Here is a 60,948-nt window from a genome sequence, read left to right on the forward strand (position 1 = left end):
TCGTTGGGATGATTGGACCTTTTTTCCTATGTAGAAGCCTTTTAGTTTTGTGAAGTCACATTTATAATTGTTCATGTTAACATCTGTGTCATCAGGGTCCAGTTCAGTAAGTCCTTTCCTATGCCAATTATTTCAAGGCTATTCCTTACTTTCTCTTCTATCAGAGTCAGGACACCATGTCTTATGTTAAAGTCCTTGGTCCATTTGGAGCTAAGTTTTGTACAGGGTGAGGGATAAAGATCAAGCTTCATGCTACATATAGCTATCCAGTTAGACCAGCATCATTGGTGGAAGATGATATTTTTCCTCCAATGTGTATTGATGTTCTCTTTGTCAAAACTTAGGTGGTAGTAAGAGTATGGATTTCTGTGTAAGTCCTTAATTCTATTGATCAACATGTCTGTTTTTATGCCAATGCTATGTTGTTTTTATTATTATAGCTCTGTTGTATAACTTGAAATCTGGGTGTTTATTTTACAAAGACAGTAAAAAGAAATGTGGTTGGGATTACGAATGAGTATTCCTGCTAATAGCTATGTGAGAATTACTACAAACAAAAATTAACCGATGCCAAAAAAATCAAAGAACAAACCTTATAAACGTATTTAAGTCAGGAATTTGCTTTTTAAATTTTAGCTTTCAGTTTAGAGGTGTGGGCATGGACACAGAAACTTTAGAAGTACTTAAGTAACTGATTTAATTGTAATTTGAACTGTATGATTTTTGTGTATGTGTTACTAGCAATACCAGTTGCATAAATGTTTTCAAAAGGGTGGTAGAATGAGAATATGTAACTAAAACAGTTAAAAATATGTGGTTTTAAACAATTGGAAAAGCTAATAAAAACATGTTATATATACTTATGTTAAACATAAATAGTGTAAATGTGTGTAAATTGATTTCATGAATTTTTGTGTTTCAGGAAACTATATGTTAAATCATTAATCATGAGTTGGGAAAATGAGAGCATCATAGAAGAGTTTGTTCTTTTAGGTTTCTCCGATCGACCATGGTTGGAGTTTCCACTCTTTGTGGTCTTCTTGACTTCTTACATAGTAACCATCTTTGGAAATCTCAACATTATTCTGGTGTCTCGTTTGGATCCAAAACTCCATACTCCCATGTACTTCTTTTTGACTAATCTGTCAGTCATAGATCTTTGTTACATCACATGCACAGTTCCACAAATGCTGGTAAACTTACGCAGCAATAGGAAAGTAATAAGTTTTGGTGGCTGTGTGGTCCAGCTTTTCCTGTTTTTGGCATTGGGGGCTACCGAGTGTGTTCTGCTGCCAGTCATGTCCTTTGACAGGTTTGTAGCCATATGTCGGCCTCTCCATTACTCAGTCATCATGCACCAGAGGCTCTGCCTGCAGTTGGCAGCTGTATCCTGGATCATTGGCTTTGGAAACTCGGTGTGGCTGTCTGTCCTAACTCTCCAGTTGCCACGCTGTGGCCACTATGTCATAGATCACATTCTCTGTGAAGTGCCTGCGCTGCTCAAGTTGTCCTGTGCTGATATAACAGCAAATGAAACTGAACTATTCTTTGTGAGTGTGGTCTTCCACTTAACACCTCTGACTATCATCCTTATATCTTATGCATTTATAGCTCGTGCAATCTTGAAAATTCAATCTTCCAAAGGACGACAAAAGGCATTTGGGACCTGTGGCTCCCATCTAATAGTGGTATCACTGTTTTATGGTACAGCTGTCTCCATGTACCTACTACCACCGTCACCACACTCCAAGAACAGGAGAAAGATGGTTTCACTTTTCTATGGAATTATTGCCCCCATGCTGAACCCCCTTATCTATACACTTAGGAACAAAGAGGTAAAGGAAGCCTTTAAAAGGTTGATCAAGAGAGTCTTAAGCAAGAACTAAGAGACATGGAAAAATGTCCTCTTCATATTATGCCGATGGAGAAATGGAGTCCTCTGACTGCACTGTGTCATGTTTTGCTCCAGTGGTTTAAACCCATGCTAGGGCTCTGAACATTGCCCAGTATTGATAAAGGCGTTAATAGTCTTGTTGAAAACACTGAAACTAGCCCTATCCCTGAGTCTAATTCCTTAAGTCATCTTATAAACACGACATTCTAACCTCACTGCTGCACATAAGAAGAGATGGAACATCTTTCTCTCACTGTTCATTAGGAGAAGGCTCCCTTGGCAGCTTGCCTAGATCCTTCACATGCTATCTGGAAAAGAAATAGGGAGAGTGGACAGCCCTGCCTTCTTCCTGATTTTAGTGGGGTTTCTTAGAGCTTTTCTCCCTTTAGGATGATGTTGGCTGTGGGTTTGTCATATGTCACCTAGATTGCATTGTGCCTGTCCCCTCCACTTTTATTCCCTCTAGATTTGTCTATCATGTTAGGTTTTGCCAAAGGCATTTTTGCATCTATTTAGATGGTCATTTGAATTTTCTCTTCAAGTTCATTCATATGATTTAGTCTATTTGTTGACTTATATATGTTGAAACATCCCTACAGAATAAAGTCTACTTAATCATAGTGGGTAATCTTTTTAATATATGCCTGTGTTCAACTTGCAAGTATTTTATAAATGATTTTTGCTTCCATGTTCATGAGGTATATTTGCCTGTAGTTTTTGTGGGGGGGTCTTTATTTTGTCTTAGCTTTAGGGTAATGCTGGCTTTGGAGAGGGAGTTTTAAAGTGCTCTGTCTATTTCTATTTTTAGTAATTTAAGAAATGTGGGTTGGAGACATTTTTTGAAAGTTGTCTGGAGTTCTGCTGTGAATCTGTCTGGGCTTGAGGTCTTTTAAATCAGAAGCCCCTTTTTATTACTCTCTCAGTCAATCTCCTTGTTTTCCTGAGTCTGTTTAAATTGTTAATCTCACCTTGGTGTAACTTTGGTGGTTTGGATGAACCTGGAAATCTTTACATTTCTTTCAGAGTTTCTAACTTAACAAAATGAAGATTTTTTTTTTTTAATGTGTAGCCTTATACTATTCTGAATTTCTTTGGTGTCCCTTGTAATGTTTCCATTTTTAATGTTTAATTCTGTTAATTTGGGTCATCTCTTTCTTTCAGTTAATTATACCATTGTCAAACATATCTAATAGCTATTTTCTCTCAATATATGACATTTTGTTTTCTTTTAAAGTGCCTTTACTAGAATATAATTATCACAAGACAAAATTTGCTCATTTACTATGACTATTTCAATGACTTTATTATGTTCATGTGACAGAATTGGTATCATCACAGTCTAATTTTAAGACACCTTCATCATCCCCAAGAGAAACCAAGAACACGTAAGCAGATGTTCTCTAATCCACCTCCCAGGCCCAGCCTAAGCCCCAGACAATTTACTAAAGACACCATCTGTGAATCAAGATCAGTATTCTATTCTCATCTTGACCTTGAACTTCTGAATCTCTAGGACTTTGAGAGATAAACTTCTGTCATTCATAATCCACTGTGGTGGTTTGTATATGCTTGGGCTAGGGAGTGGCACTATTAGAAGTTGTGGCCCTGTTGGAGTAGGTGTGTTACTGTGGGTGTGGACTTTAATACCCTAGTCTTAGCTGCCTGGAAATCAGTCTTATCTTAAAGGCCTGAAGATGAACTCAGCTCCTCCTACACCATACCTGCCTGGATGCTGCCATGCTCTTGCTTTGATGATACTGGATTGAATCTCTGAAACTGTAAGCCAGCCCCAATTAAATGTTGTCTTTATAAGAGTTGCCTTGGTCATGATGTCTGTTGACAGAAGTAAAACCCTAACTAAGATACCTACCCAGTACATGGCATTTGGTTTTAACAGAATGACTTGGCTAAACATTTTTAAATGTTTTATGATTGTTTTAAAAGAATGTGTGTTCTGTTATTGTGTGGAGAGTTCTATAAATGCCGATTAATTTCTCCTGATTGTTTGTGTCATCAAGATATTCCATATTAATGTATTAGAAGACTCAAAATTGCTAAGACATGGCTTCTCAACTTGTCTTATAAATTCACTGTAATTTCAATGAATTCTCAGTAAGATATTTCACAGATAAAAACTGTATAATTCTAAATATTAAACAGAAATATAAAATATATAGGATATTAAAATATGAAAAAGGCAAAATTTAGGGGTCATTTTAATCAATTTGAAGACTTACTATATAGTATTACAAAAGTCAAGTCTGTCTGATATTGGCAAAATAATAAATAACATATCAACATATCAGAATAAGGCTTAAAATTCTATGACATCCTGCCTTTTGTTATGAGTTCTTAGATACATTACCAAACTTACAAATTGTGGAAGAAAACTGGTAGTTATAATAAAACTGAAGAACTTATACTTTGCCAAAACTAAGATTAAGGAAAATATTGTAAAATTTATATGTATCTCATAAAGACCTTATGTCTAAACTATGCAAAAGGCTTCTAAGTCAACAGTTTGAAAGTATAGTCCAACTTTAAAATGGATGAAATATCTGAGCAAGCAACTCACCAAAGAATACATACATATAATAACAAAACATAATTCTCAAAAGTTGTCTACTATCTTTCCCACAGAAATAAATAAATACATCCTGACTGAAGTCTGTCTCATCATAGCTGGGAAGCAGCCATAAACCTACCTGAGAGCCATTTCTTATCTCTGAGCTACATAGTTGGGGTTAATGTCCTTGATATTTGGAGTAACACTCACATTTGGTCTATGGAATAAGACTACCACAGTGGGAAGTCTAAGCTATACCTTTAAATTTTTTGTTCTGTCATCCTTGACTCTCATAGGTTGTAAATCAAACCCATATTGCTTCCTAGGGGGTAACAGTAAGATTCAGTACAGCCATCAAAGACATATAGTATACATAAATTATTTCTGTCATCTCCATTTAAATTCTACAATCTGACTCCTTCAAAACTTGAATAGATCCTGCAGAATATCTATAGAGTACTGCAATGTTAAACAATTAACAAACCCAAGCACAATTTCTGGGCTAAACATAATGGTGATGGGTGAAATTAACAAGACCTTAGAAGTATGTTATGCAACCACTGAGCTACCAAATTATATATATATATATATATATATATATATATATATATATATTCTTTCTATATATGTGTGTGGGTGTGTGTGTGTAAATATAATATCTATTTTCTCTAGTAGAGTGACACTGGCTAGATCATCCATACTCTAAGACAAACTCCATACCCTGAAGTAGTTGGACAAACCAAAGTGGACTCCATTTTGTTAATGCATATTTTTCATAGATTTATTTTACTTTTAAAATTTAAAATGTTTTTATATAATATATTTTGCTCATATTTTTCTTCTCTCACAACTCTTCCCAGATTCTCCCCATCTCCCTACCCACCCAACTTTCTGTTTTTTAAAACAACAAACACAAAGAAACAAAAACAGGAAACCATCAAAAACTAAAAATTAAAACATGAAAAAACAAAGTCAATAAGACAAAAATATAGATTTCCACTTTCTTAGCTAGTATCAGCACAAATACTTCTTTGTTAGGGATGGGACCTTATACCCACTTCTCCTCAATGCTGGAATCTTGTCTGGTGAGTGACTGTGCAAGTGCAAGTGTGCATGCTGGCACAGTCTTTAGTCATTCAGATCAGTCCTGTTGTTTCTGGAAGACATTTTTTCTTTGGTGTCATTCACCACCCCTACCCCTTACAATCTTTTTGCCTTCTGTTTTGAAAAGATCCTTGGAACTTTGAGGGGAGGATTTGATAAAGACACACCATTTAAAGATAAGTACTTCAAAGTCCTCACTCTCTGTACATTGTCCAGTTGTGTGACTCTGTGTTAATTCTTATCTACTATATAAAAAAAGTTTCTCTTGATAAGACTTGAGCAATGTATTTGTCTATGGGTTTAACAGTAAGTCATTAGAAGTTATTTTATTGCTATGTTTCTTTAACAGAATAATAGTAGTAGGTTTTCCTTTAGACCTATGGCCTGTCTAGTCTCAGGTTCTTGGGCACTTTAGCAGTGTCATGTATAGGCTCATCTCATGAAGTAGATCTTACGTCCAAAAATCTCATAACATTTATGCCACTATCCCATCACCGTATCTTATGGGTAAGTCTCTGTTATAGGTCACATGATTTATATCTGGGTGGTACTGATGATTACTTTTCTCCTCTAGTAGCATACAACTAAATAATGAATGCCAGTCAGTAGGGGTGAAGCTTCTAGTTGGGAACCAGCTAGATTTCTCCATGTTCAATAACATGAATAAATTATGTCTTCAGAAATAAGGCCTTAACCATCAAGTTATGGATAGTAACCAATAACCTTGGCAATACTCTGTAGTTTTATGGCTCATCTCTCAGACATTTACTGGCCTTGGCCAATGACTCAACAAGATGTAACCCATTTCTAACACTGAATCTTTTATTTGTTAGCATAGATGTCTAGTTTAGTGATTGTCTTCCCCTCCAAATAGTGACTCTTTTAGTTTCTTTTTATATATGTAAATATTCTAGGAAGTTTCTACACTAGTAGGTTTTAAATGGTGTCTTAAGAGGTCTTTAATATTAGCCATCTCTATTCCCTGTGTCCATATTCTTTTTGTACTTATTCACCTCCTTTCCCCATTTAATCCTCCAATCTTAGGTTCCCCCTTTATCTCTTTCTAACACTACGATCTATTTCTCCTTTTTTTTTTGAAGATCCCCAACCACCCTCAGGTCTCTTGCTAGCTACAGAACCTCTGCAGTTGATCAAATTGAAAGACACATATCTAAAGCTTAAAAGCTAATATCCACTTGTTATATATCTTCTAAGAGAAATGATACAGTATGTGTCTTTCTGAGTCTTGGTTATCTCACTCAGGATGATTGCTTCTAACTTCATCCAATTACCTAAAAAGTTCATAATTTTATTTTTTTTCAACAGCTGAATAATATTCCATTGTATTAATATACCACATTTTCATTATCCATTCCTCAGTTGATAGACCTGCAAGCTGTTTCCAATCTCTGGCTCTTATAAATAAATAGTTCAGTAATGAACATGGATGAGCAAATATATTTGTATTAAGATGTAGAATTCTTTGTTTATATCCCCAAGGTTGATATATCTGGATCTTTTGGTAGATCTGTTCTCAGCCTTTAAGGAATGCTCACACTAATTTCCATGGGGACTATACCACCTTTGCACTTTAGCAACAATAAACAGTGTTTCCCTTTCTCTATATTCTCATTGGCATGAACTATCAAAATAGTTTGAATTTGAAATTCTTGATGGCTAAGGTTGGGGAACATTTAAAGTGTATCTCAGCCCTTTGTGTTTCACCTTTTGAGAACTCAATTTATTCTATATCTCATTTTTAATTGGGGAATTAATTTTCTTGACATAAATAAGTTTTTATATATTCTAGATACTATTTATCAGACATATTTAATTGATATAGTTTTTTTTCCAATTAGACAGGCTGCTACTCTGCTGTTCAGAAATTTTTAGCTTTATGAGGACGCATTTGTTAATTTTATTTTTAACACTGCCTTTACCTAATTTTTATTCAGTAGTGAGTTGTTCACCTTCCATGAGTTTGCATGCTCTCTGTTGTTTCTGATGTTGATAACCAGTATGTGGACAGAGAAGATGCGGGGAATTATATCAGTTTTCAACTGCTGCTGAGACTTGCTTGTGTCATAATATGTGGTCACTTTTAGAGAAAGTTCCATGGACTACTGAAAAGAAAGTAGATTCTAATGTGTTTGGGCAGAATATTCTGTAGATGTGTGTTAGGTCTGTTAGATTTATGATGTTATTTAACTCTAGCATTCTCTGTTTAGTTTTTGTCTAGATAACATGTCTATTAGAAAGAATAGCATATTGAAGACTCCCACTATCAGTGTGTGAGGGTCAATATGCGATTTAAGCTGTATTGTTTCTTTTAGGAACATGAGTAACCTTGTGTTTGGTGCATAAATGTTTAGAATTGTAATACCCTCTTGGTAGATTTTTCCTTTAATGAGTATTTTCTTTTAATGGGTGTCCTTTCTCACCCTCTTCTGATAAATTTTCCTTTGAAGTTTATTTTGTTAGACTTTAAAGTAGCTACATGGTCTTGCTTCCTGGTTCCATTTTCCTTGGAACATCATTTTTCATTCTTTTACCGTGAAATGATGTCTGTCTTTGGTGGTGAGGTGTGTTCTTGAATGAAGCAGAAATATGGATTATATTTTCTAATCCAACATGTTAGTCTATGTCTTTTTATTGAGGAATTGATATCATCAATACCGAGACCTGCTAGTTTACTATTTTCCTTATTTGTTTGTTTGTTTGTTTGTTTGTTTATTGTGGTGGTGTAGGTTGTGCCTCCTTTGATTGATTGTTCTGGGATTATTTCTTTCTTGTGTCTTCTTTGGTATAGTTACCCTTCTTTTCAAACAAAAAGTATTTCTTCTAGTTCCTTTTGTGTAACTGTATTGGTAGACAGAAATTGCTTGAATTTATTTTTATTATAAAATATTTTTCTTTCTTCATTGGTTGTGATTGGTAATTTTACTGGTTATAGTAGTAGTCTGGGCTGTCATCTGTGGTCTCTTAGAGGTTATACAACATCTATTCTGGCCCTTCTGGCTTTCAGAGACACCACTGAAAACTCAGGTGTTCTTCAAATGGGTCTGACTTTATATGTAATTTAGCCTTTTCTTTTGTAGCTTTCAATATACCTTCTTTGTTCTGCACATTTGGTGTTTTGAATATTATGCATTGTGGGAAGTTTCTTTCTAGTCCTACTTGGTGCTCTTGTACCTTAATAGGCACTTCTTTTTTTAGATTAGGGCTTTTTTTTCTTCTATGAGTTTGCTAAAAATTATTTTCTGTGCTTTTGTCCTGTGCCTTTCTCCTTCCTCTATATCAGTGTTTCTCAACCTGTGGGTCACTATCCCACTGCGAGTCTAACAACCCTTTCACCAGAGTTGTGTACCAGATATATTGCATATCAGATATTTGCATTATGATTTGTAACAGTAGCAAAATTACAGTTATGAAATAACAACAAAATAATTTAATGGTAAGGGGATCACCACAACATGAGGAACTGAATTAAAGGGTTACAACATTAAGAAGGCTGAGAATCACTGGTCTATAGCTGTTATTCATAGGTTTATTCTTTTCAAAGTGTCCCAGTGTTCCTGAATGTTTTATACCTGGAGTCTTTTTGTTACTGTTATTGTTAGGGTTAGTAGTAGTACTCTTACTATTATTACTATTATTATTATTTAACATGTTTCTTGACTGAGCTATCCATTTTTTCTACCTCATTTTCAAGACCTAAAACTATATCTCCTGGGTCTTTTAATCTGTTACAGAGGCTTATCTCTGATATATTTTTGTTTGGCATTCTGAGTTTTTCATTTTCAGTCTTGTTTCATCTTGAGTTTTCTTTAATATTTCATTAAATTTTCATTAAGTTCTACTTTCATGACTTAGATTGTTTTCAATATTTCATTCAACAGTTTGTGTTTTCATGGTCATCATTAAGCATTTTTCTTTTTAAGGCCTTTGAACGTATTTATAATTGCTATTTTTAAATCTTTGTCATACACTTCAGCTAAATTTCATTTATCAGGGCCTATTATAAAAGAATTGCTGACTTCTGGAAGAGGCTCATTGTCTTGCTGTTGTTGGGTATATTGGAATCTAGGCATGTGGGGTGCATTTGATGAGTTTCTCAGTGTAGATATCTGGTCTCATCTTTCTTGGGTCTCATCTTTTCCACTTTTTGATTGCTATTGTCCAACCTAGCTCCTAGTCATATATGGTGTCTGTGGAATCCCTAAGTCCCAGCCAAGTGTGGTGACTGTAGGGCACTAGTAGAAAGCAGCTCTGGGTACCAGAAAATTATGTTAAGGTAGGGGTCTCTGGTATGGTAGTATTCTGCAGGTTAATGGGGAGTCACAAATAAGTGGAGATGAGCTAGAAGGAAAGGTTGAGAGGGGCCAATGGGGAATTACTAGGGGGAACCTGGGTCCATACAAGGAGACTAAACCTAAAGAAAATGGAATTGGGCTATGTGGTGGTTTAAGTATGCCTAGCCCAGGGAGCTGCAATATTTGGAGGTGTGGCCTTGTTGGAGTAGGTGTGCCACTGTGGGTTTGACCTTTAAAACCCTCATCCTAGCTTCCTGGAGGCCAGTCTTCTCCTAGTGGCCTTCAGATAAAGATGTAGAACTCTTAGCTCCTCCAGTCCCATGTTTTCCTGGATGCGCCATGCTCCTGCCTTGATGTTGTGGACTGAACCTCTGAACCTGTAAGCCATCTCCCAATGAAATGTTGTCTTTATAAGAGTTGCCTTGGTCATGGTATCTTTTCACAGCAGTAAAACCCTAAGACAGGCTGGGAAGAGGGACTCAGGCAGGGAAGCTGCAGCAAGACTAAAGATATCTTTTTAGGGGTTATGGAACTGTTTGGATGATTTATCTGCTCCTGATTTAACTTTGGTACCTGGTATTCATCTAGAAAAGTGTCCATTTCATCTAGATTTTTCCAGTTTTGTTGAGAATAGGCTTTTGTAGTAGGATCTGATGATTTTTTAAATTTCCTCAGTTTCTGTTGTTGTGTCTCTTTTTTTCAGGGTTTATCTTGTTGATTTTCTCAAAGAACCAGCTCCTGGTTTTGTTAATATTTTATATAGTTCCTTTTGTTTCTACTTGGTTGATTTCAGCCCTAAGTTTGATTATTTCCTGCCATCTACTCCTCTTCAGTGTGTTTACTTTTTTTTTTTTTTTGTTCTATAGCTTTCAGGTGTGCTGTCAAGTTGTTAGTGTATGCTCTCTCCAGTTTCTTTTTATAGGCACTTAGAGCTATGAGTTTTCCTCTTAGCACTACTTTCATGGAGTCCCACCAGTTTTTGGTATGATGTGCCCTCATTTTCATTAAATTCTAAAAAGTCTTTAATTTCTTCCTTGACCAAGTCATCATTGAGTAGAGCATTGTTCAGTTTCCATGTGTATGTGGGCTTTCCATTGTTTTTGTCATTATTAAAGATCAGCCTTAGTCCATGGTGATCTGATAGGATGCAAGGGATTATTTCAATCTTTTTGTATGGCCTATTTTGGAGAAGGTACCATGAGGTGCTGAGAAAAAGGTATATTCTTTTGTTTTAGGATGAAATGTTCTATAAATATCAGTTAAATCCATTTGGTTCATAACTTCTGTTAATTTCATTGTGTCTCTGTTTAGTTTCTGTTTCCATGATCTGTCCATTGCTGAAAGTGGGGTGTTGAAAACCCCTACTATTATTGTGTGAGGTGCAATGTGTGCTTTGAGCTTTAGTAAAGTTTCTTTTATGTATGTGGGTGCCCTTGCATTTGGAGCATAGATGTTCAGAATTGAGAGTTCATCTTGGTACATTTTTTCCTTCCATAAGTATGAAGTGTCTTTCCTTATCTTTTTTGATTACTTTTGGTTGAAAGTCGATTTTATTTGATATTAGAATGGCTACTCCAGCTTGTTTCTTGGGACTGTTTGCTTAGAAAATTGTTTTCCATCCTTTTATCCTGAGGTAGTGTCTGTCTTTGTCACTGAGGTGTGTTTCCTGTATGCAGCAAAATGCTGGGTCCTGTTTATGTATCCAGTCTGATAGTCTATGTCTTTTTATTGGAGAATTAAGTCCATTGATGTTAAGAGATATTAAGAAAAAAATGAGTGTTGCTTCCTGTTATTTTTGTTATTAGATGTGGAATTATGTTTGTGTAGTTATCTGCTTTGGGGGTTGTTAAAAGATTACTTTCTTGCTTTTTCTAGGTTGTAGTTTCCCTCCTTGTGTTGGAGTTTTCTATCAATTATCCTCTGACATGCTGAATTTGTGGGAAGATATTGTGCAAATTTGGTTTTGTCATAGAATATCTTGGTTTCTCCATCTATAGTGATTAAGAGTTTTGCTGGGTATCATAGTCTGGGCTGGCATTTGTGTTCTCTTAGAGTCTGTATGATATCAGTCCAGGATCTTCTGGCTTTTATAGTCTCTGGTGAGAAGTCTGGTGTAATTCTTATAGGTCTGCCTTTATCTGTTACTTTACCTTTTTCCCTTACTGCTTTTAGCGTTTTTTTCTTTGTTTTATGCATTTGATGTTTTGATTATTGTGTGACAGAAGAAATTTTTTTTTTGGTCTAGTCTATTTGGAGTTCTGTAGGCTTCTTGTATGTTCATGGACATCTCTTTCTTTAGGTTAGGTAAGTTTTCTTCTATAATTTTGTTTAAGATATTTAATGGCCCTTTAAGTTGGGAATCTTTACTCTCATCTATACCTATTATCCTTAGGTTTGGTCTTCTCATTGTGTCCTAGATTTCCTGAATGTTTAGGTTAGGAGCTTTTTGCATTTTGCATTTTCTTTAACAGTTGTGTCAATGTTTTCCATGGTATCTTCTGCACATGAGATTCTCTCTTCTATCTCTTGTATTCTGTTGGTGATGCTTGTGTCTATGACTCCTGATCTCTTTCCTAGGTTTTCTATCTCCAGGGTAGTCTTCCTTTGAGATTTCTTTATTGCTTCTACTTTCATTTTTAGATCCTGGATGGTTTTGTTTAATTCCTTTACCTGTTTGGTTGCAATTGCAACCAAAAGAATTGGTTTTCTTGCAATTCTTTTAAGGGATTTTTGTGTTTCCTCTTTAAGGGCTTCTACCTGTTTACCTGTGTTCTTCTGTACTTCTTTAAGGGAGTTATGTCCTTCTTAAAGTCCTCTATCATCATCATGAGAAGTGATTTTAATTCTGAATCCTGCTTTTCCAGTGGGATGGGGTGTCCAGGGCTTGCTAAGGTTGAAGAGCTGGGTTCTGATGATGCCAAGTAACTTTGGTTTCTCTTGCTTATGTTCTTGCATTTGCCTTTCACCATCTGGATAACTCTAGTGCTACCTGCACTCACTGTCTCTGACTGGGGCCTGTCTTTCCAGTTATCTTGCTTGTGTCAGAACTCTTCAGAGTCCAGATGTCTTTGTGATTCTGTGATCCTGAGCTCCTAGGTGGAAGAACTCCTGGGACTCAGGCCGCCTCTGGGATCCCGAAATCCTGCTGCTCTGAGTGCAGTGGTTCCTCTAGGATGTCTCAGGATATGGTGTCGTCACGGGAGCAGACCAGCTAGGTGTCTGCCCCAGACAAAAGGACCAGCTATATCACTTCTGGGCATATACCCTGAAGATACTCCAACATATAACAAGGACATATGTTCCACTATGTTCATAGCAGCCTTATTTATAATAGCCAGAAACTGAATATAGAACCCAGATATCATTCAACAGAGGAATGGACACAGAAAATGTGGTACATTTACACAATGGAATATCACTCAGCTATTAAAAACAATGAATTCGAGAAATTCTTAGGCAAATGGATGGAACTAGAAAATATCATCCTGAATGAGGTAACCCAATCACAAAAGAACACACATGGTATGCACTCATTGATAATTGGATATTAGCCCAGAAGCTTGCAATATCCAAGATACACCTCACAGACCACATGAAGCTCATGAACAAGGAAGACCAAAGTGTGCATGCTTTGGTCCTTCTTAGAAGGGGTAACAAAATACTCATGGGAACAAATATGGAGACAAAGCTTGAAACAGAAACTGAAGGAGGGTCCATCCAGAGACTGCTCCACCCCTTGTGCATCCGTTGTGCAGTCACCAAAGACAGACGCTGATGTGGATGCCAGGAAGAGCATGCTGACAGGAGCCTGATCTAGCTGTGTCCTTAGAGGTCTGCCAGAGCCTGAAATATACAGAGGCAGATGCTCACAGCTAACCATTAAACTGATCATGAGGTTCCCAATAGAGGAGTGAGAGAGAAGACTGAAGGAGCTGAAAGAGTTTGTGGCCCCATGGGGAGAGCAACAATATCAACCAATCAGAGCTTACAGGGTCTAAACCACCAGCCTGGGAGCACATAAGGAGGGACCCATGGCTCCAGCTGTATATGTAGGGGAGGATGGCCTTGTCGGGCATAGGTGGGAGAGGAAGTCCTTGGTCCAGCAAAGGCTGGATGCCCCAGTGTGGGGGAATTCGTGAGTGGGGAGGTAGGAGTGGGAGGGTGGGTGGGGGCACATCCTCATAGGAGCAGGAGAAATGGGTATGGAATAGGGGTTTCCTGGGTGGGGGGGGGGTGAATGGGAAAAGAGGATCACATCTGAAATATAAATAAAATATCCAATAAAAGAAAAAGAGTCATTATAAAAACAAAGATAACTCTGGAGAGAGCAGTGGCAAAACTCTTAAAGAATCCTGACTTTACAACAAAATGATGCACTGGGTATTAGGACTATCTTGTACCTCACTGGTGCAAATTGGCATAATTATGCTCTAATTGTATTTTGAGAGAAAAGTTTTATTTTAACAGGAAGGGTAATATGTAGGAGGAGCTAAGGTGGGAGGAGTACTGAGAGGAAGAGAAGGAGTAAGGAGAGGATAAGTAGGAGAGGAGAAGCTAGGTGATGAGAGAGAGAAAGAGAGAGAAAGAGGGGAGAGACAGGGAGGCAGATGTTCACGTATCTTCACCAGTCAAAGATAGTTGATATATCTAGATTGGGTATTGGGTTACACTTCTGATTGAGCATTACCAAACTTATAAAGCCTTTGATTAATATTTTTAAAAAAAGTGTATAAATGCAAAAAGGGAAAGGGAGCATGAGATAGGGGTTTTCTGGGGGGGGGGGAGGATGGGAAAAGGGGATGGCACCTGAAATGTAAATAAAATATCCAAAAAAAAAAAAAAAAAAAAAAAAAGAATCCTGACTTTACCTTTTCCAGAAGCTATTCATTGCCAATGTTGTTTGGATAGGAGCAGGAGACCATGCCCATCTCCCCTCTGTATGCTAGGATTTTGTCTAGCCTGAGCTGGCTCAGAGCTTTTACATACTGTCATAACCTCTTTGTGTTCATATGTGCAATTGCCCTGTTGTGTCGAAAAGGTACTGTTCCTTGTATTCATTCACTGCCTCTAGCTCTTACAGTCTTTCCAACACCTCTTCCTCAATGATTTCTGACCTTTTGGAGGGAACAATGTGTTGGCAATGCTGTTTACCCTCCAGAACGTGATGGCAATACCCCATTACTGAAGAATTCACATACTTGAGTCATATAACATGGATATATATTAAGCTAGTATTGAGCCAGAAGCTTCACCCTTACTTAATAGTTTACACAGTGTTGAAGGTGCTGTATATGCTACCAGAGAGAAAACTAATCATTTATCTTATTAATCTGTGAACCCTGCAAGGTAAAACAATTACTGGCCTGGAGATACAAGTCTACTGGTACAACAGTAACACAAACATCATAGAAATAAACCAACTAGTTTCTGACTGTATTTAAATATTGATTAGATAAAATCCATGCTTTCTGCCAATATTGGACTAGGAGTCCATGGCTAGGTAGATTATAGGGGAGATAGAATCTATTACTATCATTCTGCTAAGTGGATATAATATCAATCTGATTCCTAATGACTTGCCATATCTACAGATTTTTGCATTTCTCAACTCTCATCAGAGAAGTTTCTACTTGTAGTAGATGGTGACCAAGAAAGAGACCCACATCTGGCCAAGACACAGAGAATAGGGGACTGTGGAATACTAGCTTTCATTAAACATCTGTACTTTCTCATTTTTAATAAATAAATAAATTTAATAACAGCTTGGGTAATTTTGGAACAGCATGTTCATTTATTTTAGTCCTACGTTAATGCATCTGAGTTTCTAAAATTCCTACAAAACAAGCATCACACTGAACCATTGTGCCTATAACATGCTGACTGCAAAGTGTCTTAGGGTTGTTAATGCTTTGCTAAAACAACATGGGGAGAAAAGGGCTTATTTTAGCATGCAGTTATAGTCTGACATGAAGGGAATTCAGGACAGCTACCAAAGACAGAAACCCCAGAAGCGGAACCCATGAAGAATTCTGCTCACTGGGTTATTCCCCATGGTTTATTCAGCCTGTTTTCCTATGCCATCCAGGACCACAGGCTCACAGGTAGAATAGCACTCAGTAGGCTGGGCCAACTCATACTAATAATATATCAGGAATATGCCCCACATGCTTATCTATAAGACAATATGAGAGAGTCATTTCCTCCTTTCTCTTCCCAAGTGACTCAAGACCATATCAAGTTGATGAAAAATATTTACCCAAGCCAAACAATAGGCATATACTTAACCTCAGCTGAAACAGCAAGGCTATGAATTTGAAACCAGTTTGGGACACCATGACCCTGTCTCAAAAGACAAATAAACAAATGCAAATTAAAATCATGTGTCTGTACCCATGGGAGTAGACACCAAATACAACGATCTTTCATCATATCTTAATTCTCACTATTACCTTCCAATGTGTATGAGACTCAAACCAATGAAGCAAATACATTGACATCAGCTGGTCTTCATTATTAGCTCCTGGAATTGGAATAATGAATGCACAAATGAAGAGGCTGTGGGAATATAGCACAGGCCCACTAGTCAAACTTGATCTCATCATTGGTTTTGAATGTCAGCATCCAGTTGCTAAGACCCTGATATGGTATTATTCCCTAAGAATACCCTGAAATATGGTAATGAATCCACTATCCCTGACCTTTACCATCCTGACAGTGTTAGCAATGTATCCTTAAAAGGTATAGAATCCTTTCAGGTTTGTGTCTTTCATGTTTTTAAAAAAAACTAAGGTGGGCAATGGGATCATGGGCAGTGCTTTGGTTGGGTAGCATACCCATGTGGCCTTGTAACTAACTAAGCAACCCACTTCAAAGGAAACCAGGTAAGAGAGTGGACTCAATACCGAGTTAGATGCTGTATCATACAGAAGCAGCTCATCACAGAAGGCCTGAATAGTCTGCTCTAGACTCAGCAGTTGCCATCTAGGGCAACTCTATTCTATTCTTCAGGGTGTAGAATATTCACTAGAAACATAAAAGAAGGCCCTGTGATTGGTTGTGTCCCCTACAGGTTTGTGCAGTAGAAGCTTGGTTATGTAAAAAAAGGACAAACTTTAAAGTTGGCTGCTAGTGCAAGGTACTTAGATCACAGGAGTTGAGTACTTCCCCCAAAGGTTCCCATAGCAGCAAGTTGTTGTAAAAAGAGAACTCTGAACTCCAAATCCTTCTTGCCTTCTAATTCACCATGTGATCACTCAGCACATGCCCCTGCCACTATGCCTCCATCAACTTTGTGACACAAAAGGCTGAAACGACACCAGAGTCCAAACAGATATGTCTGCAAGGCCAAAACTCTGTGCTAAATAAAATATTTCGTAAAGTCCCTAGTCTCAGTTATTGTGTTATAGCAAGAGGAAGAGCAGAACAATGTACCACCCAAATGAGGGTGGGTAATACTACTCTACAGAACTTGCAATGACTGACAAGAGAGTTGGCTTCCAGCTGGTTAGAAAGTCCTAGAATGTAGAAACTTCCAGAAAACTAACAAAACCAGAATACGCCTTTTTATTGTGTCTGGAATATGTTTGTTCCTGATTTAGAAGTGGAATGTAGTGATTTTTAACCAAATATTTAAGATTTTGAGCAGATTGCTGCCAAGGCTATGGTTTGCCTTCCCAGAATGGTTGAGAATGTTTCACTGTGATCTAATCATTATAAGTTTATAGTCACTCTCTCATAATTAAACTAGAAATCTTTCTACTGTGCTGTGTTGCTAATGAAAATGGTACATAGGTAAGCCTGGGAACCCAGAGGTAGGAACAGAAGTTGCCCACACTTATTCTCAAAAGTTTACAGGCCAATTTTTGCAACTTTGGGCTTTGATGGTCTAAAATGGTGTATAATTTCTATGAGAAACAAAGAGATGTCTTATGAAAGTATAATCTGTGACTGTGGCCAGGCTTTGGAGTGTGTGTGTGTGTGTGTGTGTGTGTGTGTGTGTGTGTGTGTTCCAAATCAGCATGCAAGAAGAGAAACCACTGCATGTGGCAGGCATTATCTGATGTGGTACACATGACCCATATTTTTTGGTTTTTATTCCATGTGTAATTGTCCTTTCAATATAAAGCCAATTTACTGACTTAGCTTTTATAAATAGAATAGAACAGGAATGGTGCAAATCTCTTTGGAGATGTCTTCTGTTGCTACCCACGTCTGACCAGCGGAATAAAGTAATGGCAACTGTGTTCTTCTTCAAGCGGCTTATTCAGCTATCCCTGTACAGTGAGCTTCTTCTCTCTCTTCTCTTCCTTCTCTTCTCTCTCCTCCCCAGCTCCCGCAACCCCTTATAAGCATTGCCTTAATCCTATCAGCAGCTGCCACAAAGTTACTGGTGATTGGCCATTCTCAATGATTCGAGGTGGGGTGATCGGGTAACCACACCTCTTAGCGCATACAACTCCATATATGGAATTGTCTTTTCTCTCAAGCAATGCCTATGCCAAGCGCCACCTTGTAATGGCGAGAGCGGAGCCACTTCCCACAGTATTTTAACTATACAGACCATCTTATTGAATGTTCTCTCATGAATCATCCACTATGGCGAAAGCTAGGTGCTGTGTCATGGAGGAGCTCTGGATACATGCTCTAATGAATCTGCTTGTAGCAAGTCTGGGGCCTGCCAATAGTGGGCATGGAAAGTCAGATAAAATTAAGAAAACAATACGTTGATTGCAGCCTCATGAGAGCCTCTGAGCCAAAAGAGCACTGCTGGTCAGTGCCCAGATGCCTCACCTAAAAGACATTATGAAATATACATGCAGTTTGTTTTAAGCTGCTAAAATTTAGGGTGATTGGTTATAAAGCAGCAAGTAAGTGCTACCTTGTATTGTCAGCAAGAATTGACCCTGATTAGCAGGAGAAAAACGGTATCTAATGACTTCCTAATACCAAAAGGTCAAAAGTCTAATCCCAGGAGCATACTAGCACCAATATCTTCTCAACACACAACTGATAAGGATTCATGAGGTTCAATTATGTGGACATGGGCCACTGTCTTACTTTACTTTTTCATGACTCTACTCATTTCATTAGGTCTTAGGTCATCGACATCAACCCACAAACATCCCTAAGCTCTATCTTCAAGGTTGCTGGTTTGAGACATGCTGTCTTATCTCCTCACTAGGCTGCAGCAAGAACAAATCCCTTTCTCTTTGTTAATTCTTCACTTTTCAAGTGAGTACTGTAGCACCACTGTAAACAGGACTGGCTTAGTGACATGGGCATCAGCCGTGGGTCAGTATTCTTTCTGATTATTGACATCAAATGCATAACTACGACTTTCTTCCTCAATATCTATATTTGTTGAATTTTTATTAATTTTCACCTCTGTCTCTCACCTTTGCCATGGGTAATGTCTCAGTCACATTCTTTGCTCTCCTCACAACCCTTAGTTGCTGAAAAGCTCATACTATACTACCAAGCTTATACGGTATTCTCCAGGTTAAACCTCATCAGTAACTCACAGTATCCCCAAACTCCCACACTTCCATTGCAATGCTCCATGCCACCAATACAAAACCTTCCTCACTTTCCATTAATTTCAGGTGACAGTTATTCATCTTGATTTAGTTTGTGTGCTGTGTAGTATATTTCTTTATATGGACCAATGTTGGTAGTGTAGTAGATTCTGACATTTATACTCCTCTATGGGTATTCAAATTTTCTGCTATTGTGAACATATTATCGAATCTCCTTTTTTCTTTCTTTCTTTCTTTCTTTCTTTCTTTCTCTCTCTCTTTCTTTCTTTCTTTTTTCTTTCCTCCTTCCTTTCTTTTTTCTGTTTCTTTCTTGCCACAGCTTATCTTAATTTCTCTTCCTGTTGCTGTGTTAAATACATGGCAAAAGAAACTCAAGGAAGAAAGTGTTTATTTCCCTCATGGCAGAAAAGCAAGAGATGGTCCAATTGTGTCAACAATCGAAAATCAGAACTTCTTTCTTCCTTTTCATTCAGTTTAGGACACAAGAGCAGGGGGGTGGTACAACATATATTTAGAATTAGGTCTTCTCAAGTTACTTAATGTACTCTAGAAAATTTCTCACAAGTGTGCTCAACGGCTTGTAGTTCTAGATTATTTCAGTTGAGAATGAAAGTTAAACATTACTGGGGTCTTATGTAGTCCAAACTGGCCTCAAATTAACTAAGGATAGCCTTAAAATCTTAACCTTGCCTTCTGCCTTCCAAGGGCTAGGATCATAAATGTGTGCCACCACACATAACCTTGACTATATTTCTTGGTTATATTTTTTCCTATGGGCATGTAACATTAGAAATATGAAGCTTCTGTTTACTATATATCTTCACCTATATATATTTATTTACTTAGGAAGCCACTGTTACATAACAACCATTAAACTGAGAAATGTTTATTTATGAGAAATGGAGATACATGAAGAAGAAATAAGATATAAATCCTTACCATGTGGTGGCAATACCAAGTCGGTGCTCTAATATTTGCCTTAAAATCCACTTCATCTGAGAAGTGAGCTCAGGGGACAGCATTTCACTGCAGTGTCTACTATATTTAAAATTACCCAAGTTTCTTTTAAAATAAAATTAAACAAATCATGTATATGTGTACTATCACTTTTAACTTACTTTTTTTTATAGTGATAGAGTCAACAATTTTTGAGAAATTACTAGGTGTTAATGTTGTGGTGAACATTAGAAATACAAGAGTAAACACTATATTTAATAGAGTGTGAAAACATCAAAGCAGAGAAGCAATGGGCAATTAACAATGCAATAGTAAAAGTAATTCATGTTTATCTTTTTGTCTATAGGGAACAGAACATTCATTGTGATGCAATGTCGTAATATCCTGATCCTTACTTTCTTTTGGATTGTGAGAACTTTAAAGCTAGATAAATAACATGTATGGATCAAGTGTTTTCACTAAAAATGTGGTTGATGAATAATTATTGCATTCACAGGGTAATACTGCATTTCAAGTTTTTAAAGAAAATTATTTCTGGAGGGAGACATAGAAGTAAGGTCACTAAGAGAATAATTCTCTCAGGTACTTACAGTAAGTCCCTGATCAATGAAATCCCTTCTGCAAGGAAGGTGGATGACTATTCCAGTTACAACGAGTTTGAGGTGCTGTAACTAGTCATAAGTAAGTCTCCAGGGCTGCTGAGCAGAGGACAGGTAACTGTAAAGAGAAAAACGGTGACAGGAGCCAACTCACTTGAGCTCTCTGAATAATTGCTTGCTTCTCCTAAGATAACCCTAGAGACAACTCACTTTGTGAATTATTATGAAACTTCTGAAACTTTTTAATAGTTGCACGCATTACGAAAGAATGTGCTAACAAGTTTCACTCTTCCAAGAGCTGGATCCCTGTGGACTCAGGGAAATGAAATTGTCATTATCAGCGCTAACAATCTCATAACAAGATCCCTGAGGGCTCATTCTTTGCAACTTCTATAAAGAACTGCAGAAGTTGAAAGCCACTGTCTCCAACCTTGCCTACTCTCATTTTAAATATTACCCACTGGCTTCAGCACCCAGGATCCCTGAAGGTTTCCAAAATGTTTAGGGGAAAACACATGAGTGAATGACACTGGGTTTCTGTTCTGCCAGAAACAGAGAGAGTCTGAAAAAAACTTAATCCATTTCACACATTTCCAATTATTTCCTTTTCTAACTTCCCTTCCACCCACTTCAGAGCACATCTGCCAATAAATAAGCCCGAAAAGCAATGACCTAATCAGGTGACTGTATCTCACTTGAAAGAGAGGGAAGACAGGAAACACAAAGGACATACATACCTGGATTTTTATTCTTATGACTTAGATTTGTTAATATTGTGCTCATAAAAAATAAAAACCACCTACAAGGTTTACTTAAAATAGAAAACAATACATCATTATACCTAGTCTTCTTTCAAATTTACTCATATTATTGCTTTAATAAATGGCAAGAATAATCTTAAGCCACCCCGTTAACAAACAAGTAGCTTGAGTACAACATATTTGATAATGCCGTGCTATGGACTACATTTGAATTAAAGTTGTGTAGCTCTAACAGAAGCTGTAGGGGGTTTGTTTCATTTTGGTTTGGCTTTTCTTTTATTTGTTTATTTTTGTTTTTAATGGAAACATGGTGAGTCTCAGCTCTACAGTTTTTCGGATTTGGCTTTCACTTTTTCCTCTGCCTAATTTCTGTGAATATAGCAATACCATTAAATTCCTAGGCAGTCTGAGATGATGAAGCTCTGTTTGTCATCATGGGAATGCTCCTGTGAATCAGAACTCTGGACCTATATAAGCTTGTCTCCTAGTCAAACAGTCGTGGGCCTAGTGAGCAATCAGTGAACCAAACTGAATTAACTCTTTGTCTTTAGGAACAAGATGTAAAGATATGATAAACTTTGTTCAGAGTCAAATCTAAATATTGGACTTAGGCTAATATACTTATGTTCATTTTCAAACTTTTATTTATCTTTTAAGTATTGAAATAACACCAAATGATAATTATATATTATATGTTTATGTGGTAATATATTAGCATTTTTAGTAGAAAGATGTTAGGTACAAATTATAATTACATGTAATGTATAATATGTAATATTTTAAGTGTATAGTAATGTTAGTGTAGTATACATTAACTTAATCTAATATATATTGACATAATTTGGGGATATTTAATACATTTGAAGTATTATTTTTGTTTGTTTTGTTTTGTTTTTCGAGACAGGGTTTCTCTGTATAGCCCTGGCTGTCCTGGAACTCACTCTGTAGACCAGGCTGGCCTCGAACTCAGAAATCCGCCTGCCTCTGCCTCCCAAGTGCTAGGATTAAAGCCATGAACCACCACTGCCCAGCTCTGAAGTATTATTAATATGCTTAATATATTTAGAAGTTTTCTTCATATCAATATGCATTTACCACATTACTTATTTGTAACAATGCAAACATTTACTTAATTACCATTTAATCGATGAGCAATTCATCCACTTCTTATATAGCTAAGTCATATATATTTTACACACACACATGCACAGATATATATATATATATATACACATATATATGTGTATATATATATATATGGAGAGAGAGAGTATAATAAAATTGTGAGGAGTAAAATTAATATGTTAAAGACTTACACATCAACCAAATTTCCAAAAAATTCAGTAAAACCATCCTACAAAAATTTAAAACTGGTGTTTGCAGAGAAGAGTCAGCAGTTAAGAGCACTGTCTGCAGCCACATGATTGTTCACAACCATGTGTAACTCTAGTATCAGAGGATGTGATTCCCTCTTCTGGTCTTCATGGGCACCAAGAATAAACATGGTACACAGACATGCATGTAAGCAAAATGCTCACACACATAAAATACTTCTAATGAAAAACATCTTATAACTGATTCATGGTCTCATATATTATATGTGAGTGTGTCCCTGTCTTATAGCCTCACAGACTGAATGCTGCCAACAAAAAGTCTTTGCAATGTGATATAAAAGAGCAATTACTCATCCCTATGTTGATTTGTATCTAATTATGCATAAAGCTGAAAACTTTACAAGTTATGATTAGGAATTTAAATTTCATTATTCTTCACACTTTGTCTTTTCTAGATAAATGTGATCTTTTTGTTTTGTTTGATTTCATTGAAATAGGGTCTTATGTGCCAAAAGCCAGTATGTAACAGGAGATAGCTTTGAACTCTTGATTCTCCTACCTTGATATTCCAAAAGCTGGGATTACAGGTATAAGTCACCATGTTATGTCATGAAAGAAAGAAAGAAAGAAAGAAAGAAAGAAAGAAAGAAAGAAAGAAAGAAAGAAAGAAAGAAAGAAAGAAAGAAAGAGACAAGAAGAGAAAGAAAGAGAGAGAGAGAGAAGAGAAAGGTGAAAGAAAAATTAGAAAAGTCTTTATCAAAAATATTTGCTATCTGTTCCATATATTTGTTGTAATAATCTTCATTGTTTTTTTTTAAAAAAAACTATTACAGTTTATCAGAAAATTTTAAACTATTGCAATTTGTTCACTGGTGACCAGACTTGATTCTTATATTTTTATAACAACTATAAAATGATACTAGCTTAAACCTGATAATTATATACATGTTCTACTTCTGAAATGAGGTTTCTGAGCCTGTCTTGAGTCTCAATTAACATCAGCTTAAAGGAAACTAGTAAACATTACTATTGTGCCGACTGTTTGTTCTTAGGCTACATTCCAACCTTAAAGGATTCATTCTAACCCTTAATTATACTGATTGAGACAGTTAGCATCCTAAATGCCTGAAAGGAGGCAATTTTACCTCCTTTAAGGAGTAATCAATGTTTTACCCCCAAAAGGAAAATCAGGTTTTTTGTTGAAATATAAAGAGCTGGAGAGATGGTTCAGAAGTTTAAGAACTTTTATTGCTCTTCCAGAGGATCAGAGTTCAGTTCCAAGCACCCAGATTCAACATGTTGCAAACACATATAACTGCAGTTCCATGCAACCCAACAACTTCTTCTGGCTTTATGTGCCACTTAAACACACACACACACACATAACAATAGTAATCTAAACAAAATTAAATCTTTAAATTAAATTAAGGAATTTCAATTAATCAAATTATTTGTATTCATTTCCTATTTATTGTATTTAGGTAACTTTATCAATCCAGACAAATATAAAGCTTACAAGTTAAGTAACCATTAAAATAGCCTACTCTTGGATTATTTTTTTTAAATCATACTGAAATATAAATAACTATGAATTTAAAATTCTTTCCTTGGGAAACTACATGATCTCAGTATTTCAATGCAAGGTTCTAGTGTCAGGTCAGATCCCCAAGGATGGTTTGTCCCAAATGTCAGCAAGAATGGTTTACCATAGACATAGTTGACTCCTGAGGATGTGAGCACCTCTGATCCCAAACGGAAACAACAACAAAACACACACACAAATAACTGCGTTCTGACTTTCCTCAGATGTTATTTCATCATTTCCCCCCACAAGAATTCACTCTTCTGTTCTCATCTGCAGTACCAGCTAATTACCCAAAGGACGAGCGGTCCCCATGGTGTCGACAAGAAAACAGGTTACACCAACTTGTAGACACCATCTTTCCTGCTGATAGGTCAGTCCTGGTTTCCCTGCTCTGAGCTATAAGAACATCCCCATCCACCTTGCTTACTTTCAGGGATCATCAGGAAGCCCTTGCTCCCGGGCTTTGGTTGACAGCTCCAGAAAGCCCATGGAAGCCTTGGGATTTGGTCCAAATGGCAGCTAAACAGAGGACAGCTGCCAATGCAGTTTTCTACTGCAGTTGCCTCTACTCTGTAACTTAACTAACCTTGCTTTATTGTGTCTTTCTCTGAAGCAGAATTATACCATTATTCTTATCACTTAGCCAAACTATAGGAAAAGTAATGGTCTTTACACATCTTCAGAAAGAAACTAGAATATAATTCACAGAAGAGTTAATTTTCAGTCTGTCATTTGACAAGTAAGACCTTATAACCACTGCTATAGTACCTTAATTTCATAATCATATTATTTTCCACATGCTTTATTTTCCACATGAATTTAAATCGAATTCATAATCACCTACAAAATCCCAAATAACAAGATAATAAGAAAAAAGCATTAACATGTGTTATTCCGGAATTCCTGGGGGAAAGTTGAAAACAGGTGAGCCTAAAAAACTTAAGAATGAGGACACCATTTTTTGTTTTTGTTTTCTACTTTGGTATATTTGTCTGTGCAAAGTTGATTTACTCTAAGTCCATCAATTTAAGAAATCTTCGATGATATATGCTATTTTAAGTCAACATATCTGATTAAAAAAAAAAGCCATCAAGTTCTGCTGTGATTTGGTTCCTGAACACATTGTGGTGAGGAGCACTTGTAGCATCCACATAGGAATCCTCCTGGTGACAGACTCTCATGACACTATGTCTCCTTCTGTGCCAGCAGATGCCTTCCCTCTTGCCTAACTCTGTCACTTATTATCTTGGCTTCTTGACTCCAATTCTGACTGTGTAACTTATGAATCAGGATCGTTTCATTTTTTTTTTTAGAATCAATAAGTGCTAAAATTACATTTTTCTAATAGCTCTTTATTTCTCATATGCTCCCTGTTTATCCCTCTTGCTGCTCATCTCACTCCTACAATTGTGTTGATATTTCTAAAAGGCTAATTAATAGAAGACAAAACAGCACACCCAAGTGTCTGTTTCCTGGGAAGGTTAGGGAAGACTATGCTCTCTAACCTTAGCAACTTAGGTTGCAAGATGCTATTACTTGCCAAAAAGTGAATGGTAGAGATGGCACTTGGTGGCAGACCTCAGATACTTAGCAGATGTAATTATACTTTACATAAAAAGTGTAATACAGACCCTGTAAAGAAAATGCCTGTTTACACCACATTAATAAGGTTGACATAGCTTCTGATAGGTGATTATCTTGTGTTTTTCAAAAGCTTGGGTTCTGAATTCAGTCCTGGTTGTCATCTTTTTAAAGGTCTACATTTAAGGCACGTAGAAGACAACACTGCGGTCCTAACACACCTGCTCACTCTGTTGCATGAAGCATGGAAGAAAGGGAACAACAAGTTGAATTGGAGTAACTTCTTACAAACACATTAACAGAGAAGGACCTAATGTTAAAGTTAACATACGTTGCCTTATAAATCATTGGGATTTTTTTTCTCTTTAACAAAAGATTATAGCTGGGTGTTATAGTTCCTGCCAGTAATCTCAGTACTTGGAAGGTAAAGACTGGAGAGCTAGGAGTTCAATGTCAAATGGCAACATAGGAAGTGTGAGGCCAGCCTGGGCTATATGAAAGCCTGTCTTCAAAAATTAAAATTTAATTAATTCAAAGTAAAAGATGATTATGTCAAAATTTGCCAACATAAAACAATTTGAATCAATAACAAACAGTCCTTACTTCTTGGTTAAAAAAGAAGTCTCCTATGGATGGGAATATTAAACTCAGAGGCTAAATGTTCCTCTCTGGATTTTGGTGCTACATGTTCTTTCTCTAGGAAATAAAGATTAACTATTTCTCATTTGGCTCCTTCCAGCTGCACAGATCTGACGATGTGAAAGAAAGTCAATGGAAAAGTCCAACGACAGCACCGAGTATGGCTTCATCTTGGAAGGCTTCTCCGACCGCCCTCGCCTGGAGATGGTACTCTTCATAGTAAATTTTACTCTGTATTCGATAGCTGTGCTGGGGAATATAACCATTATCCTGGTGTGTATATTGGACCCTCGGCTTCACACTCCAATGTACTTCTTTCTGGCAAACCTTTCGTTTCTGGATCTCTGCTTCAGTACCAGCTGCATCCCACAGATGCTGGTAAACCTCTGGGGCCCAGACAAGACCATCAGCTATGCTGGCTGTGTGGTCCAACTTTTCTCCTTCCTGTCGATTGGCAGTGTAGAGTGCATCCTGCTGGCCGTCATGGCCTATGACCGCTATGCTGCCGTCTGCAAACCTTTGCACTACACGGCCATTATGCACCCGCAGCTGTGTGTGAGGCTGATGGCTGTGGCCTGGGGGAGTGGACTCGCCAATGCCATCATCATGTCACCACTAACAATGACCCTGTCCAGATGTGGCCGCCGCAGAATTAATCATTTCCTTTGCGAACTGCCAGCTCTGATCAAGATGGCCTGTGTGGATGCTCGCCCGGTAGAAATGTTGTCCTTCACCTTGGCCGTCCTCATTGTCCTGCTGCCCCTCACTCTGATTCTTGTCTCCTACGGTTACATTGCTGCCGCTGTGCTGAGGATCAAGTCGGCTGCTGGGAGGTGGAAAGCCTTCAACACCTGCAGCTCCCACCTCACCGTGGTCTCCCTGTTCTATGGAAGTATCATCTATATGTATATGCAGCCTGGAAATAGCTCTTCCCAGGACCAAGGGAAATTTCTTACTCTCTTCTATAACTTGGTGACTCCCATGCTAAATCCACTCATCTACACTTTAAGGAACAAGGAAATGAAAGGGGCACTGAAGAAGGTTTGTGGCAGGCACTGAGGGACAGAAGTAAATAATGAGTTACAAAAATCCCAAGAGTTTTTTTCAAATACACTTATTGTTTGTTTATAATAAATTCAGCTAATGTATTAGACACACTGAAGTACTCTTTTGGTTTTGGTTTGGTGGAGACAGTGTTATGTAGCCTTGGCTTTCTTCAGACTCACCAGTTAGCCAAAGGTAACTAAACTCCTGATTCTCCTCCCTCTGTCTCTCCAGTGCTGAAATAATAGGTGCATGTCACCATGCCAAGCTGACTCTGGGATACTCTTAATAAGATAAACACTGAATTCTATGCAAAGTCAGTGTGATTCAGCCATAGGTACCTGTTGTAGGTAAAGTTCAGCTTCTTAAGGTGAGTAAGTTATTATTCTAACACCTCCATTAATTAACAGAAAGCGTAAATGCCATGAAAGCAAATGATTAATAGATATAAAAATAAGCACGTATTTAAATTTTGTTCAAGTTAATCAATGAAGGGAGAAATGTAATATTTGGTTTCAAAAAGTCAAATGTGCAATAAATTTGTATAGAATGAAGAAATATCCAAATAAATGTACAAAAGGAGATAAAACTGGCCTCCACTATAAAGTAGGAAAGACAATTCAATCATAGTCAGAAGGGAAGCAAGAATGTGTTCATTCTCTTATTGGAGACTGGTATTGTGAGTTCCAAGAGAAGGAAACAGTGGTCACCTTGAAGATGAACTACCACTTGGGAAAGAAAATACAGACAAGCACTGCAGGGCTTGGGATGCAGCTCAGTGGATAAAACACTCGCCCAATGTATGCAAGGTCCAAGGTTTGAATCACAGCACTGCAATTTTTTAACACCCTGGGGAGAAAAGAGGGGGAACCAATAGAGGAAACTGGAACAAATGTTTGTGTTGTGTAACCAGAATGGAGTATTTGGGGAGAAGAAGGGATTACAACCTAGGGGAAAGGACTAGAAAGAAGAGGGGAGGAACAATTAGAGTAAAGAATAATGATGCACATGAAGGACATGTCACAGAGAAATCCATTTCTTCATATGCTAACTATAAAATTAATTTTAAAATGTCTTCATAGCTTTGGGTAGAAATGATTTTTAAAACAGGACATAAAATGTACTCAGAATACATAGACAAAATGGTACACTAAGATGCAGCAAAATTTAAAACATTCACAATAAGAGATAATGCTGAGAACTTCAAAGGCTGGACCTATGAGACCAACCTCTGTGAGTTCTCTCCAAACCATACATACACATGATTTATAAAAATTATTTAAAACATTTTATACACTATATTTTGAGCATATTTTCACCTTCCCCACATTCTCATTGATCCTCTCCATATCCCTCCTCACCCAGCTTCATGTTATCTCTCTTCCTTTCTTCCTCTCCAAAACTAGAAAACAAAAAATCAAAATACACAAGCAATTTTTAAAAAATCAATAAGGCAAAAAGTACCAAAAAAACAAAAGCACAAGTGCATGTAACACGCACGCACGCACACGCACACACACACCATATAAAAACCAGGGGATGGGACCTGCCCTAGAATAGATGATATATCCATTGACATTCCATTGTAGAAAACTGATTTTTCCTTTTTCCAGCAGATATAAATTGGGTATAAATTACAAATAGCTTCTTAGTTAAGGTGGTATCCTGTGCCACTTCCCTCTCTCAGTACTGCAGTTTTGTCTCATTTGAACCTGTGCAGGTTTTGTGCATGATGGTACAGTCTCTGTAAGTTCATATGATGTGCATCAATCCTGTAGTATCTGGAAGACATTGTTTCTTTGGAGTCATCTACCACCTTTGGCTTTTTCAATCTGTCTGCCTCTTCTGCATAGATCACTGAGCTTTGAGGGGAGAGGGGTTGAAAAAGGCTTTCAATTTAGGGATGAGTCCAAGTTCTCATTTAGAGCAAAGTCCAATATTTCTCATTAGCTGCACATTGTCCAGCCATGGATATCTGTGTTAATTACGGTCCACTGCAAAAAGAAGCTTCTCTGATGAGTGATGCTATGCTGTGTAAGTAGTGATACATCATCAGGAGTCATTTTATAGCTATGTCCCTTTAGCAGAAGAATAGCATTAGGCTTCCTCCTAAGTCCAGGACTTATATAGACTCAGGTTCTTGGTAATTTTACTAGTGTCATGTATGAGTTCCATCTCATAGAATGGGTCTTACATCCATCAAAAAATGATTACTCCCAAAACATTTGCACCACTATTACACTGTATCTTGAAGGTAGACCTTTGTTGTAGGCTACAACATTTTTAGCTGAGAAAAACTGATGGTCACCTTGATCCTCTGGTACTATGTAAAGTAACTTCCAGCACCATGAATCCTAGTGAGTACGGGTTAAGATTCTAATTGAGCAGAAGCTCAATTTCTCTACATTTGATAATGTAAGATGCATCTTCAGGAATAGAGCCTTACCATCAGGTTTTGGATAGTAGCTAATAATCTTGACAAGAGTCTATAATGTAAAGAGAGGGGTCCATAAGATACCCTTTAGCCAGTGAATCAACAAGATGTGACTCATTTCTGGAACTGGAGGAGGGGTTTTGTTTTTGTGGTTGTTGTTGTTGGTCGTGGTGTTTTTGTGTCATAAGATATCTAGTAGGGGCATTATCTCTTCCTTATATGGTGACTTCATTTATTTTCTTTTAAAATATATATATATATATATATATATATATATATATATATATATAGAGAGAGAGAGAGAGAGAGAGAGAGAGAGAGAGAGGCCTCTACAGTAGAAAATTATCAAATAGCTTTTCAAATGGCCTTTAGTGTTAGTTGTGTTGTCCTCTCCCCATGTTCTCTTCTTTCCCCTACTTAGCCCCCTTCACTCCTCATTGTAATCCTCCTTTACCTCTTTATAACAGTGTATTTTCTTTCATCTTCCTTGGAAAATACTCTCCTCCTCCATGGTCCCTTACTAACTCTATAACCTCTGTGATTATATAGATGAAACACACATATCTAAAGCTTAAGAGATAATATTCACTTATAAGAGAAAACATGAAATATTGTCTCCAGGGCTATGGTTCACCTCACTCAGAATGATTGTTTGTAGTTCCATCTATTGACCTAAAATTTTCATGATTTCATTCTTTGCTTAATAGTTGAGTAATAGTCCATGCCTACATGTACTAAATTTTTATTATTCATTCATCAGTCCATTAATGGATATCTAGGATGTTTCCAATCTTTGGCTATTATGAATATAGCAGCAAGCACATAAAAAGGCAAGCCCATTAGAATCATACCCAACTTTTCAATGAAGGCTCTGAAAGACAGAAAGATCTGGACAGATGTTCTACAACCTCTAAGAAAGGTACCATCTAAGATAGATACCATCTCAGACTACCATAGCCTGCAAAACTATCAATATAATTATAGGAGGAAGAAAATCATTTCATGATAAAAACAAAGTTAAGCCACTTGAATTCACCAATTCAGCTGTAGAAAAGGAAATAGAAGGAAACTTTTAGTCTGGTGATAAGTTTAACTAAACATAAGAGGATACAAAGAATAAATAATCTCAGAAAAGTTAGTCAAGGAAGTAGGAGGGGCAGATGACATGCCATAATAAGAAAATATAAAAATTAATAAACACTGTTCATTAATAACTCTCAATATGGATGATCTCAACTCCCCCCCCCAACAAAATAAAAGACAGACATAAAGTGACAGTTTAGATTTTTAAAATGCCAAGAACCAGCGTTGGCTTGGAGAGGGGTCCCTGAGGAAGGGGTATTTGGGAGGGGTAAAAGAAATGACTCAAAGTCAATCATGGGCACAAGCTAACAGCTCTGTAGTCTGCTTGAGATGCCTCGCTAACAGCTCTCTGCTCAAGAAAGCTCTCTCTTGCTAGGAAAAAAATATAAAATCTCTCTGGATAGCTTGAGAATCTGCCTGCCTTTATAAGCACAAACAATAAACTTAACTGAGTGGGATATTGCCCTACAATCGTCACTCCCTAAATTTCTTTGTCTTCTTAATATCTTTCTGACAAGCTAGCTCATAGTACAGCTGCCTCTGCTCTTTTACATCTGTGAAGCCCCTCAAACAATTCACATTGAATCTTTATATTTTGCATAGATAAAAATCCTGTTTATATATTTTTGAAAATTTGAAGATCTCAGCACTTAACCATGTTTTGTGGAGGAACACTGGACACACTCTTGCCTTTTAGATTTGTGATGTTTCTAATTATCATAGAGTCATTAACCTTAGCAAGGAGAGCATTCCTCAAAGGAGGAACATGAAAATATATACATTATTATACAAACAAGCCTCCCACCTAGCAACCATCAATACTTGTGGAGGCCCACCCTGTTAGCTCTGCTCCAGGGATGTGAACTGTATCACACCATCCCTTCTGTATGGCTATGCAGGACTTGGAAAGAAAAAGGGATTCATTTTTCTGCTGAACCCAAGAAACACACTTCACCATCAACAACAAACATCACTTCAGGGTAAAAGAATGGAAAAAGGTATTCTAAGAAAATCTAACTAGGAAGAAAACAGGGACAATTATTTTTTGTCTGACAAAACTAATCAGAAAAGATAGGGAGTGACACTACATACTTATTAAAGAAAAAGTTCAACAAGAGGATATTGCAATTATATATATTTATGCATCAAATGGAACAGCACCCAAGTTTGTAAAGGAAACACTACTACAGCTGAAAAAAAACATATATTGATTTTAGCACAGTGATAGTGGGTGACTTCCATACCTCAATCTTACCAATAAATCATCTGAACAATAACAAAACAGAAAAGTTCTGGAGTTAAATAACATCATGAATCAAATGAATCCAACATTTTCCCTAAACACAAACAAATACACTTTTCTTCTCACTAGCCCATGGAACTTTCTCAAAAATTAACTACATATTAGGACACAAAACAAGTCTCAGTAGCTATTTAAAAATTGAACACACTGAATCATATCTGACCACCATGTACTAAGCTAGATATCAACAATAGAAGTGGCAGAAAGCATACAAACTCTTAGAAATTAAAAATCACTACTAAATAGAAATTGGGTCAAGACAAAAATCAAGAAAACAAAAAGCGTTTTAGAATTGAATGAAAATGATACTCAACATACTCAAACCTGTGGAACACGATGAAGGCAATTCTAAGACTCAAGTTAATACCTCTAAATGTCTACATCAGAAAACTGAAAATATTCCATACACCCAATTTTTAAAAATACTCATGCCAAACAACTGCACCAATAAAAATAAGTAAAATTGTCAAGGAAATAAAGACTTAAAAAACAATTCTCTCTCTCTCTCTCTCTCTCTCTCTCTCTCTCTCTCTCTCTCTCTCTCTCTCTCTCTCTCATACACACACACATATAACTAGTAAACATAAAAACATTCTCAAGTCAATAGAAAATGTAAATGTACACTTTCATTTTTTTCATTTATTTTTAATTGTTATATTTTTGCTGGAAGTGTTATCAGCTGTAAGAGTTTTCCAGTGGAATTTTTAGGATCACTTATGTATACTATTATATCATCTGCAAACAAAGATGTTTTGACTTCTTCCTTTCCAATTTGTATCCCTTTGATCTTTAGTTGTTCTATTGCTGTAGCAATATTCAATATTCAAGTATTATATCGAGTACGTATGGAGTGAGTGGACAGCCTTGTCTTTTCCTGATTTTAGTGGAATTTCTTTGAGTTTCTCTCAACTCAAGTTGATGAAGGCTATGTGTATGTTGTAAATTGCCTTTATTATGTTTAGGTATGTCTCTTATACTCCTAATCACTCCAGGACTTTTATCATGAAGATGTGTTGGATTTTTGTCAAAGGCCTCTAATGAGATGGTCATGTGGACTTTTTTCAGTTTGTTTAGTGAATTATATTGATTGATTTTCATATATTAAATCATCCTTCCATCTCTGGAGTGAAGCCTATTTGATCATGGTGAGTGATCATTTGCATGTGATCTTGGATTGGTTTGCAAGTAATTTATTGTTTTGCATCTATTCTCATGAGGGAAATTGGTCTGTAATTTTCTTTCTTTGTAGAGTCTTTGTGTAGTTTCAGTATCGGAGAAACTATGACTTCATAGAATGAGTTGGTCAAAGTTTTTTCTGTTTTTATTTTACAGAATAATTTGAGGACCACTGTCTCTCATAACTCATCTTTAAAAGTCTGGTAGAATACTTCATTAAAAGCATCTGGCCATGGGATTTTTTGGTTGGAGGACTTTTAATGACTGCTTCTATTTCACTAGGGGATATAGATGTATTTACATTAGTTATCTGTCTGATATTGATTTAACTTTGCTAAGTGATATCTATAGAGAAAATTACTTCTTTTAGATTTTTCAATTTAATGAAGTACAGGATTTTAAAAGCATGTTCTTATGATTCTCTAGATTTCCTCAGTATCTGTTGTTATGCCCCCTTTCATTTCTAATTTTGTTAATTTGAATATTCTCTCCATCTTTTAGTTAATTTTGAAAAGGGTTTGTAAATCTTATTGATTGGTAGATACCATGGCTTTGTTCTAGAGAGTGGAGTCTAAGTACTTTGTGGATGACTGCCCTTTGGGAAAGACCCAAGGAGACACTCCTGTATGCCTGACATAGACCAGTGTGACAGAATCTACAGCCTCTGCTGTCTTTCCTGGGACTGGCTGTGGGGTGATTCCTTTCCTCCAGTCTAATACTGTATATGCTCTTAGTAGCTTTTTCTATCAGTTTGTCTGTACTGGATGTGGTAATGGCATAATAGAAATGTCTTAATAATTCTAAGGTATATTTATTAAAATATATGATGGAATTGATAGTATAATTATTGAATCAACTACAGAAAGTTTTGTGAAGAACAGAACAGAAATCATGCAGTTTCCCTGGGACACATAATTATTCTCAAAAAAGTACATAAAGCACACTTACTCAGAGAGTAGCCTTTGCAGGAATGGATTAGGGAAGTTAATGAATACACATGAACATGAAGACCTTAATTCAGGAACAAGGAACTTATCTATGTAGATGCCAAAACCTCAAGTAGTTAGAAAATACAAAATGTTCGTCAAGAGTCAACCAGATCTTGTGCCAACAGAATACATTTTCTTATTATGGCCATGGCTGTGCAGAACAGAACTAAAGATATTGTCAGTGTAGGCTCAGATGAAAACTTGTAGTATGTGTTTAAGACACATTGTGCTTACCACAATGATCATAGAGATGTGCTTAATTACAAACCCATAAGGTCAAATATCTGCCTGGGGAAATAATGCCTATGAGAAGGAAACATAAAAACTTTGGAGAGTTATGATCTAGTTTCTTGTAACATTTGAGGAAATAAAACTGAAACTGTATGCTTTTAGGACTTTGAAATAAAATAAATAAAGAGAAGCTTGAGCTACTTAGGACCATCTCCTGGACAACAAGCTGGTGATCATCCCCTTCATTACGCCAATGCAACATCTGCATCCTTGGGGTCTTAGAAATCCACTGGAGGTGGACTCCAGACATTGACTTTCTCAAAGAACCAACTTTCTGTTTGATTGATTCTTCGTATCGTTCTCTTTGTTTCTATTTTATTTATATTAGCCTTGAGTGTGATTATTTCCTGTCATCTACTCTTTCTATGTGTGATTTTTGTTTTGTTCTAAAGCTTTCAGGTGTGCTATTAAGTTGCTAGCATGAGATCACTCCAGGTTTTGTGTTTGAGCTTTTTGTTTGTTTGTTTTTAGTGTAGGCACTTAGTGCTATGAACATGCCTCTTAGAACCACTTTCATTGTGTCCCAGAAGTTTGGGTATTTTGATATTCATTTTCATGGAATTCTACAAAGTCTTTAATTTCTTTATTTTTGTCTTGACACATTTTTCATTCGGTAGAGAGCTGTTCAGTTTTAATTTGTAAGCTTTCTATTGTTTCTGTTGTTGTTGATATCCAGCTTTAATCTGTGGTGGTCAGAAAGGATGCAGGGGGTTATTTCAATTTTCTTGTATCTGTTGAGACATGCTTTGTGTCTGGGTATGTTATCAATTTTGAAGAAAATTCTATGAAGTAAAGAACAGGTATATTCTTTTGTGTTTGAGCAAATGTTCTGTAATTATCTGTTAGGTCTATTTGATGATAATGTCTGTTCATTCTAACATTTCTCTGTTTAGTTTTTGTCCAGATGACCTACTGGTGAGAGTGGGCTACTGAAGTCCCCCACTATCATTGTGTAAGTGTCCGTATGTGATTTAAGCCATAGTAGCATTTCTTTTACAAATTTGGGTGCCCTTGTTTTTGGAGCATAAGTGTTAAAAATTACAATATCATCTTGGTGGATTTTTTTCCTTTGATGAGTATGTAGTGTCCTTCCCTATCTCTTCTGATGAGTTTTGGTTTGAAGTTTATTTTATTAGATATTAGAATGGATATATCAGCTTTTTTTTTTATCCATTTGCTTGGGATATCTTTTTCCACTGCTCAAAGATAATGTCTATCTTTGAGGTTGAGGTGTATTTCTTGAATGAAGCAAAAACTGGGTTCTATTTCACATAGTTAGTCTGTGTCTTTTTACTGAGTAATTGAGACCATTGATATTGAGAGATACCAATAACCAATGACTGTTGATTTCTGTTACTTTGTTGTTGGTATTGGTGATGGTGATGGTGATGAAGTGTATGTGTATATGGTTGTGTTGGAGTGTTCCCCTTTCTTTGACTTTTGTTGGTGTGAGATTATTACTTATTCCCTGTGTTTTCTTGGTTGTTGTTAACCTCCTTAATGTGGCATTTTCCTTCTAGCGCCCTCTGTAGGGCTGAATTTGTAGATAAATATTGCTTAAATTTGATTTCATCACAGAATCCTGTTTTCTCCTTCCATGACAATTGAAAGTTTTTCTAGGTATAATAGTCTGGGCTGGCAGACTCTTAGAGTGTTCTTTTAGAGTCTGCAGCATATCTGTCCTGGAACTCTACAACTTCTGGAACTTCTGGCTTTTAGAATCTCCATTGAGAAGTCAGACAAAGGAACAAATGGGGGATTAGAAGGGTTCCATGGGAGACTGGAATTGGGGGTCTTACTGCAAAGTTGGGGATGAAACTGTGGGGTTAAATCTGACGTAACAGCAAGAGAAGCAAAGATCAGCAGGCAGCCTACCTGGTTTTCTCAGGAAATGTAAATTTTCTAATTGTGATAAAACCTCACTACATACAATGAATGACTAAAACTACTGTGGTGGATTGAATAAGAATGTGTTCATAAGTTCATGTGTTTGAATGGTTGGTCCCCATTTGGTGGGAAGGATTAGTAGTTGTAGTCTTCTTGGAGGAGGAGTGTCACTGGGCAGAGGGATTTGAGGTTTTTAAATGCCCACACTATTCTCAGTTCTCTCTCTCCTCTCCTCTCCTCTCCTCTCCTCTCCTCTCCTCTCCTCTCCTCTCCTCTCCTCTCCTCTCCTCCTCTCCTCTCCTCTCTCTCTCTGCCTCCATATCTCTATATTGTCTCAACATTTAGCTCTCAGCTACTGATCTAATGTGGTGTTTGCCTGCCTGCTGCCATGCTCCCAGCCATGATGGCCAGTGACTCTAATGCCCTCTGGAACATTGAAACCCAAATTAAATGCATTGTTTTATAAGTTACCTTTATAGGTCATAGTGTCTCTTCATAGCAGTTGATAATAACTAAAACATGGACCTATTACAGAAATGACAGTGTTACACTTTCTAGTGTTACACTAGAAAGTGTAATACTTTCTAGACAGTGTTACAGAAGGTAGAGAACTAGAAGGGTCTTTATAAGATTATGGATAGAACAAGTGATAACAAAGTGGATTTTCAAGACAGGGAACTGGTTGGGTTAAGTAAAACTTATATTTTTTAATTTTTTTGGATATTTTATTTACATTTCACTCTGAATTGGTGGGAAAAGCAAGAAATCATTTTAAAGCCTTGACAAAAACACTGTTTAGTTAATATTTTGTAGAGCAAGTATAATTAAATTATTACACTGATATCCAAACTAATTAAAATTGGGTGGAAAGATGTATATAACCCTAGTGAAATGTAGGCAGAAAATTATGTTTGTTTCATAGTCAATTTTTTATGTTTCTTTATAGTGCCTTCTTTAAATGTCACTTCATTTCTTGTGAGAAATCCATCTTAGTGCTAAGGGTTGAATATGATTTGTTCTCCCCAAAGCTCCTATTTAATTTGTCTGTTTACTTTCTTATTACAAAGTTTCTCTCTGTAGCCCAGAATTTCCCAAAGACAATGTATCAGGGACTGACTCTGAACTCATGATCCTCCCAAGTTCAACTACCAAATGATAAAATTTGTCATGTGCCACTATATGTGGTCACATATTGAAATTTAGTCTACGTTATATGATATTAAGAGGTGAGACCATGCAGTAAAACCTGTAAGAGATGCTTACAAATCTTATATATGCTACAGATGCTTATAGATTCTCATATATTATATAATAATAATATAATTACCATTCCTGGACTAATAAATTAATGTGTTCATTGGTTATAATGGAAATTGTCAAAATTCAGTTCTCAGGCCCTGTCATGTGATGTCTCTTACTACCCTGAACTCTGCCATAAAGAAGGCCATCACCAGATGTGGCCCCTTGATCTTAGACTCAACTCACGATTAAAACTTTTCTTACATAGTGTGTGGTATTGTGCTATTACAACAGAAGACAGTGTACAATAAATGAGAGCTTTTAAATTTTTTACTGATTCTTTGTGAGTTTCACATCATGTACCCCAGTCCCACTCATGCTCATCTCCCCATCCCCTCATATCCACTTTTAGCTCTTGCAACAGCTCCCCTAACCCCCCAAAAAATAAAACACATGCATAAAAAAAATCTCATCATGGAAGCTGTAGTATGGTCACAGTATATTCTACAGTATCCCCTCTGTCCACACATCTTCACTTGCAGGTGTTCATTGCAATGAGTCGTTGGTTTGCTTCCATGTCTCTGGCTTCTGTGACACCATCAATATTGAATTCTCACCAAGTTATTCTGGTTATCCTCTTGTAGCCCTGTGCACTGGAGATCTTGCAGCTTTGGATCAGCAGGACTGGCCCTTTTACGTGTTCCAAATGTTCACAGATGATATAGATTTTGAGGTGGGTCAATTTAGGCCCTGGGTCTGGGCCTGAATGGTATCTGAACTGGTCAGCAGGCCAGATCTGCACCATCAGGGTTAGGTTTCCAGCACTGCTCCAGGTAGGCACCCAATGCTACCATCTGCAGAAAGCATGGTGGGTCAGCTCTCCTGCTTTCATGCCCTGGGTGTCAGCTGACCAGCACTCATGCCTCCCGGGCCAGCTCCACTGTGCTGTCCAATCTGAGGTACAGAGCCCACTCTCCCAAGTGCTACAGCGTGTGAGGGGCAGGGCCAGCCCTCTCACACGCACACCCTCAGGGCCAACTCACCTACACCCCTGCCACCTGTACTCTGCTGCCTGGGAGAGGCTTAGGGCCCTACCCTCCCAAGTGTTGCCACCAGCTCTCCAGAGCCCCAAAGCTAGTAAGGGGCGGGGCCAATTCTGCAAAGTCCTATGTGGTCTGCAGAAACTTCCCAGACCAAGGACATTCCTGTGTTTTCTAGTGGTAATATGAGCCACAGACATCGACATTGACCGCTGCCACTGCATAGGCATGGACCCAAACATATCCCTCAATAGCATCTTGGGCTGGGACTTCACCATGGCCTTAGGTGGCAGAAATGGTCACTCACAACAGGTTAGTCCTCTCCACTCTCAAGTCTCCAGTTCCATCTCTTTTCATTATGTTCAGGCTACTCTATTTCTCTTTCTCTCTTATCTGTCCACACCATGCTTGGATATTGTGGTGGCTCCTGATGCAGGCTGGCCACACAACAGGTGGCTACCTGAGTGACATCCTTTACCAAGCAGGTGACTATGGCCCACCTGTGCTGTGCGTTGGAGGGCAGGTCTGTGAGTGGCATGGCAGTCCGTAGGTCTCTGTCTGTCTTCCTCCCCCAATGCTTTGCTGTGTGGTGGTAGGCAGGGCTCTGTATGTTTATGCTCCCCCCACACCCTGGGACAGAGGGCAGATCTATGGGCATCTTTCTCTGCCTGCATCTTGTAACATGGCTGAATGCAAATTTGTCTTACTCCTCCTGTCCTGCACTACGCTGCCTGGATTTGACTTGATTTTTATGTGATTTAGGCATAAAACAGCTTTGACCACCAAGCCAGGCATCAAGCTAGGATGAACAAAGTACTGGCATCTGCCCCTGACTGATACAAGAACATCACCCCAACAAAGGTTCTCTTTACCCATAGGAATCTCCTCCTCCTCCTCCTCCTCCTCCTCCTCCTCCTCCTCCTCCTCCTCCTCCTCCTCCTCCTCCTCCTCCTCCTCCTCCTCCTCCTCCTCTTCTTCTTCTTCTTCTTCTTCTTCTTCTTCTTCTTCTTTTCTTCCTCTTCTTTCTCTTCTTCCTCTTCTTTCTCTTCTTCCTCTTCTTCCTCTTCTTTCTCTTCTCCCTCACCTTTTCCCTCACCTTCTCCCTCTCCTCCTCTTCCTCCTCCTCCTCCTCTTCCTTCTACTACTTAATTTATTTACTTTACATTCAGATCACAGCTTTCCCTTCCTCTCCTCCAAGTCTCTCCCTTTCCCCTCCCCAACCCTCTCATCCTTGCCTTCTTTTCAGAAAAGAGAAAGTCTCCCGTGGATATCAACCTGCCTTGGCATTTCAAGTTACAGTAGGACTAGGCACATCTTATCCTATTGAAGGTAGATAAGGCAGCTCAGTTAGGGGGAAATGATCCAAAGGTAGGCAACAGGATCAGAGACAGCCCTGCTCCCATTGTTAGGAGTCCCATATGGAGACTAAGCTACACAACTAACTGTAAGCTAACTGTTACATGTGTACAGAGGGCTAGGGCTGTCACATGCATGCTACTTGTTGATTCAGTTTCTGTGGACCCCCATGAGCACAGGTTAGTTGATTCTGTATGTGGTGTTCTTGACCTCTCTGGCTCCTCCAATCCTTCCTCCCCCTCTTCCACAGGATTCCCCCAAGCTCCACCTAATGTTTGGCTGTGGTTCTCTGTATCAGTTTCCATCATTGCTCTCAAACAACAGTTATGCTAATGCTTTCTGTTTGGCAGCTGAGAGCTAATAAGATTATAAAAATTATATTAACTCTTTACTCAGCTGGATAAATTATTTGGTGGTGGCTAGCAGAAACCCAGAAACTTTTATTCCTCTTATCTCCTTTGCTTTTATTCACTTAATCTCATAAATGTTATATTCCAAATTGGAAAAGTTCAAAGTATCTCATGACTTTAATGTTACTTTTATAATCCAACAAATAATGATTATTAGGCACTACTAGGAATCCAATGGAGAACAATTAAAATATTCTTTGTTCTCTTAGAATTCCTGGAGCCATGTGGGAGGAAACAATAAAGTTTTTCACAGGGATGAACAATCACAACCTACTGTAACTCCAACAAGTGAACCCAGGAGACGTGCTTCGGTTTCTACAGGCTAGGGACGGTTCTATGTTCTTTATTTATTTGGTATTCCTAAAATAAATGGTTGGATTTTTTATTGTCATTATGAGAAAGCTATGAAATAAAGGATTAAATAATGTGGCTACCATTGTACCACCAAGTGGTGTAGAGGAACTCGGCACAACACTGAACTCAGAGCAGCACTGATCTCTGTAAGTTTTCTCCATAAGCTACAACTGCTTGGTGCAACATTCATAGTCTCAGAGAAAAAGATGTTGCAATAAGATGTGAATGTAGGTTTCTTGGTTAGGGTTTTGTTGCTCTGAAAAGACACCATGACCAAGGCAACTCTTACAAAAGACATTTAATTGGGGCTGGCTTATGAGTTCAGTAGTTTAGTCTATTATCATTAAGGCAGGAAGCATGGCAGCATCCAGGCAGGCAGGGTGTTAACATTTTGTCTAAGCCCCACAGTTACCTGGCAACAGCTAGGTATGCCTGACTCACTATAAAAGGGCTGCTTGGCCCCTCTTCTCTCTCTTGCTCTTGCCTTCTTGCTCCCACTCTGTCCTTTTACCCCTTCCCCCCCTCTCTCCCCATTCCCATTCCCCTTCTCTCTTCATGTGCTCATGGCTGGCCTCTACTCCTCTATTCCCCCTCCCTCCCTTTCTCTGTCTCTACTACCATCTTAAAGCCACTCCCTATCCCCTGAATAAACTCTATTCTATACTATACCATCGTGTGGCCAGTCCCTCAGGGGGAAAAGATGCCGGATGCCTCAGCATGGGCCCACAGAGACACCCTCTTTCCCACACCTTATCATACATCCACCAAAACATATTCCTTCTTTCTTTATCTTTTTGTAAACACAACACATGGTGCTGGAGGAGTCAAGAGTTCTACACCTTGATCCAAAGGCAGACAGGAGAAGACTGTCTTCTGCCTCGGGTAGAGCTTAAGCATAGGAACATTAAGCCCACCCCCCACAGTGACATACTTCCTCCAACAGGTCCACAACTCCTGATAGTGCCACTTCCCATGGGCCAAGAATATCCAAACCACTACATTATGGTTTTTTTTAATTAATTAAAAAATCCGAAATGGTAATAAAATAGAAAAGGTGTACTCAGGTAAAACAGCATGAATCATGGTTCAGAGAATATCGATTCAAAGAAGCTGGGAAGAAAATCTCATGTGATAGATCTTAGATGAGGACATGTGATGCAAAGGGGTGAGACAGGAGGTTAGAATCAAACCACATGGGACTGTGGAGAACACACTGGGAAACTTGTGATTTGAATGTAACAGAAAATGATTGCAGTGTTGCATGCACTATAACAAAATGACACAGGCTGAAAGGTTTATAAACACAAGAAACTTCTTTCTTATAGTCGTAGAAATTCACAAGCATCAGGAAACAAGCATCACTGTGTTCTGCTGTAGGACATTTTCTATGCTACATGCTTCCACATTCTCTAGAAGTTACACAGAAAGGACAAGAGATTTCTCTAACTTTTCTCTTGTCAGTACAATTATCTCACACACCAGAAATTTGCTGCATTACTTATCACCTCCCGACGATCTTATCTTCTAATATTATAGCCTTGAGAATTAGAATTTCAACACATAAAAATTTTTGAGGGCATAGGAACATTACATCAATGAGATATCTTAATGTAGCAGCAAAGTATGTATAGACATCACTCCAACTATAATGTGGAAGATGAGTGAAGAAGCAGAGCTAAGCACCTGTAAGCAGCTAGGGTCACGATGTCAGCCTCTCACATCCTTCCTAAAGGTGAAACGCAGAAGTGTCTACAGAGGAGTTGAACTACATTCACTTGGAAACAATCGAAGACACTGGAGATTTTCTTTGACAAGAACCCATACCAAAGCAGCAAGCTCAGGAAGAAATTAGCATTACAAATGAAGATAGATCTTATAGTAGTACAGGTTTGGTTCAAGAAACAATGAGCAAAATGCAGGAGAGTCAAACATGACATTCAGAAGGAACAAGTGCAGCAGCAGTCATTTCAAGTCCAAGAGCAACACCAGAAGTCACCTCAAGTCCAACACCATCAGTCACCTTAACTTCAACATCAGCAGTCACTTCAAGTCTTGTTGGGGGCCGACTTTTAGCAGAAAGCGGCTATCAGCTTTGCAGCCATCTTGAGCCATATACCCTGACATGAGACTTGGATTACAATAGCCTACAACAGCTGAGCACACTCTGATAATCTTGGTTTAGATACCTTGGGTATGTGAGATTAAAGGTGTGTGAGATTAAAGGTGTTTAACTTAAGAGTGACTTAGACATGTAGAGATCAGATTTAGAGACAAGACCTAAGGGCATAATTAAAGGTGTGACCAAAAGGCATGGCTTAGAAGTGAGACATATAAAGGTGAGAGGCAGACAGAAGAGGGATGTGAGAATCAGACACTTAGAGGAAATATACTCTTTAGGGAGACTCTTTAGAGAGTACAGCTAGACTTGGGACTTGGACCAGGAAGAGAGACTGAAGAATAAACGGGATTGAATCACACTCTGTCTGGTCTCCATTCTTCGAGTCCGTCCTCACTCTCTCTCTTGCTGAACCCCAACCCACAGACCGGAGATACAGTGGCCGCCAAACTCGGGGCAGCCCAGGCCTCAACATTTTGCTTGGGCTGCGACATTTTTAGGCCACCCTAAAAATGATAATCATTCAAATTAATGTGGTGCTCATGAGCCCATGCTTGCCTCTTACCTGAGCCTTTGCATTAGAATTTGGTCCAGTTGGTTGCCCTTCAACTGTTCATTCTTCCAAGTCATTAAGATGAGTGAATGCTTAGAACTTCAACAAACTCGGTCATACAATAAAATATATATTCTAATTCCTTATAAGCCTAATTAAAATAATATTTTATCATCTCAAACATCCAGTATACTATCTTATTTCACATCATACTTCTACAGATAGACATTTAACTTATACTTCAGTCCAAATACTCGTGTCTCCTAAAATTTGCATGTTATGACCCTAACCTAACTTCAGTGTAATGGTATTAGAAGGTGTACTAGTAAGGGTTCTCCAGAGAAACAGTGTAGTAATATATATAGTAAAGGTCTTATATCTGGATTTCAGTGAAACGGAAATGTTTCAGCAAAGCCTTTGCTGTGTTTGGGCCCAATTAGTAGAGGCTTAGAAATTGTTATGAGACTGTTTGAAGCTTGAAAAAAAATGTCTCTTTAGAGAATCTGCACTTGGTGCTACATGAAAACTTGCAGCTACACCAACCTTTGTCCTAAGACACTCCTGGCAAACTTGGAGTTCTTACTTTTGAATATGGCTAGCCATTATGAAAAGGGACTTTGATTTGTGAGGGTTGTCTGCTCTCACGGGCAGCAAGGGCAAGATAACCTTGGTAGCTGGAACCTTTTGCAGCCCCAATTCACCTTGCATAATGTTTGAGTAAAGTAAGTGGAGTGAACTAGCTGGATATCAATCTTCTCCATGAAGACTGAACCTCTCTGCTCCTTCAGGAAATAAAGGCTTAGCAGCTTGGTGAGCTTCTCTCTCTACTGAAGCACCTATGACCAACATCAATCAATAAAACAGAACTGATAGAATTAATATTTATGTATGTATGGGATTTACTTGAATGGTTTACAGGCTGTGGTCCAGCTAGTACATCAATGGCTGCCTGCTAACAGAAGGTCCAATAATCTAGTAGTTCTTCAGTTCACAAGGCTGGATTTCTCAGCTGGTCTTCAGGATACATTAGACTTCCAAAGAAATAGACTTTATGTGTACTGTTTAGTTGGTGATTTAGTCCCTGAGAGCTCTTGGGGTTCTGGTTGGTTGATATTGTTGTTCTTCCTATGAGAATACAAACCCTTTCAGCTCCTTCAGTCTTTTCCCTAACTCCTGCATTGGGGTCCCATGCTCAGTCCAATGGTTGGCTGCGAGCATCTGCATCTGTATTTGTCAGGCTGTGGCAGAGCCTCTCTGGAGAATATCATGCTCCTGTCAGCAAGCACTTCTGGGCATCCACCATAGTGTCTGGGTTTTGTGTCTGTATATGGGATGGATCCTTAGGTGGGGCATCCTCTGAATGGCTTTTCCTTTAGTCTCTGCTCTACACTTTGACCCCGTATTTCTTTTAGAAAGGAGCAATTCTGGGATATGTAGCAGAGGATGGCATTATCTGGCATCAATGAGAGAAGAGGCCCTGGTCTTGTAAATGCTCCTTGCCCCAGTGTAGGGGAATGCAAGGGCAGTTAGGAGCGAGTGGGTGGGTGGGTGAGGGAGCACCTTCATAGAAGCAGGGGGAGAGTGGAGGAGGATAGGAGTTTTGCGAAAGGGAAACCAGAATAGGGAATAACATTTGAAATGTAAATAAATAAAATATCCAATAAAAAAGACCCTAAAAATAAAAGGAAGAAAGGAAGGAAGAAAAGAAGGAAGGAAGGAAGGAAGGAAGGAAGGAAGGAAGGAAGGAAGGAAGGAAGAAAGAAAGAAATAGGCTTTAATGCCAATAAAAGAATGAACTTGCAAATAAAGTTAAGAGCAAGCAGGTAAAGAAAGCAACCTTCTCTCTCCCGTGTTCTTTATATAGGTGACCAGCAGGAGGTGTGGCCCATATTAAAGGTGAGTCTTCCCACCTCAGAAGATCTGGATTTCCCATTTTGTATGATTTAATTTAAAAAAATCCCCCACAGGTATACTCAGCCACTTAGGTATCAGTTAATTCCAGATGTAGTCAATTTGGTAACTAAGAATGGCCATCAAGGATGGTGTCGTCTTTAATAATTATACCATAAAAGTAGTCTTTATGAGTGGGATTACTGCCTTTGTGAGAACACAAATATTTGGACAGGACAGATGAACAGCTTAACAACTGAGCATTTATTATCCTTCATGAGGACTAGAGTTCAGACAATCCCTCTTTGTGCTCTCAGCATTAAAAGTAGGAGAACTAGTTAAGGCATCGCTGGTTTTTAGGTAGATAGCCCTTGAGCATGTTTACATGCAGAAGTAAGAGAGTGACCCAATGGAGATGGAGAAAAGTGAAGAAGAGATGCAAGATTTTCATTTTGCTTCTAGTTATGACCCCAAGTAAGGAGTCAGTGCTTCCTAGAAAACATGTCTGATACAGGATTTTTATACCAAACAATCAGTCTATCTTACTCTGGGCTGAGCGTTTGCTATGGGATTGCTAATAAAGCCATCGAGGTTTTTAGTATATAAGTGGAGTCACTGCCATGTACCATAAGCTGTTCATAAAATTCTTATTTCATACTTTAAATTTTCTGTAATAAAATATGAAACAGAAAATATAACTTAAAGTAACTATGCTTAAATGGTGTTTGCTTAGTTGACCAATCTATCATTTAGAGAAGTATTATAAATATCTTCCACTGTGAGGATGAAGGGTATGGTTGATGGGTTAGGGGGCCTTTTGTTTTATCCTTTTATATTTATGTATGTGAATCCTTTGCCTTTATGTATATATGTGTACCATGTGTGTGCCTGGTGCCCTATGAGATCAGAAAAGGTTATCAGATCCTCTGGAACTAAAGTTAGGACTGGTTATAAACCACCATGTGGGTGCTGGTAACAGAACCAGGGTCCTCTTCAAAAGCACTCAACCATCTCTTCAGCTCTGAATATGAGTTTTTAATCTTCCTCTAAAACTCTGAGACTCTGGTTTTTCATTTACTGTAAAGTTATTGTTATTACATAGAAGACTAAAGGTACTTTTAATCTTGTTCATGAAAAAACTACAATTTTTCCATGAACAAAATTTAAAAAAAAAATTTTCAGTAACATTTTGTCATCTTAAAGTTTAGTTTTTATGATACTTATATAAATAAGGAGTTTAGCTCCAAGCCAAGGTCTAATGATGATTTACCAGAGTCAACCAGAGGCAGTTGGAAGGCTTTGCCTGTGTTAAATAAAGCTTCTGTTCAACAAAATTATGAGAGGCTATTGTTGTGGGCTAAGTTTCTGTATTGGGCCCCTACAAACCAGACCAAATAATAATAATAATAATAATAATAATAATAATAATAATAATAGGAGTCATTTGTGTTAAGTGTCATATAATAAAAAAAACAATCAAACAAAACCAAACAAAAAACAAAAATAACACAAAAACATTTTTAAATCCCAAAATAGACCAGATTTTTTGAAACCACAAATGTCCCATTGAGCTGAATCAGCACAATTAGGAATCTATTCTGCATTAACCCTTAGCAAAAAATAACATATCAATCACCTTTCTATGACTATAAAGCCCAAGGCAATCAACATATAAAGAGAATAGGTTTATTTGGACTAATGGTTTCAGTTCATGACCTGCTGGCTCCATCAATTTAAGTGATCAATATATCCCATATTCTGAGGGAAGCATAAGATGCAGAGAAACAGCTCAGGTAATGGAAAGCAAAAGACAGAAAGGGGAATCTTTGAAGGTTTCACTATCCCTCCAAGAGTACACAGTCTACCATATAAAGGCCTTCCAAGAGGGCCCACCTTTTTGAAGGTCATCATGTCCCAAGAATACCACGTACCTACCATAAGTCTCAAGCATTTGAATGCTCTGTCCCCAGTTGCTGCTGCTGTTCTAAGGGGCTTAAATGATATGGCCCTGCTGGAGGAAGTATGTCACTGGGGATAAGTGCTCAGCTTGCTGCTCTGGCTGCCATGTTTGCCCACCATGACTGTAATGGACTCTAACCTCTTCGTAACTGTAATCTATATAAACCCTTTCTTCCATAAGTTACCTTGTTCAAGGTGTTTTCATTACATCAACAGAAAAATAACTAAAACACCAACCTGGGGCCCATTCCTGCACCATATGGACCCTGAAGGAACCATGAAAGAACTAAACTCTAACAGGAACCTAAAATGATCTAGTGTTAGCAGCTGTTCCCTTGTCCTGACTTCAGTGCCCTGCTCTGCTATTATCCACTGTATGCCCTTACAGCCACTGGCCTAGACAGGTCTGGTGGCAATGCACTCCTGTGATCCATGAACTCAAGAGATGAAACTGGAGGATCTGATATTCAAAGCTGTTTTTAGCTGCATAGTGAGTTTGATTCTGGCCCAGACTACCTGAAACTATATCTCAAAAATTCAAGTTCATTAACTAATTAAAAGCAAAAACTGAATGACAAAATAACTTATTCAGGAGGTGAGTTGTACATAATTCAGAAGTGATAGGACATCTGAAACTCTGAAACATCTCATCTTATTAATATTATTCAAATTGACTCTTTCTTATGTGTGGTTATATAATAGGACTGTCCGAGGTTGTCTAGGGGATTACTAAATGTGTTCCCTGGCACTAACAAAGCACTGAGCAATCAAGGGAAACAGAAGAGCAAGCCTCAGGAAAAGGGGACAATAACAGCTTTATATATTTGGATGGGAGGAGTTTAGGGCTGGAAGTCGGCTGAATCTAGCCTAAATATTTTATAGGGCCCCTGGCTATTTATTTTCCCCTATTGATCCTGTTTATATATCTGGCACCAAACCCATAACTTTCAGCCATTTTTCCCATAATGTATTTGGAATAAGAAGCACCCTTCTCAGGAAGCCCATCTTCCAGTTCTCAATAGAGAAATACCCATGTAACTCTCCTTCAATTGTACCACTCTCAATTTTTACAAGAGAGAGAGAGAGAGAGGAGAGAGAGAGAGAGAGAGAGAGAGAGAGAGAGAGAGAGAGAGAGAGAGAAGAAGAAGAAGAAGAAGAAGAAGAAGAAGAAGAAGAAGAAGAAGAAGAAGAAGAAGAAGAAGAAAGATAAGTATGTGACCTCTAAGTGTGCCTTACATGGCTTACATGAAAATGTTCTGTAAAGACTAGAGTTCCAGGCCAGTGAGTTGCATCTGAGAGTAAAAGTACTCCTGCATCCTACATGACAGAGAGCATCAGTTCCTGCAGGTTATTCTCTGACTTCCACAGGTGCACCCCTAAAGACACATACAATAAAAATAATAAAATGCTACAAAAGTTAGAATTTCATTTTGTTATCATTATAATCTTATTTAGACAAATCAAATTTCACTTTTTCACTAAAGCACTTGGACCTGTGAGGCTAGGTCCATCAGACATTTTAAGGGAGGAAACAAAAATTAAAAGGTAGAAGGAACTTCTTTATTTTTTTGTGTTTGGTTTCTTATAAACCTAAAGACTGTGAAAAGCAGAGGATAACCTGGGCCAGTAATGGCCAGGCGAAGGACTCCAGGGCCTCAGACCTACGAGAAACTAGAAAGGCTGTTCCCAATATGAGCCAGGCTAAGAGAGATGGCAAAGCTTTCTTCTGGAGTCTGAGTGAAATCGAATGTCCAGTATGCACCCAAACTAGCAACTGTGACTTCTTCCTTCCAGGCATCTACAGCCTGAGACCACTTCCCTACAGTCAACTGCTATAGAAACTAGCCACCCCTTCCCTGTTACTGATAAACTCTTTTGTGACATTTTGGTCTTTCATTTCTTTAAACCAGGCCTTCCTAACTCCAAAACCATAGAGCTGTTGTGACATGTATTTCTTGAAATTTTTAGAGATTTCAAACAATATGAATTTTTTTCTGGATACTGAAAGATACATTTCCCAATTTGTTTTATCATCTTATAGTTAATTTCATCAAACTCCAAAATTCATGATAGGAGAAAGACACATAGCTCAGTGGTTAAGAGCAGTTGCTAAGAACTTGAGTTTAATTCCCAGCACCCACATGGTGGCTCACAGCCATCTCCAACTCCAGTTCCAGGGGATCTGGAACCCTTCTAACCTCTGCAAGCTCCTGTATGTGTGCTGTACACAGAGAAATATTCACATATGCCTATAAAAGCAATTGTATAATTAATCTTTAAAAATAAACAATAAAATAAAATTCACCATAACATTGATCTTTGTAGACATTTATTTGTGCCACACTAAGCTGTTTACCTCTTTTTCTTTTACTCTCACAGATTAAGATTATTGTAATTGTTTATTATTCTTATTTCTGTATGTTTAATGACTTCTAACACTTAGTTTTAATAAATGGTATAATATTAGCTTATTACTGGTTGGATCTTAACCCAGTGGAAAAATCTCTTGCCTGGTGTATATTACACTTTCATTTAGTTCCCCAGGTCTCTCTCTCTCTCTCTCTCTCTCTCTCTCTCTCTCTCTCTCTCTCTCTCTCTCTCTCTCTCTCTGTGTGTGTGTGTGTGTGTGTGTGTGTGTGTAAATTGATCCTAAACACAAAGAGAACATCAGCTATAGCAAGGGAATGTGTGTAAAATATAGACAATATTATTAATAATAATGTACCTGTTTTGATTCATTAACTATGACAAACCATCCATAAAACTGGCAATTTTTGCCCTAGATGATTTGAGCCTAACAACACTGTCAGAATGATTCCTGAGAAACAGTTTTCTAGCTTCTAATGCTCTTTTATAAAGCAATGTATCATGTCATCATATCTGTCCAGGAAACAATACATAACTACATGTACGTGCATAACTCAGATATATAAACAGTTTCTTTATTGATTCTCATATTTTGATGGTTTAAAATTATTGTGGGAATGTTGCTTTTTGAATATTTGATAAGATTATTTATAAAAACTGTCTATGTGCCTCCTAAGAGTCAGACTTAAATATCCAATTGCTTTTCTAAAAAAACTATCTACTGAATTAAATATTTTCACTTGGGCATCCAACCTTGCTCCTTTTCATAAAAAAAAAAAAAAAAGAAGAAGAAGAAGAAAGGTTAATGTAGTCTTAAGTCAAACTATGAATATATACTGCTGCTTTCATCAGGTTAATGTTTATGCTTGTCATGATTATTGACTATTGATAGGAACTCATTCTTGTCCATAGATCAATAAACTGCATACCATCATTTGAAGTCACTACAAAAATTTTAAATGTAAAAGTACATCTGGAATCTAAAAGGACAGACTGTTTTGGTCAAATCTCAGGTCTGGCTAAGTTTCTTCAGCCTCAATGATAAGCTAAAACAGATACATGTCTTATTCGAAATAAGTTCCCCCACCAAGAATGCTTACAGTCTAAAGGAAATATGATGTTAAGTTTTCTTAGCTATGTCCCACTGGTCTTTCTTTCTGGACAGAACAGCAAACTTGTCTAATTGCTACAATGGAGGACATATTCCCAATGGCCTCAGTAAAGAGAGTGAGAGAGTTGTAGTTCTCCAATCTGTGTTTCATAAAGATCTTAGATATAAATTGTCTCTGCTACTTCCGTATCTTTCTTTAGGAGTCTTTGGGTCTCCTCCCAGACTCCTAGTGTGGAATGTGCTGAAGCCCACAAACAGCTGCTCCACCAATGGGGAGAATGCACTGATTTGGTGAGAATCCTGCCTCTGTACCTGAGCTCAGCATCACTGAGAACCTAAGCATCCTGAGGTCAGGCTCTAGATGGGAACATAGTGTATCTCTTTGGTGAGCCTGTGCTCACTCATAATGGCCATCTTGTAGGCTTTATTCATGCAAGTTGTAAGGTGAAGCCACAGAAGGTAAGATAGCCTCAAGAACAGAGCCCACTGGCAAGCTTCTTAGGGCTGGAACTAATTAACAGAGGAGATTTAACAAAAAGAAGAAATAAATGCTGATGTTACTTTCTTACAGATTAGAGGACGCAAATGGTATGCTGATCCATTGTTGCTTTATTTTCTGAAAGTTAACTAATAGTTTTTCTTAATCTGGTTTTTTATCTATCAATCACAAAAGTATGACTAGCAACTGTGCTTAAATGTACTATTATGTACCTGTTCCCTGAAGTGACTAGGAAAGAAAATTAAGTGGCTAGGTATCTCCAAAGAAAGAAATGCTAGAATGGAGTATAATGTTAAATATTGCTTGTAATAAAGATAGGTTAGATCATCATGAAGGAATAGACAAAATCTTGCTTAGGAATCTCTCCCTAGTAAAGCTCAGAGTCAAAGATATCTTACAAAGCATACTGCCTGAATCTAATCAAGGATGCATCTCTGTGAGTTCAAGGTTAGCCTGGCCTACATACAGCCAGGGTTACATAAGGTCCATACACCACACACACACACACACACACACACACACACACACACACAATTTAACTTAAAAAAAAAGAATTCTGCATACCCATCAACTATAGATGGTGAGTCCAGAAACACAAAATTATACTAAATTCTCTAACTTTCGAGTTTAAATATCATGAAAAATATATTAAATATCAATGCTTTAAAAATTGGAATTGAGCTGGGCATGCTAGATTACTCCTATAATCCTAGCACTTAAGAAGCAAAGGTAGGAGGCTTGTCATGGGTTCAATGCTAACCTGAGCTACCTAGTTAAGCTATAGACTAGCCTGAGTTATGATGTGAGACCCTGTCTCAGAAAGATGATGGCCTGCAGAGATAGCTCAGTGGTTAAGAGTGTTTGTTACTCTTCTGCAGGACCTGAATTCTGTTCCCACAAGGAGTAGTTCATAACTGACTATAACTCCAGATCCAGGAGATCTGAATGAAACCAACGCTTGCACACACACACACACACACACACACACACACACACACACACACTTAAAAGAAGAAATGATTTTTAAAAGGAGAAATTAGAAATGTTATAAAAATAGAATACAGAATCTTCATGAAACTTTGTACTCTTCTGGGACCCCAAATTAACCTCATCATTACCCCAAAGTTGGATTTTCTCTTTTTCCTTCTGTGTACGCATCTGATTTGACATCTGTGTAATGGCCAGGCACAAACTGCAGACCTTGCCCCCTCCATTCCTTTCACATCTGAGAAATGTTCCAGGCTGTAGGTTCTTTTTCTAGCATGGGTTACCCACCTGGACCCTGGTCTTTATGAGGACCCTTTTTAATGATGGATCACCACAGTTTTGCTTAGGTTACAGCAGGCATCTTGCCATCCCATGATCAATGAGGCACAGCCACAGTAAGTTCTAAATTCCAACTGTAACCATGTTGAGTCACTCTGTGCTTGCCATTTTTCTCTAAAGACAATGTTAATCCTGGGCTACAAATTCTAGCACCTTGACAGCTTGACTAGATGTCATTTCCCCATCACCTTCCACATCCCCAGGCCATTCAACATCCCCCTTGCTTTTTATTGCCTTTGCTCCTCTTCTGGCAAAGTTTTCATTGGAATTACCTCTTTTCCAAGGACACATGCCCCATCCCTGGCCTTTAGGTAAAGTCTCTGCCTATATACACTGCGCTGACATGATGTGAACACTTCCCACTGTGGCTCCTTATCCTTCTTTTATGCCATTCTGAAGACACTCAGAACCACACACATCTTGTCATATTATTTCTGGTGTTCGACAACAGGCCAGTTGTATGTGCTCGACACCCATTCTCTGTTTTCCTTAGATACCCATATGTTCCATTCTGCACAAGTAGGAAGGATTCTTACAGTTGGCTAAACTGTTAGAGGCTGTTGGGGAAAGATGACTGCAATAGAAAAAGCAAACAAATTGTTTTGTTTAAATCAGAGGTTACTGGCCAAAAAACAAACAAAAAAACAAAGCAAGCAAACACACAAACAAACAGAAAGTACAAAGTAAGATGAAAAGCATTCCCACTTGTTGCTCTGGCAGAGCAAGAAAAGAGATGGGTTGTAAAGGCATCTTAATGCACAGCTTAAAAGAAGCCTGAAATACATCTTCTCCATTTCTCTACTGTCGGTGATTATAGGCCCCAAACTTACCTATTTAGAGGCCATGGGGACCTCACAGAATGGTTGCAGTGAACTGCTTTGATAGCACAGGTTGTTGGAGAGGACCACCACAAATACGATCTGTAAACATGCTAGGGTATTACATCCCATTAAACAGCTGCCCAAGAATAATATCAGAAATAAATCCATAATGATGAAAATAACTCTGAGTGTATTTGATATTGGTATTGTTAGGCAGATAATAAAGACAAAACTGTTTATATATAAAATTTTCTTAAGGTTATCTTTCAACACACCTGGGCTGAGCCTTGATTTAAGTGAAAATTGACCTGGCTTCAGCAGACTTACCTAGTGTTCTCTACTCTCTTCCCACGCTGGGAGAGACAGTCACCAATGTGAATGCAGAGCACATTATATCCCATGCTCGTAAATATCAGAACAATTTCTCACCCAAATTTTCAAAATAATTATTTAGAAATTGTTTGGCCTTCTGAACCTAGAAATTTCCCTTCACCTAATGATGTGTGGATGTGGAGGTTAAATAACTTCAGGGCCATTCAACTAGTGAGAGAAAAAAAAAATGTGGTTGGAACCCTTCCAGATTTGAAAAAGGCTAAGAGCATTTTGTAAGGCTTGTTACATTATACTGCTCTGGCCCATACATATTATATACATATATGCTTATCTGAGTTACTATACTGATTTTAAAATACATGCTTTATCAAAGTAATACAGGTAAGAAGTAACAAGTACAAAAAAGTCTATCCACAAAAGGAAACTCTTAGGAACCACCTTCTAACACTAAAATGCACACTCTGAGAGTGAAGTATATGTCTTTGTGTCTTGTTTGTTCTAATAGCTCTAAGTATGTATCTCTATTCCTTAGGTCTACCAACCTTAGCATCTGATTATGTGCCATAATTAGTAATGGGAGAGTTTATTGCTGTCACTATCTCTTTGCCTGTGTAACTTATATGGTATGCTTAAACTTCTGTACTTCATTCAACACATCTACACTGCTTCCTGCCTCTCACTTCTCTTTCCCCTCTCCTCCTGTCACACACCTAAGTAACTAACTCCTGCCTTGTCAAAAGCGATCTCACTTCTTCAACATTTCCAACTCCATCACTGAGAAAGATTCAGACTAGTAAATTATCTTTAGAAAAATTTTGAGCACACACTACTCATGTATTATCTAAAGAAAACGGGTGCCCTGTAAGTAAAGAAGACCAGAAGGTGCTCTACGATCACCGTGTGCAGCGCTCTTCTGTCCCTGATATGTATTCCACCTGTAAATATTGCTTGTAGGTATTTGCAAATTTCATCCACAGCGAGGAAAGTAGCTTAACTGTAAGGTGCTTGCCTAATGCACATGAAGCCCTGGACTCAATACAAAAAAAAAAAAAATTATACCTAGAGTTTTACATTTTCAACTGCATTGTATTTATTGCTCTGCTGTGAGTGTGTAGATTCCACCCATACCATCGTATGCATGTGGAGCTCAGAGGACAACTTGTAGCAATCACTTTCTCTCTTTCATGTGAGTTCTTTTTTTCTTTAAATCCAGCGATGTCATAATTGAGGAACAATTACATATCCTTTATTTGTCTTAGTTTCTCTCTTTCATGTGAGTTTTTTCTTTAAATCCAACAATTTCATAATTGATGAATAATTGCATATCCTTTATTTGCCCTAAAAAAACAAGTTTTAGACACAATTTGAAGAAGCCATCAAGTGAGATGCTCAGAGTGCTCTGCTCACCGTAATGGAGCCCAGTACTTCAGCTGGAGAGTAATTAATATGTTTTCTTTCTGGCTTAGCAAACTGTGATTTTTAAAGTCAAGCTTGTCTGTGTTGAAATGTCACATCTATAACTTCTAGCTGTGTACATATTGGTAAGTTACTTAATACCTGTTTACTAAAAATTCAGGAGTGAGGATTAAATGTTGCAGTCCAAGAAAGTCCACTACTTGACACTCAAAAAAGGCTCAACAAAGTTGACAGTCACCAAACATTCATTTTTGTGAGTTTTGGTAAACAACTTTCTCTCACTAGTCTATAAAACAATGAGGTCAGTTACTAACTATTTTAATAATTATCGTATCTCTAACATGGAACACATGTTTAATATATAACAGGATAAATATTTGCTGAATATTTATATTTATCTATATAAATCTGCTTAGAAATTGAACTGTATATTTAAAGGATAATCCTCACTTCTCTGACCTAAAGCTATATCAACACTTAGTCTGCAGAGACCTCTTAAAATCACTTGGAAGGTAATTTCATCACAAAGCCTTCTTTTCTGACAACTTACAGTTGTAACTGATTTAAGCTGACCAAGATCAGTTAGTCTTTTCTGGCATCACTGCACAAATTACATTCTATCATGGGACAGAGCCTCCTGTTGATAACATAGACCTAGTCTGTCCTTTCTATCACCGCTAATATCTATAGCATGGTTTACCATGTCCAAGCCACTTTACAAACATGAATGACATTGTTGGAACATAGCAGGACATGTAAGACACTGTATCATGGTGGCTCCTTCACTCTGACATCACTCTATGTGATACTTTTAATACACACATGGATAGAAATGATGACTTATGTAGAAGGAACTAGTTGTGGTTACTAGTTAGAGTAGTTACTCGTAGAACCATAAGGTTCTTTACCTGGAAGAGACTTAGCCCTGAAAGCAATATCATCACATCAACTTTACAAAGTAATGAATTTATGGTGTAATTTAATAGTATTCATTTAATAACTGCTGAACCAAATTCTTTTGGCTTTTTCCTCACATTCTGTGGTTAAGGGAACGGAAAGAGCTTTAAAATGCAAGGTGTTGAGTAGCAACTCATTATATGACAAACCATTGACTTACCTTTGGTTGTCTTAAATTATCTGCATTGGGCCATTTCCTCAACACATTTAAAAGAAATAAAACTTTCACTTCTCTAATTACATAATACAACCAAGGGGAAGTTTGACTCCAGTAAGTACTGAATGCATTTAGAGATTTATAAAATCCAGATCTATGGTTTTGGATTAACCATCAGTTTGAAATATGCAAGAATTATCTACCTGAACTTTTTTCATATTTGACAAATAAATAGCTTTCTTGTCATGGAAATGGCCTGCAATTTTTCAAAGATAACATGATGTACTTCTCCAGGAATGTATTAAAATATCTAATTCAAGCTTACTTGGGAATGTTTGTCATTTTAAAATTCAAAGTAAAGACAGGTGGTGGTTGCACATGCCTTTAAATCCAACCCTCTAGAGGCAGAGGCAGGCAGATCTCTATGAGTTAGAAGCCATCCCAGTGTATAAGTTGTGTTCCAAGCCAGCTAGGGCTACACAATGAAGTCCTGTCTCAAAAAAGAGTCCATTAAAATATAATGTACTAAGAACTATCGGTTCATTCATAAAGGGAAAAATGATTAATAAATATTACTGACTGAAAACTTTGTGTTATTATGTTTCTATAAATTTGTTAGTTTATAATAATATAGGTGAGTGTATATTTACAAGAAGAGAAAATAAGCATTTCATAGAAAAGATAGAATTTATCATTTTCAGAAAATTTTATATATTGCTATAGATTCAGTGGGTAAATAAAAATTGAAGAATTGTGCCTTCAATTCCAATAAATAAAATTAAATCAGATATTATTCTTGTTTTCATTATTCCAAAAGCAGCTTTTGAGCTATGTTGATAAATTTTTATACTACCTGTGACTTGCGAGTTCAATGACAAAAAAAAAAAAAAAATGTTTCTTAGATACAGAAAGCTAGTAAACATAAAGAACTTACCCACCTCTCCACAAATAATTTTACACTTAATATACCTCTTTGGTCCAAACATTTGCCATATATTTAGAAGAAAAAGTACAATAAAATAGGCATATCTGTAAATTGCTTAGCTCTCTAGTATATGTGAAATATTCTTAGTGATCAACTACCAAGAAAACATAACACAATGGTAAAATTACCAAATACTGTTTCTTTGTAGAAATTTTAAAACTAAAGCAATTCTAAGATACAGTATTAAATGAAGGAGAATCCGGTTCAGACATGGGGCTCCAGAGATGGCTCAGCAGTTAGGAGCCAGGTCTAGTTCATTCATAAAGGAAAGAAATGATTGATATAATGTACCGATTGAAAACTTTGTATTATTATGTTACTATAAATTATAGTATCCACATGGCAAGCCACAATTGTTTGTAATTCCATTTGCAAGGGATTCCTCACCCTCCTCTGAGCTCAAAGAGAACTCCACTTATATACATATGGGCAAATATTCTCAGTCTCTCTCTCTCTCTCTCTCTCTCTCTCTCTCTCTCTCTCTCTCTCTCTCTCTCTTTCTCTCTCTCTCTCTCTCTCTCCACGCATGCACGCACACATACACACACACACAAACTCTTCAAAATGAAAATCAGATGGTTAAATTTTAAATACACTATGACTGGGGGAATATTATATGGGTACCTAAGAAATAACAGAGAGGAAGCGTGTCAATAACGCAGCAATGGTCTATTCCAGAGTATCAGTCACCTTTTACTGTTCATTCTACATGTGTGCTGTTCAAATATTCTATAGTGATCTGTACATCTTTGGTATCCAAAAAGGAAAAAAAAGCAAGGCCAATAAGAATATCTTTTCCCAGAGATGTATAGGTCTTCTCAGGATGTTAAAACGATATGTAACTCTTTGGGGTCTTATCCTTCTGCAGATGACTTAGTTTGCCTCTAATGAACTTGGCGTGTTTCCCATGGCTTTTCTACATGCATGTACTGACCATTAATGCCATGATCAACCAGAGCTGCCAGGAACAGTTCATCCTGCTGGGCTTCTCAGATAGACCAAGGCTGGAATCCACCCTCTTTGTGTTTGTCCTCATCTTCTACCTGGTGACTTTAGTAGGCAACATCATCATTATCTTAGTTTCCCATCTGGACCCCTGCCTTCACACCCCCATGTACTTCTTCCTCACCAACTTGTCCTTCCTCGATCTCTGCTTCACTACCAGTTCCATCCCTCAATTGCTCTTCAACTTAGGAGGCCAGGACAAGAGCATCAGTTACATTGGCTGTGCAATCCAGCTGTTCATGTTTCTTGGCCTAGGAGGTACTGAATGTGTTTTGCTGGCCGTCATGGCTTACGACCGCTTCACTGCAATCTGCAAGCCCCTTCACTACGCAGTCATTATGCATTCTCAGCTCTGCTGGAAGTTGGTATCTGTAGCCTGGAGTGTGGGACTCCTCAACTCCCTGGTCATGTCTCCTGTGACCATGAAGCTGCCGCGATGCGGCAGATGCCAGGTGAGGCACTTCCTGTGTGAGATGCCAGCACTGATCAAAATTGCCTGTGTGGACACTGTGGCTGTGGAAAGCACTGTTTTCATTTTATCGGTGATAATCGTGCTGGTGCCCTTGACGCTCATCCTCATTTCTTACAGCTATATTGCTCTAGCAGTGATGAAGATCAAGTCGGCCGCAGGAAGAAGGAAGGCTTTCAACACGTGTGGGTCCCACCTCACTGTAGTCTCCTTGTTTTACGGGAATATCGTCTATATGTATATGCAGCCTGGACACAAGGCTTCTCAGGACCAAGGGAAATTTCTTACCCTCTTCTACAACTTGGTAACCCCCATGTTAAACCCTGTCATCTACACACTGAGGAACAAGGATGTAAAGGGTTCGCTGAAGAGGCTTATGACTAGAAAATAAGGTGAAAGGGCTTTTTCTAAAGTTGCTTTTTTTCACTTACTCAACACAGAGATGTAATTCATAGAATGAAAGCTTAAAATTCATCCAAATACTTTGCTTGTGCAATAAAATCCTCAGTGGTGAGACTGGGAGTACATGTCATACAATCTCAAATACATGCTATCATCCACCATGCGATAGGTAAGATTTGGTCCATAAAACACTTTGTGTCCTTGCCCATTCTAAGTTGGCCACATCTGCTTAAAACTCAGCAAAATCATGAGTCAGTTGTTCATACATATGGATTATGACAGAAGTTAGACAGAGGGGGGAAAAATCACATGATGATCTTTCTCATTAACCATTTGTAATGTTTCAGGGGTAGAACTGAGCCAGTGGAATCCTGAAACACTTTTGTCTGCTTTAACTCTAATTAACTATAGTTAATTTCATTGCATGGGTAAGATAGAACACTTGTCTAGATGTGGTCCAGGGTACCCTTTGAAGTGACAGCTATGTAAGAGCTCTGTCATCCTAATCTTCAGTGGGATTATGCACTGGAGGCGAACTTGAGCTCCAAGAGAAATCCTAATACAGACATATATTTTTAGTTACATTTGTTTGTGCACCAAGTTATTTTCTTTTCATTAGAGGCATTGTTCTTCTTTAAAAGTTTATTAAACTGATATAATAAGTTAGGTGCCACATCAAATAATATAAGTTTACATCTCAAGTAAAAAAATAGCAAATGCCTCTCAAACTAATAAGAAAAAAGTTTTCCTTGAATAAAACTCAATAAAGTTAGTTCGATTTTCAGTTCAGAAGATAAATTCTGTCTTTAGACTGATTTCATTTTCTCTCACAGTCATTCACACCTAAACATGAGTTCTTGTGGCTTTACATTTTTTTTCCCTTATGGAAAAAAACTTACAAATAACAAGCTGAATTTTAAGTAGTCACTCCATGCATTGCATCCACAGACATTTTCTGGTCTAAATGATATACACGATGGGAAATTTTAACTTTTATAAATCACACTGGGGTAATTCCTGTGTTCTGCATCTCAGGTTCGTCTCTCATCACCCATACCTAGACCTCTTCTTTGTTTAATTCCCCACCTCTGTGAGCACAGCAGGAAC

General features: G+C 37.8%; 2 protein-coding genes and 1 pseudogene across 3 annotated transcripts in view; all 3 read left to right on the plus strand.

The window, feature by feature from the left end:
• The window catches only part of LOC117714190 (olfactory receptor 2B6), a 6,768-nt gene extending 2,137 nt beyond the window's left edge, over positions 1-4,631 (plus strand). Inside the window, exon 2 of the mRNA XM_076939300.1 lies at positions 923-4,631. Within this exon, the coding sequence (XP_076795415.1) occupies positions 948-1,886 (939 nt within the window). The 5' untranslated portion in view covers positions 923-947 and the 3' untranslated portion in view covers positions 1,887-4,631. The remainder of the gene's footprint in view (positions 1-922) is intronic.
• Positions 4,632-25,016: 20,385 nt separating this feature from the next.
• Positions 25,017-29,461, plus strand: LOC117713972 (putative olfactory receptor 2W6 pseudogene; annotated as a pseudogene). The gene is made up of 2 exons (XR_013112222.1): positions 25,017-25,573; positions 26,970-29,461. The product of XR_013112222.1 is annotated as a putative olfactory receptor 2W6 pseudogene (transcript).
• Positions 29,462-51,666: 22,205 nt separating this feature from the next.
• LOC117713970 (olfactory receptor 2W3-like) lies at positions 51,667-60,639 on the plus strand. Its single transcript, XM_034510539.2, has 2 exons — positions 51,667-51,820; positions 58,834-60,639. Exon 2 carries the CDS (start codon positions 58,853-58,855, stop codon positions 59,828-59,830), a length of 978 nt encoding a protein of 325 aa, XP_034366430.2. The 5' UTR covers positions 51,667-51,820; positions 58,834-58,852; the 3' UTR covers positions 59,831-60,639.
• Positions 60,640-60,948: the final 309 nt, after the last annotated feature.

Source organism: Arvicanthis niloticus, chromosome 8, assembly GCF_011762505.2.
Source record: "Arvicanthis niloticus isolate mArvNil1 chromosome 8, mArvNil1.pat.X, whole genome shotgun sequence".
Taxonomy (NCBI): domain Eukaryota; kingdom Metazoa; phylum Chordata; class Mammalia; order Rodentia; family Muridae; genus Arvicanthis; species Arvicanthis niloticus.

Bases quoted from the DNA above. Each gene is read 5' to 3' on its own strand.
- LOC117713970 (XM_034510539.2), top strand. From the start codon at position 58,853: ATGAACTTGGCGTGTTTCCCATGGCTTTTCTACATGCATGTACTGACC.